Source organism: Lathyrus oleraceus, chromosome 7 (genome assembly GCF_024323335.1).
Source record: "Lathyrus oleraceus cultivar Zhongwan6 chromosome 7, CAAS_Psat_ZW6_1.0, whole genome shotgun sequence".
In the NCBI taxonomy this organism is placed as follows: domain Eukaryota; kingdom Viridiplantae; phylum Streptophyta; class Magnoliopsida; order Fabales; family Fabaceae; genus Lathyrus; species Lathyrus oleraceus.
Window position 1 is genome coordinate 116,626,012 of NC_066585.1, and position 72,089 is coordinate 116,698,100.

Sequence of the window (72,089 nt, forward strand, 5' to 3'; positions counted from 1 at the left end):
CTATCCTGTCTCAGTCAGGAACCAAAGTGAGAAGTCTCTCCCAAGCATGTCTGTAATGCAAGGATCATATGTGCATGATATGCGTATAATGCGGATGCTATTTTATCATGAATGATCCTGAAAAGGATATGCGTATGCGAGTTAACTTTTTTTCATTTTTCATGCATTTTTATTTTTTTGGAAAATAAACATGCTATGATGCAAATGATGTGAACATGACTGGTCAGGCTGTGCGTCTCAAGGCACATGGTCAAAGCTTCGGCTTGAACTCTGATCACAACCATCTGAAACCCAAAGTCAATCTGATCAACTGGCATATGAACCCATGTCTGGAGAACTGAGTCACCATCTGAGTGAGCACCCACAGATTCAGCCCAGGGATCCGAAATAAATGGAACCCGCTGATAAACCACGGACAGAACTCCGGCGTCCCAGAAATAAACGTCCATAAATTTGGCTGAACCAAAGTCACCATCACAGCACCACTGGCAGAAACCGTATCTGTAGAGATCAAACCCTCCCCTCACAGGTAGGTTCTAAGAACAGAAGTTTGTCAGGTTCAGCCCTTCAGTCGAGAATAATACGTTTACCACTGAAGGTTTGGCATTATTTCGGGATAAAAGACCTCCACTGACTCCTCTCAACAGGACATCCTAAAGCAAGTTCCCAGTCTCGGGGTCCTCGGATTGAGCAGCGAGAATGCGCCCACCAGAGCTAACATAATCACGTCTCGGAGGAGAGGCCTCGACTGAGTTCTCGGGAAATGGTCACCAGAGTCGACGATTTCTAAAGGAATATCTGTCATTATGGAACACCCATAGGACAAAATATATCCAACAGAAACCTCGTCTGGAATGTGGGTCTCATGAACGACTTAACGTAGCAACATGCCACGCAAGCCTCATGACTATCCACTCTAACACTTATGTGTATGCTCAAGCCTGGGTAGTGGGCTTATCTCTCATAGAACATCCCCCCTCAACAAACAAACAACCCACGGAACCCACAGATACAACAAACATATGTACATGAATGCAATAAGATAAAGCAGGTAAATACGGAAAATAAATAACTGTACAAAAGAATAAACACCCAACAAACAAGAAACCTACAAAAGCTAGGAGGGACTCGCTTAGGGAAACCATATCCCCAGCAGAGTCGCCAGCTGTCGCAACCCGAAAAATACGGTATGCGAAAAAAACAACCGGCGAGAAAGAAAATGACAGAAGAGTCGCCACCGTGCGTTATTTATCCCAAAGGAGGGAAAGGAAACGCTCGAAGTAAACCTGGAGAAAGGAAAGGAAAAGACAAGGTCTCGCAACCAAATCTTGGGTTCGGGAGTCGATTATGCGAAGGGAAGGTATTAGCACCCTTACGCATCCGTAGTACTCTACGGGATCCACTCTTGTTTGTTTCTTGTCTAAAGGGTGTATGTTCATCTAATGTACTATTTACTAAAAGAGAGGGTCAAAGAAAATGACTCGCACGGATGTCGCATCCACTGCATACGTATCTCATCTGGAATGAGAATCAGAGTCTTCGTAGCTCGGGTACCTATGAGTTAAGGATAAGTGTGCTCGCTAAGACATCGCGTCTTATGCCTACATATCTCATCGGGAATGAGAATCAGAGCATAATGTAGTTCGGCTAACTACGGGAACAAAGGGTCTCGATTGCAACTAGGGCAAGAGAAAGGGAAAGTCTCGATCGCAACGAGGGCGAGAGAAAGGATCGCAACGAGGGCGAAAGAAAACAAGGATTAGTTGTTAGTCGTTAGTCAAACTCGACAAGACATCGCATCTTGTGCCTACGTATCTCATCTGAACATGAGAATCAGAGTTGCCGTAGTTCGGCTACACGCACACAAACAAACACAGGCAAAGGCAAACGTGGAGCCTGACTGCCAATTACTGGACTTACATCAGCATCCGAACCAAAACACACACAAAAGGGCAAACGTGGAGCTCGACTGCCAATCACTGGACTTACATCAGCATCCGAAACAAACACACACAAAGGGGCCAACTGTCGCATCACGCGAAAAACCGGCGGGAAAACAAGAACAACAGAGCCGCCACCGTGCGTTATTTATCCCAAAAGAGGGAAAGGAAACGCTCAGAGTAAACCTGGGAAAAAACATGGTCTCGCGACCAAAGAGAATGGGTTCGGGAGTCGGTTATGCGAAGGGAAGGTATTAGCACCCCTACGCATCCGTAGTACTCTACGGGATCCACGCACAAAAGGAAGGATAAATTGGTTGCTAAACACTGCTCAAATACTCACACACACTGGCTGAAAGAGACAAAAGAAACTGACTGAAACTGACTCGGCAGGATATCGTATCCTGGGCCTACTTAGTCTATCAGGCAATAGACATCAGAGTCGAAGTAGTTCGGACTGGGGAAACGACACATGCTCGCTAGGATATCGCATCCTATGCATACGTATCTTCTCGGACGAGAGAAGAATCAGAGCATTCGTAGCTCGGCTGACACGCACACAAACAAACACAGGCAAAGGCAAACGTGGAGCCCGACTGCCAATCACTGGACTTACATCAGCATCCGAACCAAAACGCACGCACACTGGAACCCAAATGCCACTCGATGGACTTACATCAGCTTCCAAGCACACAACAGCACAACAAGTTAATAGGGAGTCGGGGACTCAGCCTATAACTGTCAAACACACACAAAAAAGAAAAAGGGCGCCCGGAGAGATCAGCTCAATCTCCTGCCTACATACTTCATCTGGTATGAAGATCAGGGCGATGTAGTTCCCCTACAGAGGGATAAAGGACTAGCCTAACCAGATAACAGAGGGAGACACAACTAGGGAGACTACGACTCGAGCCTAGATGTTATCATGCAAATCATCCCTAAGTTAAGGTTTCTAGCTAACTGGCACAGGGAGCCAACCTATCCTAAACATGACTTGCACAGGAAGCAAGCCACACACACACTTAACTTGCCCTGAACACAATCCAAGCATCCCTTTGAACCACTAGAGGCAGCCACAAGCCAGCAGAAACCATGGTGTTCCCATTCTCAAAAACTCATTTCATTCAAAAAGCCACAAAATAGCCAAAACATGATAGCTCTTGTTCTAAGCATTTGTTGATCAAAAGAGCATTGCAAACACATCTCAAATATCATATAGCAAATGTCCAAAGCCTCAAAACCTGCAGAAAACATCAAGAACTCAAAATCACTTTTCAACTTGTCACATTGTGTCAAACTTGCATTTTCAAAGCTACTTTCACTCTCAGGTCATTCCAAGCTTAGCAAATTAGTTTGTCATGGTCCATAGGGTATATTGAAGCTGTCTCAAACCTCCATTGCTCACTGTTTGAAAATCAAAAACATCACCATTCTCAAAAATCAAGCAAAACCAGTTCAGTGGCCATCTTCATTACCAGCTTGATTCAAGTTCAAGTAAGGTGTCAAGCAGCTTGCCTTGGACCCTTTGAAGCTATTTGGATACCTGTCAAGCATTGAAAGCATCTCCAGCATCACATTCAACATTGCCCTGTTCAGTTTGGTAAATTTTCAAGTTCCATTATTCTTGAATCTATTACATGCTTTCAAAAGATCTTTCAATGCTGAGTTTAGTGATGGCTTTAGTTTTAAAATTGGTTGAGTATCTGTGGAGTTATGATGTTTGGAAGTTTGACGATGCTTATCTATTTTGCTCGATTCTTGACTTGTATGGTGTTTTAGTGAAAACCATTGTTGGATTATGTATGGACATTGCTTGCTGATCATGTTGATGTCCTCAATTGAGATTTCTGGGCAAGTTTGTGAAATTCGATTTGGGGAAGATGCTACAGTGAAACCCTAGCTTTCAAAATATTTTCCCAGATTTTTTCTGCCTCATTTGTACGCATGCAGGGCCTTGGTCCATTGACCAATCAAATCATTTCATTTTACTGGCCAAAACGCAGCGCTTAAGTTAGTGGATAGGTTATTTACAAAAATGCCATTCTTGCTTTATTAATTCATTTTATTTCTTCATTTTATTTCACTTTGATATCCAATCTTCCAAAAATCATTGTGCATCCATTTTTAATCCAAAAATCATGGGGTTTTTTGCATCATGATCATCATGACCTCTAGTATTTTATCATTATTTTTCCAGAATTTTTGGATGAGTGATTTTTAAATGGCCTTAGGGTTTGTGACATGTGACCAATTTTTGTACACTTTGCCAAAACATTTGTGAAATGATGAGAATGTATCCACTGGCTCCCAAATTTTTTGTGTTTAAACTAGACACACTCATGGTGATTTTGGTGTAGAGTTTGTGAATTTATCATTTGTGGTTTGTGAGTTATGAATTTTTGAATTAGGGTGTGACAATTTGTGTCACACCATTGATGTCCAACTTCATGATTTTCATTACCATGCTTCTTGACCTCCAATTGATCTGATTTTTGGTATGAACCTACGCTTGTATGTCTAGTTTACATGTGAATTTTCTTGGAATTATTTGTGGCATTTCCTAATTGTTTGAGATTTTCTCCCCTGCCTAGTCAATTGTTGACTTTGTGTGACACATGTTCCCATTTCATTTGTGAAATTCTCATACTTTATTGGATGGACATGAAATTTGATATGTGATAACTAGACATACTCATCTTTTCCATGGTTCTGATCCCATTCATTTATCATATGCCATCTCTGATTTATGAATTTTCTAAGTTGATACATGTTTGGTTGACTTCTTTGAGCATGTTCAAAATTGCTTTGACTTTCTGATTTTCATTGACTGCCTTCCACTTGTCCAAATGAGATGAAATTTGACATGCTTACCATGCTGTGGATTGTGATTGACTATGATTTATTTGGTGATTTTTGGAAATGTTTGAGTTGACTTTTGAGTTAAGTCTTGCTGTTGACTCCTATGAGCTTCTGTTTGCTATACTTTGACCTAAATTGTTCATGAAATGATGATAGTGATTGATATGCATGTGAACCCAATTGTTTGTGTTTCTTGAATGTTTAAACTTGACTTTGATTGGATATCCCTTGCTGTTTTGGCTTTCTCATTCATTTTTGACCCTAGGCTTGCCCTAGTGGTCCTGTTACTCACTTTTGAGCTTGTGTTTTCAGGTTGGCCAACAAATGACCAATGAGACCAATTATTTTTTGTTTGAGCTTGCCTAAATACCATGACTAACTTGTGTGTTTTGTAGGTGGCTTGGCTCACATGCCTTAAGCTTTGTGCCTTGCACATCCATTTGCTCCTGATTAACTGTTGATCTCTGTTTCTTTTGCTTTGTTTTGAAGTTACATACTAACATCTGCTTGACTGTTTCAGGTGCTTTTAGTTGCTTAGTTCCTTGTGAACTTTTTGCTTTGCTTTGCTTGTATAAGCAATTTGCATTGAGGTATGTCTCTTTTTCTTCATGTAGTCTGGAAGACCTGGCCTGTTACTTGGCCAGGCAACTGTCTGAAGTCCTCCTTAAGAGGCAATGTTTGTGGATGTTTAATTTTGTCCTTGCATAGAGTCAAAGTCCTCCTAAGTGAAGAGGCAATTGGTGGAAGGTAGGGATATGCAATCTATCCCCCACTATTCAGTGTGTCATCTGCTTTGCTCACACCACTGTGTTGATGCATTGCGGATACAAACCCAAGATCTTGTACAATTGTACAGTTGAGTCAGTTTTAAATGTGTAGAAGGGTTCCCACTTTCTGAACCCACACATTCTTGTCAAATGCTCTCCCAGGCCAGGGATAGAAGCAATGAGGCACACCCCTCATCTCCTTTCATCTGCTTCACCTTAGCCCCGCAATGGCAAGGTTAAGAGCAACATTCACCCAGTTCCAGAGGTTTGTTTGTTGAGGTTGATATGACCCCTCGATTAAACCTAACCCTTGTTTGAGCCACTTGCTTGTGTATAGTGTGTGCTATCTGTGCTTGTAGGATTGTTTGACTTGCTTCCTGTGCAAGTTAGGATTGTTTGACTTGCTTCCTGTGCAAGTTAGGATTAGTTTAGACTTGCTTCCTGTGTAAGTAGGTTTTGCTTGGCTTGCTTCCTGTGCAAGTTAAGTGTGTGTGTGGCTTGCTTCCTGTGCAAGTCATGTTTAGGATAGGTTGGCTCCCTGTGCCAGTTAGCTAGAAACCTTAACTTAGGGATGATTTGCATGATAACATCTAGGCTCGAGTCGTAGTCTCCCTAGTTGTGTCTCCCTCTGTTATCTGGTTAGGCTAGTCCTTTATCCCTCTGTAGGGGAACTACATCGCCCTGATCTTCATACCAGATGAAGTATGTAGGCAGGAGATTGAGCTGATCTCTCCGGGCGCTCTTTTTCTTTTTTGTGTGTGTTGTCTGACAGTTGCTAGGCTCGAGTGCCTGACTCCTTAGCAATTTGTTGTCTGTGTGTTTGAGTGTGTTTGACAGTTATAGGCTCGAGTCCCCGACTCCCTATTAACTTGTTGTGTTGTTGTGTGCTTGGAAGCTGATGTAAGTCCATCGAGTGGCATTTGGGTTCCAGTGTGCGTGTGTTTGGTTCGGATGCTGATGTAAGTCCAGCAATTGGCATTCAGGCTCCATGTTTGCCTTCTTGTGTGTGTTTCGGTTCGGATGCTGACATAAGTCCAGTGATTGGCAGTCGGGCTCCACGTTTGCCTTTGCCTGTGTTTGTTTGTGCGCGTGTCAGCCGAGCTACGAATGCTCTGATTCTTCTCTCGTCCGAGAAGATACGTATGCATAGGATGCGATATCCTAGCGAGCATGTGTCGTTTCCCCAGTCCGAACTACTTCGACTCTGATGTCTATGCCTGATAGACTAAGTAGGCCCAGGATGCGGTATCCTGCCGAGTCAGTTTCAGTCAGTTTCTTGTGTCTCTTTCAGCCAGTGTGTGTGTGTGTGAGCAGTGTTATAGCAACCATTTTCCTTCCTTTTGTGCGTGGATCCCGTAGAGTACTACGGATGCGTAGGGGTGCTAATACCTTCCCTTCGCATAACCGACTCCCGAACCCATTCTCTTTGGTCGCGAGACCATGTCTTTTCCCAGGTTTACTCTGAGCGTTTCCTTTCCCTCTTTTGGGATAAATAACGCACGGTGGCGGATCTGTTGTTCTTGTTTTTCCCGCCGGTTTTTCGCGTGATGCGACAGCTGGTGACTCTGCTGGGGAACTAGAGAAGTTGACCTGTGCTGGTCCATCTTCCCTGAGCGAGTCTCTCCTAGCGCTCTCTAGGTTAGGGCTTTGGTTGCTTTATGCTGTTTTATTGCATTCTTTGTATATATTTGCATTTACTGTTTGCATTTATTATTTGCATTAATGTTTGCATTCATTCATATTCATCTGTTCATCTGGCTGTGTTTCTCTGTTTGGGGGTGGGAGTTACCTGAGGTAAAAGGCCCAATACCCAGGCTATGAGTGAAATCTAGGAAACCTAGGAATAGAGTGATTCATGGGAAGCGGGTGGTATGGCGCCACTTAGCGGAACATTGATATCACGAGCAGTTCAGACCCTGGTGGGATATTATCGGTGCATACATCGGGTGTGCACAGGATGATATTCTGCGAAAGGTTATTTATGCTGCGTTTCTTTTCGACCTTACCCTGGCCTAGATGACACCCGTGAGTGGGGAGGGAATGATCATTTTGACAGGTACAGTTGGTGGCTCTCGGTACTGACGGTGACTATGAATTGTGGACATTTATTTCTGGGACGCCGGAGTTCTGTCCGTGGTTTATCAGCGGGTTCCGTTTATTTCGGATCCCCGGGTTGAATTTGAGAGTACCTGTTCAGAGGAGCTGGCTGTCATCCGTTCAGTGGATGTTCCTGCGATGATAGTGATGTAATCTCCAGTTTCGTTTATTTCGGAACTCCCCAAGTCGGATTTATGGTGACTTGGTTCCTCAGATTGGTTTCAGATGCCAGTTGATCAGATTGACTTTGGATTTCAGATGTTTGTGATCAGAGTTCAAGCCGAAGCTTTGACCCTGTGCCTTGAGACGCACAGCCTGACTAGTCATGTTGCATCATTTGCATCATAGCATGTTTATTTTCCAAAAAAATAGTAATGCATGAAAAAGAAAAGTTAACTTGCATATGCATATTCTTTATCAGGATCGCTGTAGCACCTCAAATTTGCACCTATCATTGTACATACATTTTCATATTAGGTCATAGCATATCATGGTCCATTGCATAGCATTGCATTGTCCCTTTTGCCTCAAGTGCAAGCCAATCAAGGAATTAGGTCAAACTGATCAGGAGATCAGTCAATCAAGCAAGCAAGGGTGTTTCTCAAAGAGCCAAGGCCCTAGGGTTTGTCCAAAAAGTTCACATGACTTGGAGGTCCATTTGAAGTGTTCATGTCAAGGGTTGAAGGCTCAGAGGTCATCAGTTCATACACAGACAGTCAAAAGTCAAAGAAAGTCAACAGTCAGTCAAAGCAGTGGATGGTGGCCATTCTTGTGGAATTTGGGCACCATGATCAATAATCAAGAGTTCATACAACTCGGGACATCATTTGAAGTCAAGTTCTCAAGGAATTAGGGTTTGGAAGTCATCAGTCAATGCAAAGTCAGACAGAAACCCTAAAAGTCAACTGTTGGTCAACTGTCCATTTAATCAGTGATTTGATGATTGGAATTGGTTTGTGAGAGCTCATTCATGGCCAAATAGTCCTCATATATCATGTCAAACACCATCATGGAAGAATTTGAAGCCAGATCAAAAATTTCCAAAAGTGGAAACTGGACCTGTAACTGAAACCTACCATAAATGGAAAGTCTTGATCTTCAAACTTACATCATGATACAAGCTTCAAATGAATTTTTGCCCAACATGAAAGTTGAAGATCTTGTTCTCCCATTTCCAAAAAGTCCAAGAACTCTCAATTCCCATGTGTGGTTGGCAAGTTATGATCGAATCGATTTCAGAAAATCTTGAACTTCAAAGGGCCATATCTCTCAAACCGTTTGGCCAATTTTGGTGGGGTTTTTTCCTACAAGTCACATTTCATCTCCTCTTTCCAAAAATATAAATTTCATGAACCAAAACCTTGCCAATCAAAATGGCATTTTTGAACCTAGCATATGTGAAATTCAAGTTTGACCAATGGTTGACTTTTTGAATTATGCATTTTTAACACTTGGGGCCAATTGGAACTTGCTTGGAATGTTATTTGCAGCATGTACAAAGTCAAATTCGTGCAAGTACTTGCACCCATCACATAGCCATGCCTAGTTGCTTGAAAATGGGAAGAAAAGTACAATTTGCAACCACCATATCCCACATATCCATGAGCCATGCCTTGTACCACAAAGGCAGCAGAATTGTCCATGATTTTCTGTCATGAGAAGTCAGTAATAGCAGCCCTCACATTGCTGACAGAACGACATTCATTTTCTAAAACATGATCTCACTTGCTTTTTTTCTAAAAAATCTGTAAAACTTGCCTTTGCCAAGAACAACATCCAACAGCAGCCAGTCAAGAGCTTCCAAGGTGAACTGAGCCTGGCATTGTTATTTTACCATCCATTCATCAAAACCAAACTAGTTGCAACCAACAAACCAGCAGAAAAACCTTGTGCTAAAAAACTGCATCTTGGCCATCTTCCAAAGGGCTGTCAAAACTTCAAAGTGACAAATGCATTGCCCTGCCACAAACAACATAAAACAGAACTCTTGAACATTTTCTGTCATGAGGAACCAATGACAGCAACAAAACCAACAGAACTGATTTCTCTCACTCATCCTAAAAAAAAACCTGCATTTGACCTTTGGCTTTGGCATTTTTAGAATTTCCCGTCCAAACTCACAATGAACAAAACCTGAGTCTTGCCTTGTGTTTTCAAACCCTGCTAGCCACCATCCAACTGCAGCAAGGAAGCCATGGCTCACTCATCCTAGACAGAACTGCATTGGCCTAGCTTGAGCATATCCTAACCTCACTTGCTGTCATGAAGTAGCAGCAGCCTCCAACCAACTTCCCATTCTCTCAAACTTCTCACTTTTGGCCATTCCAACTTTCTGTCCAAACTTCCAAAAGAACTTAAGCCTAGCATTTGTTTTTCAACATTCATTCATCCTTTTCTGTCATGAACAAACCCTGCTAGCTGCAAGAGAACCAACATAACTTGACATTCTCTCAAGCTTCACTCTTGGCCATTTTACCAAATCTGTCCAAAACTTCAAAAGACAAAAGCCTTGCCTTGCTTGATAACAATACTTCCTCACCATTTTTTCTGTCACATGAAACAGACACAAGCCACATTGGACAGCAAAAAACCAATAGAACTTCATTGATTGAAAATCACTTTGGCCACTTTTCTAGAGAACCTGTCAAACTCCAAAAAGAAGGCTTGGCCCAATACCATATTCTCCATCATGTTTCTGTGATGAGTAACACATATTGCAGCCAAAAACCAAGAGCTTCATTCATCCATTGATACCTTGCTTTGCATTTTTAACTTTCTGTCCAAAAAACTCACAAAGGAAACCAACCCTGCCTTGCCAACCAACAGCAGCCTCATAACACAGAAAATCATCCATCTGCTAAGAAACTCACTTTGGCACTCTTGCAAAATCTGTCAAACTTCAAAGGAATGAAACCCTGCCTTGCTTAACGCAATATCTCCTCACCATTTTTTCTGTCACTTAGCAGCCATCAAACATAACATAGCAGACCAACCAACTTCATTCACTCTCAAAATCTCACCTTCTTGCATTTTCAAATTTTCTGTCAAAACTCCAAAGTCACCAAGCCTTGCCTTGCCCTGAACACAATCCAAGCATCCCTTTGAACCACTAGAGGCAGCCACAAGCCAGCAGAAACCATGGTGTTCCCATTCTCAAAAACTCATTTCATTCAAAAAGCCACAAAATAGCCAAAACATGATAGCTCTTGTTCTAAGCATTTGTTGATCAAAAGAGCATTGCAAACACATCTCAAATATCATATAGCAAATGTCCAAAGCCTCAAAACCTGCAGAAAACATCAAGAACTCAAAATCACTTTTCAACTTGTCACATTGTGTCAAACTTGCATTTTCAAAGCTACTTTCACTCTCAGGTCATTCCAAGCTTAGCAAATTAGTTTGTCATGGTCCATAGGGTATATTGAAGCTGTCTCAAACCTCCATTGCTCACTGTTTGAAAATCAAAAACATCACCATTCTCAAAAATCAAGCAAAACCAGTTCAGTGGCCATCTTCATTACCAGCTTGATTCAAGTTCAAGTAAGGTGTCAAGCAGCTTGCCTTGGACCCTTTGAAGCTATTTGGATACCTGTCAAGCATTGAAAGCATCTCCAGCATCACATTCAACATTGCCCTGTTCAGTTTGGTAAATTTTCAAGTTCCATTATTCTTGAATCTATTACATGCTTTCAAAAGATCTTTCAATGCTGAGTTTAGTGATGGCTTTAGTTTTAAAATTGGTTGAGTATCTGTGGAGTTATGATGTTTGGAAGTTTGACGATGCTTATCTATTTTGCTTGATTCTTGACTTGTATGGTGTTTTAGTGAAAACCATTGTTGGATTATGTATGGACATTGCTTGCTGATCATGTTGATGTCCTCAATTGAGATTTCTGGGCAAGTTTGTGAAATTCGATTTGGGGAAGATGCTACAGTGAAACCCTAGCTTTCAAAATATTTTCCCAGATTTTTTCTGCCTCATTTGTACGCATGCAGGGCCTTGGTCCATTGACCAATCAAATCATTTCATTTTACTGGCCAAAACGCAGCGCTTAAGTTAGTGGATAGGTTATTTACAAAAATGCCATTCTTGCTTTATTAATTCATTTTATTTCTTCATTTTATTTCACTTTGATATCCAATCTTCCAAAAATCATTGCGCATCCATTTTTAATCCAAAAATCATGGGGTTTTTTGCATCATGATCATCATGACCTCTAGTATTTTATCATTATTTTTCCAGAATTTTTGGATGAGTGATTTTTAAATGGCCTTAGGGTTTGTGACATGTGACCAATTTTTGTACACTTTGCCAAAACATTTGTGAAATGATGAGAATGTATCCAATGGCTCCCAAATTTTTTGTGTTTAAACTAGACACACTCATGGTGATTTTGGTGTAGAGTTTGTGAATTTATCATTTGTGGTTTGTGAGTTATGAATTTTTGAATTAGGGTGTGACAATTTGTGTCACACCATTGATGTCCAACTTCATGATTTTCATTACCATGCTTCTTGACCTCCAATTGATCTGATTTTTGGCATGAACCTACTCTTGTATGTCTAGTTTACATGTGAATTTTCTTGGAATTATTTGTGGCATTTCCTAATTGTTTGAGATTTTATCCCCTGCCTAGTCAATTGTTGACTTTGTGTGACACATGTTCCCATTTCATTTGTGAAATTCTCATACTTTATTGGATGGACATGAAATTTGATATGTGATAACTAGACATACTCATCTTTGCCATGGTTCTGATCCCATTCATTTATCATATGCCATCTCTGATTTATGAATTTTCTAAGTTGATACATGTTTGGTTGACTTCTTTGAGCATGTTCAAAATTGCTTTGACTTTCTGATTTTCATTGACTGCCTTCCACTTGTCCAAATGAGATGAAATTTGACATGCTTACCATGCTGTGGATTGTGATTGACTATGATTTATTTGGTGATTTTTGAAATGTTTGAGTTGACTTTTGAGTTAAGTCTTGCTGTTGACTCCTATGAGCTTCTGTTTGCTATACTTTGACCTAAATTGTTCATGAAATGATGATAGTGATTGATATGCATGTGAACCCAATTGTTTGTGTTTCTTGAATGTTTAAACTTGACTTTGATTGGATATCCCTTGCTGTTTTGGCTTTCTCATTCATTTTTGACCCTAGGCTTGCCCTAGTGGTCCTGTTACTCACTTTTGAGCTTGTGTTTTCAGGTTGGCCAACAAATGACCAATGAGACCAATTCTTTTTTGTTTGAGCTTGCCTAAATACCATGACTAACTTGTGTGTTTTGTAGGTGGCTTGGCTCACATGCCTTAAGCTTTGTGCCTTGCACATCCATTTGCTCCTGATTAACTGTTGATCTCTGTTTCTTTTGCTTTGTTTTGAAGTTACATACTAACATCTGCTTGACTGTTTCAGGTGCTTTTAGTTGCTTAGTTCCTTGTGAACTTTTTGCTTTGCTTTGCTTGTATAAGCAATTTGCATTGAGGTATGTCTCTTTTTCTTCATGTAGTCTGGAAGACCTGGCCTGTTACTTGGCCAGGCAACTGTCTGAAGTCCTCCTTAAGAGGCAATGTTTGTGGATGTTTAATTTTGTCCTTGCATAGAGTCAAAGTCCTCCTAAGTGAAGAGGCAATTGGTGGAAGGTAGGGATATGCAATCTATCCCCCACTATTCAGTGTGTCATCTGCTTTGCTCACACCACTGTGTTGATGCATTGCGGATACAAACCCAAGATCTTGTACAATTGTACAGTTGAGTCAGTTTTAAATGTGTAGAAGGGTTCCCACTTTCTGAACCCACACATTCTTGTCAAATGCTCTCCCAGGCCAGGGATAGAAGCAATGAGGCACACCCCTCATCTCCTTTCATCTGCTTCACCTTAGCCCCGCAATGGCAAGGTTAAGAGCAACATTCACCCAGTTCCAGAGGTTTGTTTGTTGAGGTTGATATGACCCCTCGACTAAAACCTAACCCTGTTTGAGCCACTTGCTTGTGTATAGTGTGTGCTATCTGTGCTTGTAGGATTGTTTGACTTGCTTCCTGTGCAAGTTAGGATTGTTTGACTTGCTTCCTGTGCAAGTTAGGATTAGTTTAGACTTGCTTCCTGTGTAAGTAGGTTTTGCTTGGCTTGCTTCCTGTGCAAGTTAAGTGTGTGTGTGGCTTGCTTCCTGTGCAAGTCATGTTTAGGATAGGTTGGCTCCCTGTGCCAGTTAGCTAGAAACCTTAACTTAGGGATGATTTGCATGATAACATCTAGGCTCGAGTCGTAGTCTCCCTAGTTGTGTCTCCCTCTGTTATCTGGTTAGGCTAGTCCTTTATCCCTCTGTAGGGGAACTACATCGCCCTGATCTTCATACCAGATGAAGTATGTAGGCAGGAGATTGAGCTGATCTCTCCGGGCGCTCTTTTTCTTTTTTGTGTGTGTTGTCTGACAGTTGCTAGGCTCGAGTGCCTGACTCCTTAGCAATTTGTTGTCTGTGTGTTTGAGTGTGTTTGACAGTTATAGGCTCGAGTCCCCGACTCCCTATTAACTTGTTGTGTTGTTGTGTGCTTGGAAGCTGATGTAAGTCCATCGAGTGGCATTTGGGTTCCAGTGTGCGTGTGTTTGGTTCGGATGCTGATGTAAGTCCAGCAATTGGCATTCAGGCTCCATGTTTGCCTTCTTGTGTGTGTTTCGGTTCGGATGCTGACATAAGTCCAGTGATTGGCAGTCGGGCTCCACGTTTGCCTTTGCCTGTGTTTGTTTGTGCGCGTGTCAGCCGAGCTACGAATGCTCTGATTCTTCTCTCGTCCGAGAAGATACGTATGCATAGGATGCGATATCCTAGCGAGCATGTGTCGTTTCCCCAGTCCGAACTACTTCGACTCTGATGTCTATGCCTGATAGACTAAGTAGGCCCAGGATGCGACATCCTGCCGAGTCAGTTTCAGTCAGTTTCTTGTGTCTCTTTCAGCCAGTGTGTGTGAGTATTTGAGCAGTGTTTAGCAACCAATTTATCCTTCCTTTTGTGCGTGGATCCCGTAGAGTACTACGGATGCGTAGGGGTGTTAATACCTTCCCTTCGCATAACCGACTCCCGAACCCATTCTCTTTGGTCGCGAGACCATGTTCTTTCCTAGGTTTACTCTGAGCGTTTCCTTTCCCTCTTTTGGGATAAATAACGCACGGTGGCGGCTCTGTTGTTCTTTCTTTTCCCGCCGGTTTTTCGCGCGATGCGACAGCTGGCGACTCTGCTGGGGAACTAGAGAAGTTGACCTGTGCTGGTCCATCTTCCCTGAGCGAGTCTCTCCTAGCGCTCTCTAGGTTAGGGCTTTGGTTGCTTTATGCTGTTTTATTGCATTCTTTGTATATATTTGCATTTACTGTTTGCGTTTATTATTTGCATTAATGTTTGCATTCATTCATATTCATCTGTTCATCTGGCTGTGTTTCTCTGTTTGGGGGTGGGAGTTACCTGAGGTAAAAGGCCCAATACCCAGGCTATGAGTGAAATCTAGGAAACCTAGGAATAGAGTGATTCATGGGAAGCGGGTGGTATGGCGCCACTTAGCGGAACATTGATATCACGAGCAGTTCAGACCCTGGTGGGATATTATCGGTGCATACATCGGGTGTGCACAGGATGATATTCTGCGAAAGGTTATTTATGCTGCGTTTCTTTTCGACCTTACCCTGGCCTAGATGACACCCGTGAGTGGGGAGGGAATGATCATTTTGACAGGTACAGTTGGTGACTCTCGGTACTGACGGTGACTATGAATTGTGGACATTTATTTCTGGGACGCCGGAGTTCTGTCCGTGGTTTATCAGCGGGTTCCGTTTATTTCGGATCCCCGGGTTGAATTTGAGAGTACCTGTTCAGAGGAGCTGGCTGTCATCCGTTCAGTGGATGTTCCTGCGATGATAGTGATGTAATCTCCAGTTTCGTTTATTTCGGAACTCCCCAAGTCGGATTTATGGTGACTTGGTTCCTCAGATTGGTTTCAGATGCCAGTTGATCAGATTGACTTTGGATTTCAGATGTTTGTGATCAGAGTTCAAGCCGAAGCTTTGACCCTGTGCCTTGAGACGCACAGCCTGACTAGTCATGTTGCATCATTTGCATCATAGCATGTTTATTTTCCAAAAAAATAGTAATGCATGAAAAAGAAAAGTTAACTTGCATATGCATATCCTTTATCAGGATCGTTCATAGTACCCATATCATGCATATCATGCACATAGCATCCTTGCATTACAGACATGTTTGGAGAGACTTCTCACTTCGGTTCTTGACTGAGAGAGGATTGCTGACCGCCGACCGCATCGTTACTCAACCAGATTGAATCATCAGAGGATTATGGACCAAGTTCAGACAGAGTTGGCTGAGATGAGGGCAAACATGGTCCAGTTTATGACAATGATGCAAGGAGCTATTCAGGGGCAAGAGGAGCTGCGTGCCTTAGCCCAGAGACTGGAAGCCGTGATTCCACCAGTCCACCGTGCTCCACCAGTGAATATACCCGCTCATGAGGATGTTGCTGTCACCATTCTCGTCGATGATCATGTCGTGGGTGATGAATTGAGGGGGATCAGAATCAGTGAACAGCCTCTTGCTGCAGAGACTGTTAATGTCAGAGCAACCCGTGCTCCGGTTCGTCATCCTGGCTCTTCAAGTTCTTCCGGTTCTAAAAAGACATACTCTGGGGCACCCAAAAGGGGAGAGATTGAAACAAATGCTGTGCACCGACGGAGGAGTGTGAACAGAGGACAGTATCGTCAGGCTGTTGGTGTGACTATTTCAGCAACTCAACCTCAACAACAGCAGAGAAGGTCAACTCAGCAATATCAGCATCAACAACATCGTCCTCAGCAGCAGGCTTCCCAGCAAGCCAGTACGAGTAATGAGAGGAAGAAGATCATTTTTGATCCAATCCCCATGTCCTACTCTGTTAGAGCGGAACTTGATTACACCCAGAGACCCGCCGCCCATACCCGTCAACCCTCGGTGGTGGTATAGGCCTGAACAGCATTGTGTGTATCACTCGGGTGCTCCTGGTCATGATGTGGACAGTTGCTTCCAGCTGAAGATGAAGGTTCAAGACCTTGTGAGGTCAGGTATTCTGATTTTGGAAGACCTAGGTCCCAATGCTAATCAAGCTTGAAGATAACAAGTCCCGGGCTGGCGCCGACTTTTTCTTCAGAAAAGTTGTTCAGAAAGCAGAAGCTGCTAATGCAAGAAATACTGACCGTTGTCATCCCTGGTGGGATCTATCACAATTGGGTCACTGTGGGCGTTCCTACAATTGTTCATAAGTCTTTGTAATAATCACTTTGTTTAAAAACCCTTCTCCCATGCCAAAAGGAGAAGTGATGGCATTGTTGGCAGCATTTTGTGCAATGATATTTTCATTCAAATAAATTCATGTTAAACATTTGTTTTTCCATTTGTTTTCCCTTTTCGCTTTTTGCATGAAATTGGTGATCACAAAAAACCCTAAAAAACAAGAATAAAAGCAATCTTTTCATCTGCATAACGATTGTCTTGTTTGATTTCCAAAAAGCTTTTATACTCAAAATCTTTATGCAGGTTGTTTCTTAGACCCATTGAACATAGTGATCAGACGTCATCTCCCAATTTTGAATTCCCTGTATTCGAAGCGGAAGAAGATGATGTTGAAAGGAATTCCTGACGAGATTTCCCGACTTCTTGAGCAAGAAAAGAAGATCACTCAGCTGCATCTCGAGAATCGGCAGAACAACCAACTGGGGCATCGAAAAAAGAGAGAAAAAGAAAAAAAAGAAAGAGGAGGGTGCAAAATCAAAAAAGAAATCGAAATCAAAAGAAATCAAAAGAAATCGAAATCAAAAGAAAGAAATCAAAAGAAAACAAAAGAAAAAAAGCACCCTCAAAGTCCCAAGTTGACTGATGCTGAATGGATTCAGAGTCACTACGACCAAGTGAATCCGATCGAAAGGAAGAGATCAACTGCCATGTGTCATGGACAGTCATATCAGCAGAGAGTAAAAAAGCATTCAACAAGAAGGTCAAGCCTTGTGTGTTCCGAGAAGGTGACCTTGTGTTCAAGAAGGTCTCGTCTTTCGCCCCCGATTCCAGGGGCAAGTGAACCCCCAAGCTATGAATGTCCATATGTTGTCAAGAGAGCCTCTTCAGGCAATGTTTCGACACTTACAACAATGGATGGAGAAGTTCACTCGTCCTGTGAATTCCAGATGCAGTCAAGAAATACTTCGCCTAAAACAAAAAATCAAAAGCTCGCTAAGTCGAACACCCCAAAGGGCGACTTAGGCAAAAAAGGAGCGTCTCGGTGGATTGAAAACCCGAAAGGGCGATCCAGGCAAAAGTTAGAGACATTGAAAAAAAGAATTTGCATCCCACTAGATTGAACACCTCACACTGGGGCAATCTAGGCAAAAATTAGGGATTTGGCAAGTAACTGCATCTTGACAAGACTGTGCTCTATATCTGTCATCCGTCAAGGATTCTCGATTCGTCGTCGACTGAAGCTTTGAATACATCGAAAATTCAGAATGGTAGAGGAAAGGTCATTATGTTCAATGTAGCCCTCTCCAATATATATCACCGATTTCAAACTTGTACAGATCCATGGAGTCTCGCCCTTTGCAGACTACCATTCCATCACATCAATTTGAGCTTTTATCCAATTATTTGCATTCTTATTTGTTTCAACTCAACAAACGTTTTGCATGTTTTAATTGATAAAGTATCATTGTTTTCAAAATAAACAAATTTTTCACAAAAAACTGTTCTTAAACAAAGCGAACGTTCACAGTGATGGAAGGATACTTAGGAAACCCACAGTGCTCTCCCAAGGGTGGTATGATTACCAACAGATAAGACAATTGTTCGTATCTCGAGCATGACTGTATCTTTGTCCTGCAGAACCTCGTATGGTCTCTCCTCAGTGAAGTTGCCCGACGCAGTGTTGTTTGAAGATGTTCATCTTCATGTCCCCAGTAGTGCAACATTTCCCCCTCCAAGTCCCTATTAGCTCTATTGTGGGGCATCCCCAGTAGAGTGCTGTTTGAGCCTTATCATGGGGCATACCTGGGGCACGTTTTTTTATCTAACGATCTCTGGTGCAAGTGCAGTTAGACATCTTCATTCACTTACCAGTGGTAATTTGAACCTTTTTGACAAGAGATCCCCTCAGAGTCCAACCAGGGGCAAGGGATAGATGAATCGTGAAAAGACGGTGAAGGATTACGACCACGGTCCTGGAAAATTAATCAAGAAGACTCTTCAAAGTCTGATGATTGGAAAGTTTGTATGAATACCAGGAGTTCGATCCCCGTGGAGTACGGACGAGATTTGGAATACAAGATGATGGAGCAGAAAAGTCCAGAAGAGTCTGAGAGTTCTTAAAAGTGGAAAGTCAACACTATGGGTGGATGATGGATACCAGTGTTCGACGAGTCGACCGACACCCCCGTCAAACAGGCTGTATCTCCCCAGAGGAGTAAGAGTGTGATCTCCCTGGCAGATTCGAGATCGTTGTCTCCTCAACAAGCCTGAAGGTTGTCACGTCCCCAGCCCAAGCCAGTATTGAAGCTATCAGAATTATTTTCCCCTGCAGAGATACCTGTGGACAGTACCTTCTTTCCCCAGCAGATCTAAGGATTGCTTCTCCCCAGCAGGCCTATGCTTGCAGATTTCCCCATTTGAGAATCCCCACTGAGCGACTGGCAGTTATTTTCCCCAACAAATTGGTTTTGTGATGCTATTATCTCCAGTATGGCCGTGAGTGCTTATCCCAAGCAGGTTTGTGGGAATTCATCTCCAGTATGATATGACGTGTTATCATCCTCGACAGAGTTGTTACTCTCGCCACTATGGTTGTTCTCTCCACTAGGATTGTTCTCCTCAGCAGAATGGTGTGGTTTTTCCTCAGCAAGTTCCCCGAGTGGAGCGGGTCTCATGAAATACTTCTCCAGCAGTGATTCTCCTACATATGGATTGGTTGAGTCGTCCCTAATGGAGTAGCATTTATTTCTCCAGCAAAGTTCATCCTACCAGTGGATTGGACGGGTTTCCGTAGTAGACTGATATCGGCATCCCCAGCGGAGTTGTGACTGTTTTCCGAATCTGAAGCTGTCTTCCCAGCAGAGGTTGTGTTGATGGTTTTTCCCCATCAAGGTTTGTCTTTCCCCGGCAGGATGGAAGTTGACATGGTTATAGGATCCCCAGCACAGTTCCTGGAGTTCCCCGGTGTTGTCTCTGGAGGAGGCGTGTGTTTATGTATTCATCATTTAGATAAGCATATCATATCGCATCATTAGTGCATAGCATTTCCATGATCCTGGGGCATTGTGTAATGCAAGAAAAAACTCATGCATCAACATAGCAAGCATATCCATTAGCCCCAGGCCGTGGTGACCAGCCGAGGTTGGGTTGTTGGAAAGAGTTTAGCATCACGCCATTGGATCGGCTTCAGGATTGGGTTCATCAGCATGGTGGAGAGGTTGGTGTTTTCCCAATAAGTGATTCTTCAGTCGAGTGGGTATCCCCAGCAGTGTTACTCCCCAATTGTTAGCGTCTTGCCAGCTTGGGTCTTTTTCCTTAAGCAGATATGGGTGTGTCTGATCTCTCCATGTAGAGTCTACCCCTTAAGCAGAAAGTGTCAATCTTTTCCTGCCATTTCCCCACTGAGACACATCCTCGTGGATGACGGTTGCTTCCGTTCCCTCCCTAACGGGATGGGTTTTCCCTATTGAGTTCTTTCCTCATTAGGATGAGTCTTGATTCAGTCTGCCTTTTTGGATCGACCCTAAACTGGCTTCCTGTTGGCTATCTCCTGTGTTTCCCTGGGGCATAAATGAATAGTCGCTCACTAACTGGCATTCATTCATCTTATCCTCAGCAGATTTTTTTGGCCTCTACCACCAAACCGGTAGTTGTAAGTCCTATATTTGTGGTTTTCTACCCACTAGCTGGTAGTTGTAAAATCCCACTTTCATCCCCTAGCAGAGGTAACCTTTGTGGTTCATTCTGTTTGTTGGCTTCTACCTACAAACCGGTAGCTGTAAGTCCTATCTTTGTGGTTTTCTACCCACTAGCTGGTAGTTGTAAAATCCCACATTCCTCCCCTTGTTGGAGTTAACCCTTTTCGCTCATCCCGATGATGACTGGTTATTTTTCCGTGGCCTCTACCTACAAACCGGTAGCTGTAAGTCCTATCCTTGTGGTTTTCTACCTACTAGCTGGTAGTTGTAAAATCCCACGTTCTCCCCTTGTTGGAATTAACCCCTTGTGCTCATCCCGATGATGACTGGTTACTTTTCCATTGGCCTCTACCTACAACCCGGTAGTTGTAAGTCCTATCCTTGTGGTTTTCTACCTACAAGCTGGTAGTTGTAAAATCCCACGTTCTCCCCTTGATGGAGTTAACCCTTTGTGCTCATCCTATCGATGACTGGTTACTTTTCCGTGGTTTTCTACCTACTAACCGGTAGATGTAATCCCCTCTTTGCAGTTATCAGTATCCGGTTTGTGATATTGATATTCTTTCCCCTCTGGATACTCGCCTTGATCAAGCAGTATTGTCCCCATTGGGTCTTCCCCTTCTTTTTGGATACTTGCTCCGAGTAAGCAGCTTTATCCTCTTTTGATTGGTCATCTTTTGCATACCTAGTCTGGTACCCAGATGCCTTCCTTTTCGGTCGATTATTCATTTAACAACCTACAACCCGGTTATGGATAATCTTCCATGCGAGTGTATTATCTACGTTTTGATGGCTATAGATAATATGTCTTATGTTTTCCCGGTATTCAGACCGAAGGAGTTTCCGACGATCAGGTCGATGTACTCATGGCACAAGGCCAATTTTCCGGTATTCAGACCGAAGGAGTTTCCGACGATCAGGTCGATGTACTCATGGCACAAGGCCAATTTTCCGGTATTCAGACCGAAGGAGTTTCCGACGATCAGGTCGATGTACTCATGGCACAAGGCCAATTTTCCGGTATTCAGACCGAAGGAGTTTCCGACGATCAGGTCGATGTACTCATGGCACAAGGCCAATTTTCCGGTATTCAGACCGAAGAAGTATCCTCCTCTCCGTTGGTGTCGATAAACGTCGAGTTTTTCCCGATCATCCGTTGATGATTTGGTTGTGTCCTCCTTCCCAAGTGAAGTATCCTCCTCTCCGTTGGTGTCGATAAACGTCGAGTTTTTCCCGATCATCCGTTGATGATTTGGTTCTGTCCTCCTTCCCAAGTGAAGTATCCTCCTCTCCGTTGGTGTCGATAAACGTCGAGTTTTTCCCGATCATCCGTTGATGATTTGGTTGTGTCCTCCTTCCCAAGTGAAGTATCCTCCTCTCCGTTGGTGTCGATAAACGTCGAGTTTTTCCTAGTCATCCGATGATGTCTAGTTGTACCTGTCCCCGCGTGGATTTACCTCTCCGTTGGTCTTGGTAAACGTTGAGTTTTTCCCATTTCGTCCGTTGACGTATGGTTGTATCCCTTCCATTCATTCATTAATAGTTGGTTACCTCTCCGTTGGTCTTGGTAAACGTTGAGTTTTTCCCATTTCGTCCGTTGACGTATGGTTGTATCCCTTCCATTCATTCATTAATGTTTGGTTACCTCTCCGTTGGTCTTGGTAAACGTTGAGTTTTTCCCATTTCGTCCGTTGACGTATGGTTGTATCCCTTCCGGTCATTCATTAATGTCTGGTTACCTCTCCGTTGGTCTTGGTAAACGTCGAGTTTTTCCTAGTTGTCCGTTGGCATCTAGTTGTGATTTCTATTCCCATTCGTCATCGTTGTGATGTCTGGATGTGGCCATACCCTTTGAAAACCAAAAAACAAAACAAAATACCCAGTAATAAATATCAAATCCCAGTGGACGTTTCCATTGGTGGATCCCTGTTGTGCAAATTCTACGGTTCTTGGTATTCAATCCCTGTTTACCCTGAAAGTCTGACAGCCGTTGCTCTCATCCATTCGGGTTCCCAGCTGATTGAATAGGGGCAGCTGTAGCACCTCAAATTTGCACCTATCATTGTACATACATTTTCATATTAGGTCATAGCATATCATGGTCAATTGCATAGCATTGCATTGTCCCTTTTGCCTCAAGTGCAAGCCAATCAAGGAATTAGGTCAAACTGATCAGGAGATCAGTCAATCAAGCAAGCAAGGGTGTTTCTCAAAGAGCCAAGGCCCTAGGGTTTGTCCAAAAAGTTCACATGACTTGCAGGTCCATTTGAAGTGTTCATGTCAAGGGTTGAAGGCTCAGAGGTCATCAGTTCATACACAGACAGTCAAAAGTCAAAGAAAGTCAACAGTCAGTCAAAGCAGTGGATGGTGGCCATTCTTGTGGAATTTGGGCACCATGATCAATAATCAAGAGTTCATACAACTCGGGACATCATTTGAAGTCAAGTTCTCAAGGAATTAGGGTTTGGAAGTCATCAGTCAATGCAAAGTCAGACAGAAACCCTAAAAGTCAACTGTTGGTCAACTGTCCATTTAATCAGTGATTTGATGATTGGAATTGGTTTGTGAGAGCTCATTCATGGCCAAATAGTCCTCATATATCATGTCAAACACCATCATGGAAGAATTTGAAGCCAGATCAAAAATTTCCAAAAGTGGAAACTGGACCTGTAACTGAAACCTGCCATAAATGGAAAGTCTTGATCTTCAAACTTACATCATGATACAAGCTTCAAATGAATTTTTGCCCAACATGAAAGTTGAAGATCTTGTTCTCCCATTTCCAAAAAGTCCAAGAACTCTCAATTCCCATGTGTGGTTGGCAAGTTATGATCGAATCGATTTCAGAAAATCTTGAACTTCAAAGGGCCATATCTCTCAAACCGTTTGGCCAATTTTGGTGGGGTTTTTTCCTACAAGTCACATTTCATCTCCTCTTTCCAAAAATATAAATTTCATGAACCAAAACCTTGCCAATCAAAATGGCATTTTTGAACCTAGCATATGTGAAATTAGCAAGTTTGACCAATGGTTGACTTTTTGAATTATGCATTTTTAACACTTGGGGCCAATTGGAACTTGCTTGGAATGTTATTTGCAGCATGTACAAAGTCAAATTCGTGCAAGTACTTGCACCCATCACATAGCCATGCCTAGTTGCTTGAAAATGGGAAGAAAAGTACAATTTGCAACCACCATATCCCACATATCCATGAGCCATGCCTTGTACCACAAAGGCAGCAGAATTGTCCATGATTTTCTGTCATGAGAAGTCAGTAATAGCAGCCCTCACATTGCTGACAGAACGACATTCATTTTCTAAAACATGATCTCACTTGCTTTTTTTCTAAAAAATCTGTAAAACTTGCCTTTGCCAAGAACAACATCCAACAGCAGCCAGTCAAGAGCTTCCAAGGTGAACTGAGCCTGGCATTGTTATTTTACCATCCATTCATCAAAACCAAACTAGTTGCAACCAACAAACCAGCAGAAAAACCTTGTGCTAAAAAACTGCATCTTGGCCATCTTCCAAAGGGCTGTCAAAACTTCAAAGTGACAAATGCATTGCCCTGCCACAAACAACATAAAACAGAACTCTTGAACATTTTCTGTCATGAGGAACCAATGACAGCAACAAAACCAACAGAACTGATTTCTCTCACTCATCCTAAAAAAAAACCTGCATTTGACCTTTGGCTTTGGCATTTTTAGAATTTCCCGTCCAAACTCACAATGAACAAAACCTGAGTCTTGCCTTGTGTTTTCAAACCCTGCTAGCCACCATCCAACTGCAGCAAGGAAGCCATGGCTCACTCATCCTAGACAGAACTGCATTGGCCTAGCTTGAGCATATCCTAACCTCACTTGCTGTCATGAAGTAGCAGCAGCCTCCAACCAACTTCCCATTCTCTCAAACTTCTCACTTTTGGCCATTCCAACTTTCTGTCCAAACTTCCAAAAGAACTTAAGCCTAGCATTTGTTTTTCAACATTCATTCATCCTTTTCTGTCATGAACAAACCCTGCTAGCTGCAAGAGAACCAACATAACTTGACATTCTCTCAAGCTTCACTCTTGGCCATTTTACCAAATCTGTCCAAAACTTCAAAAGACAAAAGCCTTGCCTTGCTTGATAACAATACTTCCTCACCATTTTTTCTGTCACATGAAACAGACACAAGCCACATTGGACAGCAAAAAACCAATAGAACTTCATTGATTGAAAATCACTTTGGCCACTTTTCTAGAGAACCTGTCAAACTCCAAAAAGAAGGCTTGGCCCAATACCATATTCTCCATCATGTTTCTGTGATGAGTAACACATATTGCAGCCAAAAACCAAGAGCTTCATTCATCCATTGATACCTTGCTTTGCATTTTTAACTTTCTGTCCAAAAAACTCACAAAGGAAACCAACCCTGCCTTGCCAACCAACAGCAGCCTCATAACACAGAAAATCATCCATCTGCTAAGAAACTCACTTTGGCACTCTTGCAAAATCTGTCAAACTTCAAAGGAATGAAACCCTGCCTTGCTTAACGCAATATCTCCTCACCATTTTTTCTGTCACTTAGCAGCCATCAAACATAACATAGCAGACCAACCAACTTCATTCACTCTCAAAATCTCACCTTCTTGCATTTTCAAATTTTCTGTCAAAACTCCAAAGTCACCAAGCCTTGCCTTGCCCTGAACACAATCCAAGCATCCCTTTGAACCACTAGAGGCAGCCACAAGCCAGCAGAAACCATGGTGTTCCCATTCTCAAAAACTCATTTCATTCAAAAAGCCACAAAATAGCCAAAACATGATAGCTCTTGTTCTAAGCATTTGTTGATCAAAAGAGCATTGCAAACACATCTCAAATATCATATAGCAAATGTCCAAAGCCTCAAAACCTGCAGAAAACATCAAGAACTCAAAATCACTTTTCAACTTGTCACATTGTGTCAAACTTGCATTTTCAAAGCTACTTTCACTCTCAGGTCATTCCAAGCTTAGCAAATTAGTTTGTCATGGTCCATAGGGTATATTGAAGCTGTCTCAAACCTCCATTGCTCACTGTTTGAAAATCAAAAACATCACCATTCTCAAAAATCAAGCAAAACCAGTTCAGTGGCCATCTTCATTACCAGCTTGATTCAAGTTCAAGTAAGGTGTCAAGCAGCTTGCCTTGGACCCTTTGAAGCTATTTGGATACCTGTCAAGCATTGAAAGCATCTCCAGCATCACATTCAACATTGCCCTGTTCAGTTTGGTAAATTTTCAAGTTCCATTATTCTTGAATCTATTACATGCTTTCAAAAGATCTTTCAATGCTGAGTTTAGTGATGGCTTTAGTTTTAAAATTGGTTGAGTATCTGTGGAGTTATGATGTTTGGAAGTTTGACGATGCTTATCTATTTTGCTCGATTCTTGACTTGTATGGTGTTTTAGTGAAAACCATTGTTGGATTATGTATGGACATTGCTTGCTGATAATGTTGATGTCCTCAATTGAGATTTCTGGGCAAGTTTGTGAAATTCGATTTGGGGAAGATGCTACAGTGAAACCCTAGCTTTCAAAATATTTTCCCAGATTTTTTCTGCCTCATTTGTACGCATGCAGGGCCTTGGTCCATTGACCAATCAAATCATTTCATTTTACTGGCCAAAACGCAGCGCTTAAGTTAGTGGATAGGTTATTTACAAAAATGCCATTCTTGCTTTATTAATTCATTTTATTTCTTCATTTTATTTCACTTTGATATCCAATCTTCCAAAAATCATTGCGCATCCATTTTTAATCCAAAAATCATGGGGTTTTTTGCATCATGATCATCATGACCTCTAGTATTTTATCATTATTTTTCCAGAATTTTTGGATGAGTGATTTTTAAATGGCCTTAGGGTTTGTGACATGTGACCAATTTTTGTACACTTTGCCAAAACATTTGTGAAATGATGAGAATGTATCCAATGGCTCCCAAATTTTTGTGTTTAAACTAGACACACTCATGGTGATTTTGGTGTAGAGTTTGTGAATTTATCATTTGTGGTTTGTGAGTTATGAATTTTTGAATTAGGGTGTGACAATTTGTGTCACACCATTGATGTCCAACTTCATGATTTTCATTACCATGCTTCTTGACCTCCAATTGATCTGATTTTTGGCATGAACCTACTCTTGTATGTATAGTTTACATGTGAATTTTCTTGGAATTATTTGTGGCATTTCCTAATTGTTTGAGATTTTCTCCCCTGCCTAGTCAATTGTTGACTTTGTGTGACACATGTTCCCATTTCATTTGTGAAATTCTCATACTTTATTGGATGGACATGAAATTTGATATGTGATAACTAGACATACTCATCTTTGCCATGGTTCTGATCCCATTCATTTATCATATGCCATCTCTGATTTATGAATTTTCTAAGTTGATACATGTTTGGTTGACTTCTTTGAGCATGTTCAAAATTGCTTTGACTTTCTGATTTTCATTGACTGCCTTCCACTTGTCCAAATGAGATGAAATTTGACATGCTTACCATGCTGTGGATTGTGATTGACTATGATTTATTTGGTGATTTTTGGAAATGTTTGAGTTGACTTTTGAGTTAAGTCTTGCTGTTGACTCCTATGAGCTTCTGTTTGCTATACTTTGACCTAAATTGTTCATGAAATGATGATAGTGATTGATATGCATGTGAACCCAATTGTTTGTGTTTCTTGAATGTTTAAACTTGACTTTGATTGGATATCCCTTGCTGTTTTGGCTTTCTCATTCATTTTTGACCCTAGGCTTGCCCTAGTGGTCCTGTTACTCACTTTTGAGCTTGTGTTTTCAGGTTGGCCAACAAATGACCAATGAGACCAATTCTTTTTTGTTTGAGCTTGCCTAAATACCATGACTAACTTGTGTGTTTTGTAGGTGGCTTGGCTCACATGCCTTAAGCTTTGTGCCTTGCACATCCATTTGCTCCTGATTAACTGTTGATCTCTGTTTCTTTTGCTTTGTTTTGAAGTTACATACTAACATCTGCTTGACTGTTTCAGGTGCTTTTAGTTGCTTAGTTCCTTGTGAACTTTTTGCTTTGCTTTGCTTGTATAAGCAATTTGCATTGAGGTATGTCTCTTTTTCTTCATGTAGTCTGGAAGACCTGGCCTGTTACTTGGCCAGGCAACTGTCTGAAGTCCTCCTTAAGAGGCAATGTTTGTGGATGTTTAATTTTGTCCTTGCAGAGAGTCAAAGTCCTCCTAAGTGAAGAGGCAATTGGTGGAAGGTAGGGATATGCAATCTATCCCCCACTATTCAGTGTGTCATCTGCTTTGCTCACACCACTGTGTTGATGCATTGCGGATACAAACCCAAGATCTTGTACAATTGTACAGTTGAGTCAGTTTTAAATGTGTAGAAGGGTTCCCACTTTCTGAACCCACACATTCTTGTCAAATGCTCTCCCAGGCCAGGGATAGAAGCAATGAGGCACACCCCTCATCTCCTTTCATCTGCTTCACCTTAGCCCCGCAATGGCAAGGTTAAGAGCAACATTCACCCAGTTCCAGAGGTTTGTTTGTTGAGGTTGATATGACCCCTCGACTAAAACCTAACCCTTGTTTGAGCCACTTGCTTGTGTATAGTGTGTGCTATCTGTGCTTGTAGGATTGTTTGACTTGCTTCCTGTGCAAGTTAGGATTGTTTGACTTGCTTCCTGTGCAAGTTAGGATTAGTTTAGACTTGCTTCCTGTGCAAGTAGGTTTTGCTTGGCTTGCTTCCTGTGCAAGTTAAGTGTGTGTGTGGCTTGCTTCCTGTGCAAGTCATGTTTAGGATAGGTTGGCTCCCTGTGCCAGTTAGCTAGAAACCTTAACTTAGGGATGATTTGCATGATAACATCTAGGCTCGAGTCGTAGTCTCCCTAGTTGTGTCTCCCTCTGTTATCTGGTTAGGCTAGTCCTTTATCCCTCTGTAGGGGAACTACATCGCCCTGATCTTCATACCAGATGAAGTATGTAGGCAGGAGATTGAGCTGATCTCTCCGGGCGCTCTTTTTCTTTTTTGTGTGTTGTCTGACAGTTGCTAGGCTCGAGTGCCTGACTCCTTAGCAATTTGTTGTCTGTGTGTTTGAGTGTGTTTGACAGTTATAGGCTCGAGTCCCCGACTCCCTATTAACTTGTTGTGTTGTTGTGTGCTTGGAAGCTGATGTAAGTCCATCGAGTGGCATTTGGGTTCCAGTGTGCGTGTGTTTGGTTCGGATGCTAATGTAAGTCCAGCAATTGGCATTCAGGCTCCATGTTTGCCTTCTTGTGTGTGTTTCGGTTCGGATGCTGACATAAGTCCAGTGATTGGCAGTCGGGCTCCACGTTTGCCTTTGCCTGTGTTTGTTTGTGCGCGTGTCAGCCGAGCTACGAATGCTCTGATTCTTCTCTCGTCCGAGAAGATACGTATGCATAGGATGCGATATCCTAGCGAGCATGTGTCGTTTCCCCAGTCCGAACTACTTCGACTCTGATGTCTATGCCTGATAGACTAAGTAGGCCCAGGATGCGGTATCCTGCCGAGTCAGTTTCAGTCAGTTTCTTGTGTCTCTTTCAGCCAGTGTGTGTGTGTGTGAGCAGTGTTATAGCAACCATTTTCCTTCCTTTTGTGCGTGGATCCCGTAGAGTACTACGGATGCGTAGGGGTGCTAATACCTTCCCTTCGCATAACCGACTCCCGAACCCATTCTCTTTGGTCGCGAGACCATGTCTTTTCCCAGGTTTACTCTGAGCGTTTCCTTTCCCTCTTTTGGGATAAATAACGCACGGTGGCGGCTCTGTTGTTCTTGTTTTCCCGCCGGTTTTTCGCGTGATGCGACACCAACGTGGAGCCCGACTGCCAATCACTGGACTTACATCAGCATCCGAACCCAACAAACACAAAGGGGGCAAACGTGGAGCCCGACTGCCAATCACTGGACTTACATCAGCATCCGAACCCAACAAACACAAAGGGGGCAAACGTGGAGCCCGACTACCAATCACTGGACTTACATCAGCATCCGAACCAAACAAACTCACACTGGAACCCGAATGCCACTCGATGGACTTACATCAGCTTCCGAGCACACAACAACACACAAAAGAAAGAAAAAAGAAAGGTGCCCGGAGTGGTCTCGCACGACCACCTGCCTACATACCTCGTCTGGAACAAGGATCAGGGCGATGTAGTTCCCCTTCATAGGGATTGCCATATGAATATGGACTTACAAAGGAGGACACCAGTTGTGTCAAAGGAGAGTGGGCAATGTGTTCACGTCCTAGCAGTAGGTGTCGCAGCTCGCTGAATCGAGTCTTAGGCAGTTACCTCTTTGCAATAGAACGGACTACATGCCACAAGATCGGAGACGCACGGAAAGGTCTAGAAGTGGGGAAGCTCTGCCCTAGAGTTGTCATGTAATAAGTACCTAAGTGTTAGGATTTACAAATGGGAATATCTACCTAATGTTAGCATGCAAAGGAAATGGGGATTCTAACTATGTTATCATACAAAGGGTTCTACCTAATGGGTGCTACCTAATCGGAACAAGAATCGACGAATGGAGCAAGGAGAAGTGTTAGGGATGAGGGTAGATGGCGATGCATGAAGCAATCGACTTACAAGGTTGATGGCGATGCATGAAGCAATCGACTTACAAGGTTGATGGCGATGCATAAAGCAATCGACTTACAAAAGGGTGGAGGAATACGTGCTGGTTCTGTTAGGTTTTGAAAAATGATTACTCGACGTTGGATCGAGGTTTTGGTCTTGTTTTGAAATGGTTATCGGGTGTTCATTTTATTTCTTGTATTAACAGATGAATAAAGAATGAAAGAATATTATACATTTCATGGGAGAGGGATACATTTGTTATGAATGGGGGTTGACATGGCAATCAAGCAATATAAATATATGCCTCAAACACCATACAAGTAGGCCACAGTTAATCAAACAAGTAAGATATAAACAAGTATATAATCGAATCAAATAATCAAAGAATGAAATAATAAAGCATTAAACAATGTATGAGTGTAAGTGCAAAGGAACCGGCTCATTGTAAGAAAGCCCAAGAGTAAGCTATGTGAGGTCGACGGCGATGCTTAAAAAGCAATCGACTTACGAGGGTGTGAAAAATGGGCTCGATATTAAATCGAGAAAATATGATTTTTTTTAATTTTAAAATGGTTTTAAATGGTTTTTTATCGATGAGATGGCGATGATTTTATCATGATCGAAACATACCCCACACATAAAAATAAATAATTCACATAAATCCCAAAGAAAGAATAATCACCTAAGTTATATTAAGAATAAAAATGAATAAACAAAAGAAACACGTTAGTTAAGTAGTAATTAAATGTGAGAATTAAAGAAAATAGGAGAAAATAAAAAATGCTGAAAAAAACCAACACAACACACCTGGGTATCGAACCCAGGATCAAAGGGACAGTGAGCTAATCTCCCTCTCCACTAGGCCACAAGTTTTCTGTTGCTAGGCTTAGGACCAACAAATACCAAAATGAGGGCGGAAACTAACTAACCGAAAAAAAAAACAATAAAAAGCAAATATGGTCCACTGGATTTTGGCTCTAAGAACAAGCCCATAATACCCTTACACCGCATGGGTTTGGGTCGGTTAGGATCCGCTTCTAGGATGGCCCAAGCACCAAGTCCCTAAAATTTTTTCAAAAAAAAGACAACCCTAGCCGCATGGCTGTGGGGTTAGAATCAGGAGAGTTGCTGGCATTTATGGCTCATTACTAGTTGTTAATGAGAAACGGCTGGAATGAAAGGTCAACACCTTGGTTAAAACAAAGTGATTCCACGGTAGAAAACAAAACAACAATAATCATAAAACTTGAAAGCAAGAGCAAAATCAATAAAACCCAACAAAACTCATCTTCCTCCCTCACGAGAGACCTAACTTCACGAAGGGGAAAGTCATTCATTAACTAGCGGTAAGCAACTCAAAGCCGTCGCGAAGATGGACAACAAACCAAACATAACAGTAAGCAATCAACATGAAACCCTACTCCATGGCCAAGAAAAAAAACAATCCGGTCGAGATCAAAGAGAAAATGAAAGCAATGATTCGAGGAGGTGACTTACCTGTCACAAACGGATCCAAACTGAGGTTGAGAAAGTAACGCGGTCGGTTCGCGCTCCCCCTTCACCTCCAATGCAAGCTTCGTCCGACGGCAGTAAAAGGTATAGAGTTCTTCAGACTTTTTCTCCTTCGCCTTCGTTGATTAGGGTTTTTCTTTTTCTCGCCGCTATCTCCTCTTTCTCCCCAAAATTCTAGGGTTTCATGAATAGTAACCCCTTTTTATACCGGACCTCTCTACTGTGTTTGTTTTTCAGAGTAGTGGAGGCTTCGTACGGAGGATGCTGGGAGCCTCTCTTCTTTTTTTTGTCCTTATTCAAGCTCGGTGGTCCCTCCCTCAATCCTTTCCACCTCCAAACTTCACCGTTGGTAACAAGTGATTTTTTTTTGTCTGTAGTCATTGAAACATTGTTTTTTTTTTTTGAACTTGCCAATAAGTTTGTTACCGCTGTAAATGCTCACATGTTGTGATGGGAAGTTCGTTTTTACCTTTAGGCAAAACTCACTTTTACTGATGTATTGGCAAATGCTCAATTTAAACATTTTTGACTCCGTGTTTTCAAAGACTTGAGTTGAGCTTCTATTTTGATTTTTTTGTTTTGGGTACTGACTTTTGTGACATTTGCTATTGCTTTCACCAAACAAATTGCATCAAGACTACTGGAATGGGAGCAACAACAATCACAGTTCAAATCTCAGTAATTCAACAAGTCCCACATGGAAGACCTCCGCCTTGATTTCGTCGACAGCAATCGTGCATTATTGATTTCAATTTCAACGAAAAGAGGTAAACAGCAGAGCCAGCTTTTGATTCCTGTTGTTGGTGCCATGTTCAACTGGCAATTGCATTGCGAATTGGTAGGTTTGGCAACGGGATGCCGCAGGCTTGGTTTCTTGGTGTGCCAGCTAGTGAATAGACCATTTCACAAAGTTAGCATGGTTTTCTCATGTGACGTTGCAGGATCATGTGAGGAGACCTTTATTGATGAAGTTTCTGATAAATATCACTCTATTTGTTTTAGAAATCTCAATATCTTATCATTTAAACTTGTATTTTCTTCATTTATGCAGGATAGCTTTGGCTTCGAACTCCTACGCTTAACGTCGGTCTCATCGTGCGCCAGGTTTGGGGTCTGTTCTGGTGCACCTTTGCTCACTCTATGTATTTTAACCTCTTGATCAGTATAACTCATTGATGTCCATTTATTGATAGAATTTAATGGAAGGAAATGCACTTCTCATACACCAGCACGTGCCTCCCTTGGATTAGCTAGCGTCACAACTATGGCGGTGTCTATTGCATCTTGATTTTCTAGTCTTGAAGCTCGAGCCATCATCAAAACAACGGTTTCAGTATCCACTCCTTTTGCAAAAAACCTCAACAAGATTTTTGTCGCAGTTAGAGGTCCAGTTCTATTACTGCAAAGACATCCATGTCTGCCGTCCCTTCCATGGCTGTCATCCTCATATTCTGCCGAATTGGCATTGTCATAACATTCAAATGCGGGCTGGTCCAGGACTCCCAAGGCAGCACGTTGTAAGATTTTGAACCTTGTTCATGCTTTTCATGTACATCGTAAATTTGGTGAATTTACGCAGAACTTATTGTGTTTGATGCTGTGCAGGATTTTGGGTCATGGTGCCGTTTGTTGAGCTACCATTAGTGTGACGGTTCGCATCATCACATAAACACGACAACGCATTACTGCAATATTACCCTTTTTGCTTATATCAAGTTCTGTTGGTCGGAATTTTGACTTGCTTTGATGGATTGATACGGCGTGAAGTATCCCGCAAATGCTTGAAAAGCAGAAATTATCCTTGACAATGCGTTCATTTCAAACAGACTCAGACTTTCACCAGTGGCCTTTGCGCCATTTCCTATCATGATGACAGAAGTGAGATCCCTATCAGTTGAGCTAACAGCAACTATAAGCATCCACGGAGCAAGATTAGTAGCAGAACTCAGAATTCCTTCGTTTCCCGCAGGCGAAACAACAAGCACTCCGCGGTTAGTAGCCGCTGCTCCTCAAAACAGGAGCATTGTACTTTATTAAGGTAAGCTCCAGCCTGAGTTTCTAGAAGAAAGCAGGTTTTAGATTTTTTTCAGTTTTGAATTTTTAAGCTTTCAATGAAAGAACTAGTTTTCTACTCAACAAATATATCTGCGTATTAGAGTACAATTTCCTTTGAAACTTGTAAATCTTGAGACCGTGATGCCCTACGGAAATCACACAACCTTTTGCTCCAGAAGCATAGCCTTCAGTTCAATATTTCCTTGTCAAAAGTTTCAGCTTTAACTCCCTTTTAATACTGTATATGAAACTGGGGCTGTATTGCTTTTATTCTCAGTTTTATTTGAACTTTTGATGCAGAAACGTCCGACAATGCTTGCTGTAGCAAGAGAACTTCCCAGGGGCCAAAATGCTTGACAAGGATGAACCCTTGTAGAACAAAGAACTCAGCGACCTTGTTGTGGAATTTACTGCTGTTTTTTTGAAACAGGGAGTAATGTCGACTGTGCGTCGGTGTTTGAGCGGGTCTCATCTTTTGGTTATTCTTTTGTAAAATGGTCAATAGTATATGGAACTCTCTTGATGATATGCTCTACTATAGACCTTGCAGTAGTTTTCACTTTAAATTCATTATGTATTTGTCTAAGAATAACATGCTCCAAAGTAGACATTGAAGGTGTTTTCGAAACATTTTTTTTTATGAACTTGATTAAACAACCAAGATAACGAATACCCAATCAATACTCCCACAACTCCAATACTTGATGAGACAAGTAGTGCTTTGCTTGTTGTTCCTTTACGTATCTGTTGTTGACACGGTGAAATATTCCTCACGAGAACTTCACTGCTGTAGAAATTGTAACCATGTTAATCTTAAAGTGAAGAAGCCAAGCACAAGTGGATAAGCCAAAGATAACAGGGACATGGATAATGGAATGAGAGTTATGGCCAGCCATTTAGTGATTAGGGATGACCAATGGCATAGGGTTGACTTTGGTCAAAGTTGACCAAAAAGTCAACTGTTGACCAAAGTCAACAATTGGTCAAAATTCAAATTTATTTGCATTTTTTCTTGTAAATGGGCGAATGATTGATGATTGTGGCAAAAATTTAGAGTTTTTGGATTTTGGGTGACTTTGGTCAATGTTGACCAAAAAGTCAACTGTTGGTCAAAGTGTCAATTTTTGTGTATTTTTGTATGGAATCAAATGTAATGGTTGAAACAACGACATGAAATAAATTGAAATGGATTAACAAATGGTGGAGATTGTTTTCACAATTGGCTTGAATGTTTGACTCTTGAGAAGAAAATAACTTGACTGATAATGTGTATGAACAAAACCATGAAATAAGACCATAAGGTTATAGTATCCATGAACCAATAACGTGACTGGCAAGTGGTTAGAAACACAAGAAAACTTGGTTGTTCAGATGACCCAGACCATAGATGTATCCACAATCACAACACCATGACTTTGAATCAAGACCAATCCTCATATAAAAACAAAGCAAAGTTAGGTCAAGCATGCCAAACGAACATAAAAATTCAGGATCAAAATCGGGGTATGACACCTATTTTTAGTATTGTTAACTATTTTGGGCTTTTATAGTTTTGAGCTTTGATTTGGGAGTAAGCTAACCTAAATATATAAATAGAGGGAGTAACCCATATTCTTGATAGAACTCATAACATTGCATTCACATAATTTTGCAGTTGTAAAGTGAATAAATAAGTTTTCCACAGGCTGTGGACTAAGAGAAAACTTTGTAGAAAATATTCTTCTTCTTCTCCAACGTTCTTTCCTTTCTTTATGAATGATTCTTTTCTTTTCATTATCATTGCGTGGTTGATAATAATCTTGTTTATCAAGATTGATAGAAATTCTCCATAGGTTGTGGTGGATTTCCAACATCTGGTATCTAGAGCTCTAGTTTGAACGATTCATGAGAAGAAAATGACGATGACAATGAATCATCCAAACGAGCATTTTCTTCCCACGAATCGCTCAAACCGGAGCTCTAGATACCAAATATTGAAAATCCACCACAACCTATGGAGAATTTCTATCAATCTCAAGCATTTATAAGTGGTGTGGATAATAGCCTCACATTGCTTGGAAATATGGAGACTTGAGCATTTATAAGTGAGAGAACTCACCCATCTATTACCTTAAGGTTTTGGGTGAATATGTGGTGTGTCTCTTACAAAGGTCTTGCTCTAAAAGAAGAAGTTCCGCAATGTTTAATGCTCCATAGTATAAACCCCCCAACAAATGGTATAATGAATCTTTGGTTCGAGAAATGCATCGGCTTACTTGTATCGAAAGTCAACGGTGTCGTAAGGGAAGAGTGTCAACGGTACTAGGGTGGTGAATAAGAAACCTAAGATTTTAGATGAATATGTGGCGTGTCTCTCAAATAAATGTTTCTCTAAAAGAATAAATTCCACAATATTCGATACTCCGTACTAAAAATCTCCCCCAACAAAATCAAACCAAAGAAGAAGAAGAATAAAAATACTAAAATTAATGTTTCTCTAAAAGAATAAATTCCACAATATTCGATACTCCGTACTAAATAAATGTTTCTCTAAAAGAATAAATTCCACAATAATCCACGTAACAAAAACACAAATTACAAGTTATCATAACCAAAGAAGAAGAAGAATAAAAATACTAAAAGAACCTCAAATGAAAACAGAATCACTCGCACAAAACAGAAGAAAACAAAAACTTCAAAAAAATTTACAACAAAATCAATAATTCAACATCCATCTTAAAGAACAACTCCACCAACCAAAGCCATTCCAAAAACAACAAGATTCACCCACATAACTACAACATATGCATTAGAAGCTTCTGCCGGCAAAACCTTCCCATCACCATCATCGCTACCAGCACTGCTACCATCATCTACCGCAGAAGAATTAGTTTTTCCAGCCTTAGGCAAACCCTTACCAGGCGCAGGGGCTAACGCCGGAGCCTTAGCCGGAAGAACAAGATCAAGAGGAAGAAGAACCTTATCTACCTGATAAATAGCAAGTTTGCTATCAGTATAAACAGTACCAGTAACGGAAGCATTAACGGCTCCAGTAGCCATGCTAACTTGGTTTCCACCGTAAGTAGTAACATTAAGTTGAAGCCTAGCATCATCACCGGCTTGTGTTTGAACAGGGTTGGTTAAGGTATCAAAGTTTGTGATTGAAATGAATGAAGCAAGAGTATGAAACTGTAAGAGTTCAACTTTTTGTCTATCAGATAGAGAGTTTAAGAATCCTGCTTTGAGTTTGGAGAAATCACTGTCTTCTGGTGCAAAAATTGTTAAACCACCTGAGCCTGATGATGATACTAGCTGTGAGTTGAGCTGGTTGATTAATTGTGTTGTTTTGAGAAGACGGATTAGGACGGAAAATCTCTTTGCTTTTTGGAGGATGTTGATTATGTCAATGGTGGGTCCTTTTGGGATGAGGGGTGATGGTGCACCAGTTGGTGTTGTTGGTACAAGTGGAACTGTGTTTAGTCCTGGTGATGGTGATGCTGCTGTTGTTGCTGGTAACGGCGGTGATGCGGAGGTTGATGGTAAGGGTGGTGATGATGTTATTGTTGGAGGTTGAATTGGGGAGAGTTGGGCTAAAGATGTGGTGGTGTAGAAAGTAATTGCAAGGAGAAGGAATGGGGTGGAAATTAGAGATTGTTGCATGATGTTTTTCATTTTTTGGGATTTTTAGAAGTGTTGTTTGGAAACTGTGAGAATATGTACAAGACTATAGTGCATATATTGTTGCTTGGTGGTGGTGTGAAGAAAGAGGGAGAAAGGGTTTCTTTTTATAGTTTAGGGGGATGAAAATTAATGATTGGTTAATTAGGTGCAATGTTTTGTCGAGAAAGGTGTATCTTTTGCATGTCATGAAGGTGGTGCGTCATGATAGTGTGTGATAAGTGGTGAGGGAGGTGGGATTTGTGAATGATATTAGGAAGAGTTGGAAATCAAGGTGTAGTATAAAATGTACTGTATGCATGCAATGATGCAACTTTGGTGGTGTAGTATTTGATATCACATCATTATTACAACTTACAATCAGTTAGATGCACTTTTATTTAAAGAATGGTTGGAAAGGGGGCCGTGTTTGGATTAAGTTAGTTTGATGACGTGAGTTTCAATTCTCAAACTTGTATTAAGTTTACAAACAAAAAAATGTACATATATTTATGGTTAGAATTTTAAATTCTATATTACGTCCTAAGCTAATATTCAACTATGTTGATGGAGTTAGTGGAAACGTAGGAGTCATTTGTATTTAATTGCGTTTAATATTACATATAGTTGTTATGCCAAAATATAATTTATAATCTTGTACATTGTATTGTGTATGTTTTGGGTTTGGATAAATTTATATAGTTTTGAGCCTAAGTTTAGTTGTCTATATGAAAGCATGAGAATTTCTTAATGTACTCCATATATTACTTATACATCATATAAAAATATTAAAATGCCTTTCAATTTTTAGAGATGTATCTCTGGACACACCCAATACACACCAAACATAGGCCATTATGAGTGACCCCCTATAAGTTGGATTTTTTTAAATACCGGAGATGCATCTCTGGTAGATATTCGTAGATGCATTTTTGGAGCGTTTACACACCAGTAGCAGAAGCAGACACCAAAAACATGTAATTTGACAAAATAAAATTAACATTCATAAAATAAAATAAGTATTACATAGATGATTTTAACACAAAATGCAACATTACACTTCAACATTTAGCCGGACGCTTAAAATCTTCGCTTCCAACTCGAGCGAAACTTTTGTTTCAAAACGGAAAAATGTATTCGACATAACTCTTACATCTGCATCGGTCTTGAGCTCACAATTGTTGAAATCAAACTTCCCTCTGTTGTCAATCGACGGTGAACGATACTCGAGCTTCACAATTCTTCGATTGTCTTTGTAAGATAGGAGAGTATGGATTTCGTATTTAATATCTGCAAGAGATGTGTACTCATTGAGTTTAAACTTTCAACATGGTGTCGCGTTGGAGAATGATACATTTGCGACATACTAGTTGATGTTTATTTTTTACATTTGAGACATTTTTAGCTTGTGTGAAATAAAAAATAAGAGCACCTTAATTTATAGAAGTTGTAGAAAAATGTGGACCATTCAAAATCTATCATACTGATTCTAGAGACATATCTTCGGTTCCGCACCTATTATCTTGTTCCGAAGATGCATCGGTGAAACCTCTCTTGAACATGTTGAAAACAGAACCTTTAAAAACGTAACTTAATTGAAGATATTTATTGACAAATGAATAAATTTTATGGAAAAGATAAAAAATGTATTAAAATATTAAGAAATTGAATATATTACATTTCATTAATATTAAGACACAATTCCAAACACTTTTTTGTCTGGCTAAACAGGATATTAAAACGAATCGAAACATTTGTCGCCGACTAAATCTATGGGTGATACCCCCCCCCCCCCCTTAATTTTTTTGCATTTGATTCTCTTTCAACGTTTCTCAATTTATCGAATTCTTGCATCCTTTCTATAAAATGGTTTGGCCAAGTCTCGACTTTTATTGTTGAATGAGTCATCCACTCCGGTGATGTAAGTGGTATATGGCATCCTGATTTCAAATAAACTTGAACAAAATGTTGTGATTTTGAAAACCATCCAATACACATAATACGATCATTTGGATTTTGAGGTGGGCGGTACGCAATGGGAAAAAAGTTTTCGAAAAATCGTACCATGTCAGATCAACACACACTTTATCATACACACATGCTATGAGGTGATCCATTTAATGGAAGTGCGCCCATTTTTCTCTGGTTCCGATCCACTAAGGCAAGAAGCAAGAGACTCATAAACTTCATCGAAGTTTTCTTTCTTCCCGTATAGTCGTGTGTATCATTCTTTATGAGTCCTCAAATCTCTGATAAGTTGATGAAAGACAAGTGTATGATTATTTTCTCCTCTATCGAGTAAAGTCGAAACAGCTCGATAATCGCAATTATCGTCCCCTCAACATTGACGACACGCTCGATGTATTTGTGCATAAAAACTAGCATCTCGTCAATGAATAAAATCTTTGGTAGAGGCAACGTAGGAGGTGGTTTGCTAATGCGAACTCCTTTGAAAACACTTTTTTTTTTATATTTTGAAGTTGGTGAGTCCAGAAAAACTTTGTCAACATGTTCAAAATACGAAGAACACCGCAACATTGAATTGTCCTTGATGTAGGCTTGAGCCTCTTCAGAGCACCTTTTGTTTTTACCGGTTAAGAGGTTGGTTTCAAGTCGGTGGTTTTTCGGATAAGAAATCTTCCTCAATTGTTCCTTGATGTAGAGTTTCATGTTGTCATCGTCTTTCAAAAATATTTCTAGTATCAATTCTCATTTGGTCAAAATAGAGACATTCAGTTTATTGTCTTTCATGACACCATCATCAAACCTTACTATTTCCAACCAATTCTTCAATGTAGCATGGGCAAAATCAACTCGGTTAGTTGTTGTATTTTCAAGGTATCTAACCTTATCAGCCCAAGCACAAATAATTTTCTCCTTCACTTGGTCAAGAATTGTGCTTTCAAAATATTTCAAAAAATCAGGATACTTTTTGCACACTTTCTTGAAATGCATAACGAAATCGACATATAATTATTTTGTGGAAGAATTTACTATACAATCCCATGCATCCATTAGTTTTTCAACAACCACACCCTCCTTCACCATGTTTCCATCTTCGAACTCTATTTGTTTCGTCCCTACTGCGGGTTTAACCTGACTTCTCACATTCTTTGTTATGTGATACCTACAAAGTAATCCATAAGAAGTAGGAAATACCTTTGCAACCGAATTCATCAAGGAGGTATCACACTCGGCAAAAAATAACTTTAGGCATCTCATCTTGGTCCTTCAACATTCCCAACACACCTCTAAGGCCCAAATAACATTCTCCTCTTTTTCGCTCTCTAGAAATGTAAACCTGAAAGAATAGGTATTCTCATTGGAGGTAACACCAACCATCTCCAATAATGAAAGTTTATACTTGTTGATCTTGTACGTTTAATCAAGTATGAGCATAGTAGGAAACATGTTGAACAACTTTATGGAATCAGGATGAGTTTGAAATATACCTCTAACGGTAACTCCATCCTCGCACGTTCGATACCTAGACATATAAATAGTATCATCCAACAATTTCAAGAGTTGTTGCATTTCAGTTATATCCCCCCTGAGTTCCTTGTAAGTTTGGTGCCGAATATTGTACACTTGCTTGATATTTGAGATATTTTCGGGTCTTTTACGTTTCAAAGTTGCAAGTATATTTTTCGGTTGGACCAAATTCAAAGTCGTGTCAGTAACACAATCCTTCTCTTCCGACATGAGGCGACACACAATTAGATAGCCGACTAACTTTTCACACAAATCATGATTATGCAAACCACATATCACATTAAACCTCCAGTTATTGTTTGCCAACATATAACAATGCACCTTAAAGGGACACTCACATTTTCTTGAACTGGTGTCGTCTTGTTTAAAATTCCAAAAAGGAGTTATATATTTCCCACTTCTTTCGCACCTAATTGTCACAAAAGCATATATTATATCCCAGCTTGAAGGCCTCCGTAAAAATTCATTAAAGCATATGTTGTACAAATCCATTGAAGCATGTGATCACAAGATTTCAAACGTCCATACTTGTTCCGGAGATACATTTCCGAAAAAATGCTAGTTTTTTCAGACAAAAACAAGATTAATGTGAGATATGAGGCTTGAAATAAATGAACTTTATCTAGAATTCCAACTTCTTTTGCTCCCTTTTGTGATGAACCACGAGATTGAAGATTTGGAGTGAAAATGTGGATTGAGAATGGAAGGGGTTTTTGTGAGGTTTTGTAATGGAAAACAAGTATGGATGTGTGATCGTGCAACTCTATTTTTTATCAAATTATACTGAAGATGCATCTCTGGAAATATCTGACATGCAAAGGTGATAGAAAATTTCAAAATCCCACCCCGAAGTTTCGAAGATGCATCTCCGGAGCTGATGAATTATGAAAATATTTATTGAAAATTACGGAGATGTATCTCTGGTATTAAATAAACCCAACTTATAAGGCATTACCCATAATGACCGACTTGAATATGTATTGAGTGCGCCCGAAGAGGTATCTCTAGAATTGGGGGATATTTTAGTATTTTTGGTGTGTAAGTAAGATATAGGGTGAACTAAGAAATTCTATAAAGGAATTGTATGATGTAAATCAATAACAACTTCACTCAATAATAGTTCTATTTTACAATTCAATTTCTATATTTTTTCTCTCTTCTTCTTCTCTCATCTTTCTTGAAAACCTTTTTGTTCCAACAAATTGGTATCAAGGAGTTTGGGTTGTGATTCAGAGAGAATCTGTAATCGTAAGCAATAACACAACATTAATGCAATTTCCAGCGAATCTACCAATTTTAAAGGGGGAGAAATACAAACTATATGTTGCGCAAATGAAGATCGTCTTCAGATTTCAAGATGTGGCTGAAATCGTGAACGATGGAGTGCCTGTATTAGAAGAGAATGTGAACGATGTTCAACAAGATAGGCACAAGGAAGGAAGAAAGAAAGATGGAAAATGAATGTTCTTGATTCACCAATGTGTGGATCCTAATGTGTTCGAAAAGATAATTGAAGAAGAAACGACCAAAGGAGTGTGGGACAAGCTAAAGATATTGTACAGCGGAGATAAAAATATGAAAAGCGTGAAGTTGTAGATGTTGGGAAAGTAATTCAAGATGACTCGGGTGAAGGAATAGGAATCAGTATCGAAATACCTTTCACATGTGGTGTTGTTAACAAACCAGATGAAGGCGTGTGTTGAATCAATCAACAATTTATAGAAGATTGAGAAAATGTTAAGATCTCTGACTGTGAATTTTTATTACATTGTAGTGTCAATTGAAGAGTCCAAGAACCTAGATGAGATGAAGTTGGAAGAACTCCAACCTTCATTAGAGGCCTATGAGATGAGTCTGAAATAGAGGAACTCAGAAAGGGAGAAAGTAATTGAACATGCACTACAAGCAAGATTCATCAAGAAATCTGGGAAAGAGAAGGCGAAGCAGGGAAAGAATATTTCTAATGATGAGAAGTCAAGCAAGAATTCAAAGAATCACTCTGATTCTACTAAGGAAATAATGGGAACAAGTATTCTGGGAAGAAAGTATACATGAATGAGGTGCAGTGTTACAACTGTAAAGGATTGGCCACTATGCTCGAGACTGTCGAAGAAAGAAAGAAAGAAGCAAGAGAAAAAGATAGTGATAAAGTGCAGTATGAACATGCTGAAGATAGTAATTCTGATGATGTGCTACTCATGGCCAACACGCATTCGAACATTGAGCAAACCCACATTTGGTACCTGGATTCAGGATGCAGTAACCACATGATTGGTAAAATGGTTCACCAAGCTAGATTAATCAGTTGGGAAATTTATAAAGTTTATAGAGGGAAGAGACATCACATCAGGTGGAATAAGAGATATCTTTGTTTTCAAGAATTATGGTTGAAAAGCCAGCTAACTGATGTTTTGAATGTACCTTTGATGATAAGTAACTTGATAAGCATAGGTAAATTACTCGTAAAAGGGTACAACATGAAGCTAGAAAAGAATCAGATGAAGGTGTATCATGGTGCTGAAAGGTTGATTCTGAAGGCACCATTGGAAAACAACAGGACTTTCAAAGTAGAGATTAACACAGTTGATCACAAGTGTCTTGCTTCGACTGGAGAAGAAGACAAGAACTGGATATGGCATCACATGTATGGACATCTAAACTTTCAGAAGTTTAGGTATGCTTAACTAGAAGAAGATGGTGTATGGCCTACCTCAGGGGAAGGAACCAAGTCATATATGTGAGGAATGTTGCAAAGAAAAGCAGTTTAAGAGAGCATTCAAGCATGACTTACTAATGAGGTCGAAATAAAAGCTTGAGCTCATTCATTCTTATGTGTGTGGACCATTTGAAGAAAGGTCAAATGGATGTAACTTCTATTTCCTAACTTTCATAGATGAACTCACCAGATATATGTGGATTTACCTTATTGAAAGGAAGAGTGGGGTATTCAAAAAGTTCATATTGCATGTTGAGAAGCAAAGTGGATGCAAGTTGAAGAAACTGAGAACTGATGGTGGTGATGAATACACTTCTCGAGAATTTGCTAGATTTTGAAATGAGGATGGTATAAAGCATGAGGTAATTGGACCTTATACACCTCATAATAATGGCATAGCTAAGAGGAATAATCTAAGTATATTGAACATGACTAGAAGCATGTTGGAAGCTAAAGATATTCCAAAAATGATTTAGGGTGAAATGACTTCGACAACAGTATACATGCTAAACACATGTTCAACCAAGAAGATAGTCGAGAAGACTCCTTATGAGGCTTGGACAGGTGTGAAGTCGAATGTTAATCATCTTAGAGTATTTGGAGGAATGTGCTTTAGGCATGTAACTGAATAATTGAGAAAGAAACTAGATGATCAAAGTCAGGTTATGGTGCTCATAGGTTATCATTTGACTGGTGCATACAAGTTGTATTCACCACATGATTATAAACTAGTAATCAGTCGAGACATTCTAGTGGATGAAAGAAAAAGGTGGGAATGGAGTAAAGGGTCAGTTCCACAGGAGTCAGATACAATTACAATTGTATTTGAAGAAGACCAACAAAGTGAAGTCCCAACCAATTGAAACGAAGAACCACCCGAGAAGAAAGTTAGAAGATCAACTAGAGAAAGAACTGAGTCGACAAGGCTAGTTGGAAGTGAGATATTTCCAGATTAAGTAGTCGATGCATATGGTGAATTAATAGAATAAGCAATGATGATGGATGAAGCAAAACCAATCAATTTGGATCAACCCATGAATGGTTCAAATTAGTTAGCAACCATGAAAGAAGAATTCATGACAATCGAGAAGAATAAGACTTGGGAGCTTGTTGAAGAATCAATCAAGAAGCCAATTAATGTGAAGTGGGTTTAAAAGCTAAAGTGAAGTTAAAATGGTGAAAGTTCCAAGAATAAGGAAAGACTAGTGCAGATAGGTTTTCTACAAAAACCTGGTATTGATTTTGACAAAATGTATCCACCTGTGGCGAGGCTCGAAACCATCATAATTTTTGTTTCGTTAGCAACATACAAAGGGTGGAAGATACATCAGTTGGATGTAAAATCGACATTTCTGAATGGACCTCTGGAAGAAGAAGTCCATGTCAGTCAACCACTAGGGTTCAAAATTAAAGGGGATGAGTCTAAGGTGTACATATAGAGGAAGGCTCTCTATCGTTTGAAGCAAGTCCCAAGAGCTTGGAAGAAGAGAACAAACAACTTCTTGATCGAATTAGGTTTCACAAAGTGTGTCTCTGAATATGGAGTGTATGTCAATGATGCAAACATGGTAAGTTGAATCATCTTATGCATATATGTAGATGACTTATTGATTAGGTGCAGATGAAGCAGAGATGAGAAGAGTTAATTCAAAGTTGATGCAAGAGTTTGAAATGTTTGACCTAGGGAACTTGTCATATTTCTTAGGGAAGGAGTTCAAAGACATGGGTGAAGGAGCATTCTTGAACCAAAAGAAGTATACCCAAGATATCTTGAAGAGGTTTAAGATGAGAAATTGCAATGCACCTTCTACGCCATTAGAAATTGGAGCAAAGTTAAGGAAGGAGACAAATGATGCATTTGTGAGTGCAACACTGTATAAAAAAAATCATTGGATCCTTGAGGTATCTTTGTAATACCAGACAAAATATTGTCGGACTATTGAGTAGATTCATGGAGAAACCCAAAAAATGTCATCTCATTGCAGTTAAAAGGGTGTTGAGATACATAAAGGGTACTATTAATCCTGGTGTGTTGATGTCAAGGCAGAAGAAAACCTGCCCAGATGCAGAGGTGTATGGCTACACTGATTCAGATTTCAATGGAGATCAAGACGAGAAGAACATATTGTAGGCTACATATTCATGACTGAAGGCGCTCCAATCTCATGGAGCTCAAGGAAGCAAAACATTGTGTATTCTTCATCGTGTGAAGTCGAATACGTGGCTGCATTATATGCAGCATGTTAAGCAACATAGATAAAGATGTTGTTCAAAGAGATCAAGATAATGAAACCTAATAAAATAAAGTTGTTTGTCGACAACAAGTCAGTAATCGACCTGACAAATCATCTGGTATGTCATGGTCGAAGTAAACACATAGAAAAGAGGTATCATTTTCTTAAGGATCAAGTTACCAAAGGAAAGCTTGAACTTGAACATTGCAAGATAGAATGACAATTAGCTGATATACTTACTGAACTCCTGAAGAAAGTTAGATTCGACGAGTTGGAGAGAAGCATCGTGATGAGAAGTCTCGAGAATATGAATTAGGGTGTGTGTTAGATATTATAATTAAATGTTTTGTCGAATACTAGCATCCGGCTATGTTGAAGTAGCTAGCTGAGGTTTAGGAGTTAGATGTATTCGATTGCGTTGAATATAACATATAGTTATTAGGTCAAAATGTAACTTATAATTTTGTACTTTGAGTTGTGTATGTTTTGGATTTGGGTCAATTTATATAGTTTTGGACATGAGTTTTAGTTGCCTATATAAAATCATTATAATGTAAATTAATAACAACTTCACTCAATAATAATTGTCTTTTACAATTCAATTTCTATCTCTTTTTTCTCTTCTTCTCTCATTTTTTTACAAAGCCTTTTGTTCTAACATTTATAATATATAGACTTCATATAACTCTGTAAATTAACAAACTATTTTCTTCTTTGCTATAATTAACGTGATCTTGAACAATCCCACGTATGATATAACTAATGAAGAGTTCTTTCTCAGAAGTGTATGGTGATGAAGATTTTGATCAAAATGTTAAATGATGCACTTGTTCATTTTCCTTAACAAAACTTGTTAAGTTTGTCAAACAAGAATGATCCTTAGGATGTCTTTTGTTTCTAATCATGTTTTATATTGAAATGTATTGTGAAACCTGTAACTTCATATTTGCAAGTCTTTTATGGTGTTTTACGTTAACCTTTTTATTCTATGTAATTCTCCATTAACATCTACTACAATTTCTCTTTTAATAGAGTTTTATATATTTCAATCATATGATGATCAATTTTTTTTTCATATATATATATATATATATATATATATATATATATATATATATATATATATATATATATATATATATATATATATATTCTGCAATGTAAGTGAGATTTGATTTGCACTACTGTAAAAGAATTTTTTTTATTCCTCTTTATGATTTGAAGATTCTCTCTCTATTGACCCTATCCAGATTCCATATTTAATCCATTGTGGCATGTCAACTGTAACTGACGTGGATATTTTGTCCCCATTTAAGCCAACATGACCCTTTGTGTCCTATTACCCTAATTCCATCTTTTTCATTGTTACCACTTTACTGAATATTCATCTTCTTCTTTAAACCTAATTCCCTTTCGAACATTTATCAATACCAGTTGAGCTTAGCATATTCCGTTCCCAGTTTTATTGACATTCATCCTCTTCGTGTAAGAAAACATGGGTGGAAGCAAAAATTCATCAATTGGCAACTCAAGTGGACCGAGTTTGCCCAGATGTGGATGTAATGACCAATGAAGATGTGGGTATCAAACAATATTGATAACCCTAATAGAAAATTCTTGAAATGTCCCTATTCAGGAGTAAGTTTATGTTCATGTTCATCTTCGTTTTTCGCTTAACATTTTCTCTTACAATTGTTCTGAACCTAATTGCATAGTGGGGTAAGCTGTGAATTTTTCATGTGGGACGATGAAGTTGGTCAGGTTCAAACAACTTAAAAGATTCTCATAATTTACTGCAACTGTGAAATGACAATCGCTGAATTTGGCAAGTAGATTGGTGCATAATTGAGTTCAAAGAAGCTTAAAAAACCAAGAAAAAGCTTGAAATGGAGAAGAACAAAAGCTATTGGTTGATGATTTCACTTGTGTTGTCTTGGATTTTATTCTCTATTGTTGTTAAGTTAATGTAATTTCTTGTGTATAAGCAATATCACTGTGATGTATCAGGGTATCAATTGGTATTATATATAATGGAAAAGTTGGTTTATTGTGTATCAGCAATTGTGATTTGTTTTAAGTGTATCGACAAAGTTGTTTTATTGTGTATCAACAAAGTTATATATAATTGGTTTTCTATATAATGGAAAATGAATAATTGAGTAATACTTATGGAAGATAGAGTGTATAAGTCAAAATAAATAGGCACTTAAAGTGCATCAGATAGTAAGTAGCACTTAAAGTGTATAAGTCATTACAAAGTGGCACTTAAAGTGCATCAGTTTTGAGATAGCCACAAAATGGCACTTAAAGTGCATCATAACATACATAACTATTATCTGTCATTACAGACACACAAAAATGGCACATAAATTAAAGTGCATCAATACAAACATAATTTAAACATTAACTCTAAAGTACATAATACAGATTTCAAGGTTTCATCTATCATTTCTTTTTCTTCCAAGATTTCAAGGACCTGATACACACCCCTAGTTTTGAATCAGGTCCATAAGCACTTTTTCCATGTGTACTTGTTCCTTCATCATATTCAGTCAAAGTGATTGGTTGGTCAAAAGTTGAACTCTGTCCTGTAACTGGTTTTTGAAAGCATTTCAACTTCAATCTTTCACTCGCATTTGTTCTCATCTTCATAACAAGTTTTGTTTTCTTATTTTGTCTACCTTTAGTTTAACTTGCCTCAATCATACTTGTGTCAACCACACACGATTCAACTTGACTTGCATCAATATGGACTACATTGTTCTCAGATACATCATTGTTCACAGTTTGACTTGCATCAACATGGTCTTGCACATCATCATTTGTCTGCACACTTGACTGCACATCAACATTTGTTTGCACATTAGCATTCTTCTGTTTTTACTCAACTCCATCTTGGGATGCCTTTGGTTTCCTCTAATCCATAAAATCATCAAAATTTGGTTACAGTCGAATCAACTCAATGCAGAAATTCGATTGCAATCAAATCAACTCAATGTCAGTGTGGCAAAAATGCTGGCATGGATGTTATGTTGAATTTTGTCACTATTTTATATTATTTATATTAATTAAGTTTATAGCGACATATATTTCGTCACTAAATTTGTGCTAACATGAACATCATAAAAAAACCCAAAAACCACAACTAATTTCTAACTAATCCCTTACTAATTCAAAGTCATCACTCTTATGTCCTATACTTTATATTTTTTCATGATTTTTTTCAAGAACATTTATCACATTATAATGATCTCTATCATAAAAAATTAATTTTTTTTACTTGATATGATTTAAATATAAATTTTTTAAATGTTGATTTTCTATGAATCAGAAACAAGAGAAAAATTAACATATCATTGAATTTTGAGCTATTATTTTACAAGGACTTATCTCATAGTATATAAAGTATATGCAAAGTTTCATTACATTCCGAATAAGTCTCAATTAATTTTAATTTTTTCGATCGAAACACATATATGTGTTTAAATCGAAAAATCAAAATAAATTGAGACTTATTTGAGATTCCATGAAACTTTGCAGATAATTTTAAAGTTTTATTATGTAGTTCCTCGCAAACAATTAGCTCAAAATTCATTCTTATGTCAAATGAAAATCGACGCTTAAATTTTTTTTTATTTAATTCATCTCATGCCAAAAATGAATCTACTTTTATGAGGGAGATACTTATAATTTGATACACTAACATGAAAAAAATTAAAATATGTCAGGCTTTTTACAAGTAATAGGATTAAATTTCTCATTTTGTCTCTTGAAAAAAATAGATTTATATGTGTGAAAGGTCCAGTCATAGTCCCGAACATTAAGCCCAAGTTGTAATAGTTTGTAAGCTTAAGTGTTTGTCTTTCATTCAAAAGACTTGTAAATATCCAAACCTTTTCGCAAAAAATTGAAAGAAAAAGACTATCTGGATGAAATGTCCACTCATAGTCCCGAGTAATAGGCCCAAGTGGTAATATCTTGTAAGTCATGAATACTCGTCTTTCAAGTCTAAAACATACTCAAACAAATCAAACCTATTTTCTCGCCCCGTGTGATAAAAAAATTCTTTTCATAAATGAGTTTGCTTTATCCATTTCGACGTGAAATAAACAAAGACTTCAGTCTCCAAGAGTGAGCAACAAGTAAAGGTTTAACCACTCAAAATGTCTAAAGCGTCACTCCTTAAAAGCAACCAACAAATAGTACTTTGCTACAAATAACTACGTAGCCTTGAGTTCTCTATCGCACTTGAAGATACGTAGGAGCAGAATTTTGAAATCTTGTCAGACACATTAATAAAAAACAATTATAAAAAACCCTAAAAATATTCTCTTTCTTTTTCTCGCTCAATAAGTAGAAGATCGTAAACTAATATCACGCTAACATTCAATCGCAAGTTTAACTAAAAGGTTTCCATTAAGTGCAACGAATGTGAGGAGTGATAATACCTTCCCCTTAAGTAATCGACTCTAGAACCCAAATTTGATTCCGACGACCATCTTCTTTATATTTTAAGGGTTTTATCAATATTTTCTCTTTCCTTCTTTGGAATAAATAAAGTTTGGTGGCAAATCTATTTGAATCAATTTTTCCCCGAGTGAGCGAACTTCTCGCAAAGGTTCATATTTTTCGAGATGCGACAAGTAGTTTTCTCTTGAGTAAATCGTTCTTCCTTAAGAAGTAATTATTTTGGTGTAGATTTAAACCATTGTTAAAAGCTCTTTGTTTCATTTTGGACATCTGTATAAGTCTCTGTTTGGTTCGTGAGCTCCACCACTGAAGAAAATCTATCCTTTCTGACTCATAAAGAATAACCATAGAAAAATCTTCACAATAGTTCTTGAGACCAACTCGATTAAAAGCTCTATCATTTAAAAATTAGTTTGGTATAAAATCTCACTCAGTTTCTAAGTTCAACCTCTATGAAAGTTTAGTAGGTTCGAGATCATCCTAGTAAAAATCTCGGGCCGATTCGTGGTTAGTCTTAGTAAAACCTCGATTTATTTTGGAGGATAGCCAATTTACAACTCCATCTTAGTTCAAGATCATCTTGTACAAAACCTCTGTTTGGCGAGAAGGCTCGCTGTTTCAAGCTTGGTTGTTGATTTTTCATATGGACAATGGGGTTTGGTATTCCAACATGTGATTCATCCTTCTACCTTATTGATTTTTCAGATGCTTATTGGGAAAGATGTATAGAGATAAGAAGATCAATCTCAAACCAATGCTTTTTATAGGTAAATCATTGATATCATGGAACATGAATAAACAATTAACCATCTTTAGATCATCATCATAAGTTGAGTATTGTGTTCTTGGCTACAACAACATGTGAGCTATAATGGTATATGTATCTCTTCAAAGACATTAAGATTCCATCAGCATAACTATTTGTTCTCTATTGTAATGACTTCATTGTCATCCATATTGCAGTCAATATCGTGTTTCATGAATGTACCATGCATCTAGAAATTGATTACCATCTTGTTCGAGAGAACCTTCAAGTTGGTTTACTCATATTGATGTATGTATCTTCCAGAGACCAACTTGATAATTTCTTCACTAAATTGTTTTTTCCTCAACCATTCACCTTCTTTTATCCAAGTTAGGGATGATCAACATCTATCCTCTAACTTGGGGGGAGGGGGTAACACACAATGAGGTAGTTCAAAGTTAGTTATTTAAGTAATTCACTTGTTATGCAAGCTTTCCATATACAAAATAGTTAGTTAGACAAGCTTTTCATTTACATACAATTAGTTAACTATTCGTTAGAAGTTAATTGGAGGCTTTAACCCTATGTTAACTTTAGGTTGTAGTGTATGGAGTATGAACCCTCCTTCGTCTATAAGTATTAATTGTAACTCATCTTTTACATTTAATGAATTTGAGATGCTTTTATTTATATTACTAAGTGTGAGATTAAAGACATCCCAAATTACCTACAAAGTTGGACCTTTGTACATAATGGTACTTTCCTTTTAATCAACCATTGATTATTCATCATGACTATACCACATTACATGGGCTAATAGGCGTATGCTTTAAGGAAGGTTTCTCTTGATCTCGTGAATTAGATATTAATTTGATTTCATCATTAGTATAAAACAAACCTTACTACTATGTGACTCGGGACAAGGAAATCAACAAAGAAAATTGTGTTTTTCAACAGTATAATAGTATAATAGTATTGTTAGAACTTGGAACCACAAGATTGGTGAATAATGGAGAAAATTAGAGTGTGGCGGGGGAGAGAGGAATTGAGAGAGAGAGATGATTGAGGGTGAGAAAGTATTTTATATTCTCATTGATGAGGATGCCTCAAAGGCATATATACAAAATATTACAAGATAATTGGGATACAGATTTCACAATTAAATAGCTGAAAAAACAGAATTCCCGGGCATGTAATCGGTTACACTAAACCTATAACCGGTTACAGTTGCTACAAAAGAAATCCTTTCAATGGTAATTGGTTACGTAATTGATTATGTCCACGATGCAACTTCAGTTTCTTCAGCTTATAAGTGATTTTTGCCCTACTGTAACCGGTACACCCCCATGTTAATCGGTTACAACATTTGAATTATCAAATTTCATTTAACATATCACCTTAATTCAAGTGCTTAGAGTCTTCCATACTCATGTTGATCTTCAACCTCTTGAACACATCATTTGTGACTCCCTTAGTCAACATATCAGACACTTGGACTTCACTTCTAGAATATCCCAATCTTAACCTTCATTCACTAACAAGTTCCCTAAAGTAGTGAAATCTCATCTCAATGTGATTGGTCCTCCCATGTGCAATTGGGTTCTTAGCAGGATTAATCGTGGAAACATTATCAACCAGGAGTGTAAAAACCTCACCCTCATTGCTGCCAATCTCCTTAATTAGATTCATTAGCCACCCGACTTGGCACATATATAACGAAACAACAATCTACTCGGCCTCATAAGATGAGAGTGTAACTTTTGGTTCCTTATTCGAACACCATGAGATTGGTGTTCCTCCGAACATAAAGATATACTCAGTTGTAGACTTTTGATCATCTTTATCTCCATACCAATTGGAATTGGTAAAATCGAGAAAATTGCATTTTTGCCTGTATCTGCTACAGGAAAGAGAATTCCACAACCAATCAATCATTTGGCGTATCTTAGGATCCTCTTGACTGCTGCCAAGTGAGACACCTTTGGTATCTCCATCAATCTACTCATAATGATGACACTAAATGCCAAGCTCGGTCACGTATTGCACAAATAATGCAAGTATATAATCAACCTCATATACTAAGTTGGATCAACATCTTGATCATCCTCACTCTTCGACAATTGTAGCCTCAGTTGGAGTAATGGCAACACTCCAAATTCGATTAAATTGTTTAATTGAATTATTTCGATTTATTTTATTTAATTATTTGATGTTTGTGTGATTTAAAATAAATTATTTGAATATGTGTCGTTGAGGTGTGGTAGAAATAGTAGGGTGTGGTCAGAAGGTAGATTAAATTAGAAAATATTTATACTAATTGGAATTTTATTTATTATTATTTATAAAATAAGAAATTGGAAAAAAAAGGAGTCTGGGTCAATTGTGGGATTTGAGTAGAGTTTGTGATAAGAGGAGAGAAACTAGAGTTAAATTGGGGAAAAAATAATAATTAAGAAAAAGTAAGGAGGTTACTATATATTTTAAAGTTGGGAGAGAAGCTAAATTTTGGGGAGAATTTGCAATTACGTGAATATTGAGAAAAAAAGGCAAAGAGGGAAAGCAAGAGCTTGAGGTTGAGGAAAAACTCTGAGGATCAAGAGTGTCTTGGCTGGAAATCAGGTAAGGGGAGAATGAGGTACCAATTAGGTGTATTGCATGATGGGATAGTGATGAGGAGTCCTTAACCTCATTAGGGTTCTTAGATTTTTCTTCTTATGAATGGTTTATGATGAATTTATGAAAATTGTTGATTGATCTTGTATGTATATGTGTTTTTATATTTGAATATATGTTTGAAATATCATGAACATGGATGTATAAAATTCTGACATTGATGAACATTTGAATGCTTGAGTGTGTTCATGATTAATGATGAAATTATTTATGGATAACCATTAATCATGATGAAAATAAGTGTTGTAATATTTTATGGTTGTGATAACATGATTTTAGTGTTTAATTCATGTTGGAGTTGATTAATTTTTGGGTAAAATTGGTTGAGTTCATGTATGGTGATTTAGGGAGGAAGAAGAAGATGAACATGTGTTAAAACTGGATTTTGAGAAACTAATATAGTGACAATCGATTATCACAGCATTACAATCGATTTTCATGCCTAGAAAAGTGATTTTTTTGAAGTTAGTAGCAAAATCCTTTTGGAAACAATCGATTGTTACAACATTACAATCCATTGTCATAGGCCAATTTTATGAAAAATTATGTTTTACCTTTTGATCTGTAGGTCCAAATGATGCGCCATTTCAAGAGGTAGAAAGTTAATGCATAAAGCTATCTCATGGTAATACTTAGTGAAGTGTTTGAGATGTAGTCAATTACATACTGTAGATATTTTTATGATGACTTGTATGATTGGTTAGTGAATCATTATGTTTATACGATAATGTGTTGTTGTTTTGGAAAAGTAACATGAATGAATGCCTATGAAGTCATGTTTGATGAGTTGATGATGTTTATTATGGTTTATTAATTTTGTAACATGAATTGGTTTATGCGTGTGATGAATGATGTGATGCATAAATGGTGAGATGTGTATAGGGATCCTTTTGGTGAACCTTATGGTGATAATGCATGTTGTTAAGAGTCATGCATCATGGTGTATAGGCTTCGGTCTAGTTTTAGTGTGCTCTAGTCCATTGGTATGGATCGGGAGTGAGTAACTAGTTCTAGTGTGGAATTAGTGAATCGTTACCTATGGTGATGGTGACGAACTTTGGTGTGCTATGGTCCTATGGTGGGGATCGGGAGCGAGTATCTAGTTTTAGGTGGGAATCGGTGAAGCATTTACCTGTGAGGATGGTAACAATTAGCGTGCTCTGGTCCTATGGTGGGGATCGGGAGCAAGATGAACCTGAGTGTTCATGAATGGTACCGCATGGATAATGAGTCAGTTTTGGAGTACATTTACATATAAAATTGCATATGCTGTTGATTTTTCATGATGATTTTGAATGGATGTGATTATGTGAATGTTGTCATGAATTATGTGTGAGAATATGTTGTTGATAGTTATGTAATAAATGTGTACGTGATATGTATTCTCTACCTTAACATTTTTTACACTGTTTATATTAGTTTGTTGTTTCTCACTCCTTATATTTAAATGTTTCTTTTATAGGGGCATAAGTGGAAGGTATCCTTTGGAGTGGCTTCCAATAGTTTGTTATTTTCTTTAGCAGGGTCTTTCTCTGATCATGTAACATCGGGACGGGAACATTTTATTTCACTTCTTTTGTTTGGTTGAAGTTACTATTTATGTTTTGATGAGATTTCAAAGTTGTGGTGAGTTGAATAATACAAATTTTTTTGTTGTGTTATGAAAGTTGAAGTTTATGAGACTAAACATCACAAGTTGCAACTATTGTGTTTTATTGATTTAATAATGATTCCGATGCGAAGATACCCTAAGTGAAGGTGAGCATGCGATGACAAGTTTTATGTGACATTTTATAACCTGCGTTATGGAGCAGGATATGTTTGATGTGAGTGTCACCCTATGTGGTTGTAATTTTTATAAATTTATGTGTAATATTGTATGCGGGGCTTAGGGTGTTACATAGTGGTATCAGACCAGGTCAGTTCGTCCGGCCAGGTTGTTTAATTATGTTTGTTCCCTAGTATGTTACATGTGTGTGAAAACACTATCTATGCTTGTTTTGTTTTCCATTTGCAGGTTGGGAATGAAACAAGTGGAGGAGAAGAGTCTTCTTCTCTTGGATGTTCCAACTGTAGAGAGCTTGGAAATCATGTTGGTGCATACGAGAGTGCAGTGATGGCTAGTTCAACTATTTTGAGAAGGTTATTCTTTTCTTGAAACCGAAGAGAGGTCGGGTTCGAGGATGGTATCGGTTAGTAAAATGATGTGATCCTTGAGGGAAGACAGTCAGGTGTTCTCGTTGTTCGCTTCCTTGAGAGGGGGAAGGCAATGCTTTGGCTAGAGATGAGCCAGTGGTGTGTTAAGTATCTCAGCATGTTTCTTAAGGATGTGTACAGTTTGTCTTTTGTTGGAACAAGTTGATGTTATTCTTGGAATGAATTGGTTGGAGTTAAACCAAGTGTTAACCAATTATTTTGATAAGTCGGTGCAGTTTCTTGAATCCAAAGAGGGTGTGAATTTGAGATTCTTGTTTGCTGGTCCAATTGGGATGTCTTTGAGAGAGAACGATCAGGTATTGCTGAGATTTTCTTCTCGAAAAGTGAGGAGAAATGTGATGGCTAGTGATATGCAAGTGGTGTGTGATTCCCGAGGTTTTCCTGAAGATATTTGTCATTTGCCTCCTGAGCGTGACATGAGTTTGATGGAGGTGAATATTTGATGTTTGTATCTGCTAAGCAGGTGAGAGATTTCGTGAAGGATGAGGCACAAGTGTTTGTGATGTTAGCTTCGTTGGAATCCAAAGGCAAAAGAGTAGTTCATTATCTTCATGCAGTGTGTGAGTTTCTGGAAGTGTTTCCAGAGGATATTAGTTATTTGCTGCCAGAGCGTGAGGTGGAGTTTTCTATAGACTTAGTACCTAGTACTAGTCCAGTGCCGATGGCTCCTTATAGGATGTCTGCTTCAGAGATGAGTGAATTGAAGAAGCAACTGGAATATCTGCTTGAGAAAAAGTTTGTTTGTTCAAGTGTTTCTCCGTGGAGTGCACCAATATTATTAGTGAAGAAGAAGGATGGTAGTATGAGGCTATGTGTTGACTACCGACATCTGAATAAGGTGAATATCAAGAAAAAGTATCCACTTCCAAGGATTGATGATTTTATGGATCAGTTGGTAGGTGCTTATGTGTTTAGCAAGATAGATTTGCGTTCGGGTTATCATCAGAATCGTGTGAAGCCGGAAGATATTTCGAAGACTGCTTTTAGAATGAGGTATGGTCACTACAAGTATTTGGTATTGTCGTTTGGTGTGTCTAATGCGCCTGAAGTGTCATGGTACACATGAATATAATCTTCCATCCATATTTAGACCAGTTTTGTGGATATGTTTATAGATGACATCCTCATATATTTGAAGTGTGATGAAGAGCACGTGGAACATCTGAGAATTGTATTATAAACATTGAAAGAGAACCATTTGTACGCAAAGTTGTCCAAGTGTGAGTTCTGGTTAAGAGAAGTGAGTTTCCTTGGTCATGTGATTTCTAATGGTGGTATAGTTGTGAATCCATCGAAGATAGATGGTGTGTTACAATGGGAGACTCCGAAGTCTATCATTGAGATTAGAAATTTTCTTAGATTGGCTGGTTACTACGGGAAGTTCATTAAATGTTTTTTGAAGTTAGCATTGTCATTGACTCAATTGACTCGAAAGGTTCAAGCTTATGTTTGGGATGTGCATTGTAAAGACAATTTCTAAGAACTCAAGAAGAAGTTGACGTCTGCTCCAGTTTTGATTTTACCGAATCCAAGTTAGTCATTTATTGTATATTATGATGCTTCGAAGATGGGTCTAGGAGGCGTGTTGATGCATAGTGGTCAGGTTGTGGCTTATGCTTCGAGGCAGTTAAGAGTTCATGAAGTAAATTATCCTACGCATGATCTTTAGTTGGCAGTAGTGGTATTATGTTGATTATTTGGAGGCACTACTTGTTTGGCTCCAAATTTGAAGTGTTCGGTGATCACAAGAGTTTGAAATATTTATTTGATCAGAAGGAATTGAATATGAGGCAGAAGAGGTGGCTCGAGTTTTAGAAAGATTGTGATTTTGATTTAAGTTACCATCTGGGTAAGGCTAACATTGTCGATGATGCATTGAGCCAAAAATATTTGCATATGTCGATGTTGATAGTTCTTGAGTTAGAGTTGATCGAGAAATTCAAAGACATGAGTTTAGTATGTGAAGTGACCCCTAATAGTGTGAAGTTGGGTATGTTGAAGCTGAAGAGTGGAATTCTTAAAGAGATCAGAAAGGGTAAGAAGACCGATGTGGGATTGGTTGACCGACTTGTGTTAATCAATCATAATAAGGGTGACGACTTAAGAATTGATGAGAATGGCGTGATGAGGTTCAGAGACAGGGTTTATGTACCAGATGTAGCCGAGCTTAAGAAGAATATTCTTGAAGAGGGTCATATAAGTGGGTTGAGTATCATCCCAGTGCCACTAAAATGTATCAGGACTTAAAGGAATTATTTTGGCGGCCATGAATGAAAAAGGAAGTAGTTTAGTTTGTTTATGCTTGTTTGACTTGTCAGAAGTAGAAGATTTAACATTAGAACCCATTAGGTATGATGTAACCTTTAGGTATTCCAGAGTGGAAATGGGATAGCATTTCCGTGGATTCCGTAACAAGTTTACCGAAGATGGTGAAATGATGTGATTCTATTTGGGTGATTGTTGATAGGATGACTAAATCAGCTCATTTCATACCGATCAGGATCAATTATACCTTGCAGAAGTTAGCTGAGTTATATATTAAGAAGATTGTTAGTTTGCATGGTATTCCATCGAGCATTGTATCTGTAGCGGTAAATTCATGATCATCCAGCTATGGATAAGCAAGACATCAAATAACAAGAGTCGCCACCGCGCTTTTATTGTTTCCAAGGGAAATGGGAAAAGTACGAACAAAACCCATAAAATAAGAAGTTTACAAATCAAAACTAATAAAATGCCAGAGATTACAGGTAAGGGGGTTGGTTACACAGAGGGAAGGTGTTAGCACCCAAAGTGTCCTAGGTACTCCTAGGGAGCCCTTTCTTGTGTGCATATGTATTTTGTACAAATGATGTTAGCAAGAAAATATAGTGGGGGATGAGAAAAGAATTCATTAATTATATTTTTGTGTTTGACAAGACCTTCAGACTTGTGCCTACGTACCAACATAAAAATGAGGGATCAAAACCTCGTAGTTCGTGATATAAATTTCAAAGTGGATGTTTTGCTTTTAACAAAGATTAGGTTTGAAAGGTACAAAGGCCTAGAAAATGGTTTGAATAAGTTAGTTCTTTTTTGCTTTTGAAAATTTTAAGTCAAGTATAGTTAAGTTCATTTACATGTTTATTTAAGAAAATAAGTTTGAAAATGCAATGGCTTAAGGCCAAAGTTTCTAGTTTGCAAAAGTGGTCAAAGTTTGAAAATCTACAAACACAAGCAAATAATATTTTTTGAAAGGAGGGAGAGATTTTGAAATTAAAGAAATGGGGAGGATATGGAGAGACTAATCCTATGCCTAAATTTAAAAGTTAAGAGTTGAAAAGATCTGACCAATGGGCTGCAATCCAATAGACAAGAATGTCATGTAGAAACCCAAATTCCCTTGGACATTGGAATCAAGAAACAAATAATGCACACAATATTATCTTGAATAGCAAGGCATCAAATAAAGATAACCACATCCAAGATTAACAACTCCATGATCTTATTAAAATTTGCCCATGTAGTAGATGAATTCCACAATGTCATAAGTCACAGATTCAAAATAACAACTTCACAATGATCATGTTGTAAATGAACTCAAATGAATCTTCAATGATGTATCAGATGAAGTTTCAAATTGTAAGCACTTGGTTACATGAAAGTTGGCATTGGCCAAGTCCTTTGCATAAGGAGTGTTGCCTAAATTCTAAGTCCAATTGTCTCAGATTAAACCAATAGTCCACACAAGATGTTTTTTTAAGGTTTTTGTTCTTATTATGCACATTAATGGCCAAAGACCACATAAACAAACACAATATACGAAAGCAAAATATATCACAAAATATGGTCCAAATGGACAAAGTGAAAATGACATTAACATAAACAATTAGAATGATATGAATAATGGCAAATGAATAAGGCTTAAAAATAAAGTGCATTAAAGTAAATGGCTTGAAATTAAATGTTAGTTGTTAATGAGTTAGAAGTTAGTATTGCTTTTGCTTTTTTATTTTAAGTCATTCTTTGGAAAACACTCAACCCACTTATCACAAGCATGGATCCTTGAACCAAGACATCTTCCAAAGGAAGGAAAAAATGCCAACTTTCCATATAATACCATGAAAGAGGGGAGACTTACAATCTCACTAACTAAAATACTATGCCTTTTGTGTCAAAAATTTAGCGTTATGTTAAGCAATCGTAATTGAACTTATGTAGAAGTCACAACTATTTGAGGCCGGGCAATAGAATTTTAGTGTTAATGTATGTTAGAGACATAGTATAATGGACTATGCTCATGAAACATACCACACACAAAAAGAATATGCAAAAGTGGTGGCCTAATCACATCCATACTTATGTTGATTTTGCAATCAACTAGCCTTAGGATGTAAAGATATCATATGACCATGACATGAATGCATAAAGAAAGGGAATGAGATGAATAGGCAAGGAAATGGATCAAAACTCAAATTGGACAAATGAGGACTTTTACCAAGTTAAGATCATCCATTCATTTTGGGAGATGGAATGTACATTCCATCAATCCCCTAAATCCAATGATCTTAACCTAACAAAGTCAAATCAACCTTGATCAAGGCTCAACAACACAAGTCAAACTTAAACAAACAATCAAAATGGCTCAACACAATTATTTGGCATTTATTCAATTTAAAAATACTAAAAATAATGCATTAAATAAAATGTGGTTTTTCAAATTCCTAAAATCTCATCAAAACACCAAAGAAATGGCCATGAGATTTATCATAGGTCAAACAAGGTCAAAGGACCTTGGAGAAAAAATTTCAGAATTTTTAGAGACTTAAAAGTATTTTTAAACAATTAAAAAAATCACAAAATCAATTAAATCATGAAAAATATTAATAATGATCCAAAAAATAATTTTAATTCAAAATATGAAAGAGGATTTTATTTAAATTTTTTTGGTGAAACTCTCCTATTTTTTGGATCAATATTAAAATTAATATAAATTAATGAAAATCAAAGGAATAAAATGAAAATAAGAAAATACAAAAAAAACGTGGACCACTTGATCTCCCTCATTTATTGAGGTGGCGGATCAAGTGGCCACAAGCGCGCTTTCCACCGTGGACTTAAGTCAATGCGCTGCAGGGATGGTAATCAAAACTAATGCGTGAGATTAAAACATTTTGAATTGATCATGTGGCTCAGAACCTGTCCAACACATCACCGACGCTAAAGCTCCGGTCACCTTCTCAAGCAAACCTCGTCGGACTGGTTCAGTCATCACCATCAGATAAATGAAAAAGGAGGACATGATCTGAAAGAAAAAATGGCGTATAGCACGAATCTGACCTCAATTTCAACTAACTCCAAATATATAGAAAGATATGAGGAGTTGAATTTTGAGGTGTGTCAACTGAGTTTCTTCGATTTGATCTTAAAGCAACTCAATCTTCTTGACTATATTGGTAGGACTTCAGACAACCAAAGATCCAAGAGAATTGATGAGAATTGAGTGAGAATCGAAGAGAAGATTTTTTTTGGAAAATACCTTCAATGCTGTGCAAAACTTGCTCTTGCTTGCTTCAATTCTTGTTTGATCTTGCTCCAATGACTTACAGAAGTGGATTAGGAATGGAAAGAAGCTTTGGATCCTAGAGTTTTTGAATCTCCAAACAGTAAGATTCAAACTCAATTTCAAGTGTAAATTATCAGGTTTTCCTTTGAATTGTGAGGGTTTGAAGAAAGGGGGCAAAGCTGGCGCGCAAGGATCCTTTCAAATGAGCTCAGAGGGCTTGTATTTATAGCATTTGGAAGTGTTAATTGCACACTTCAAGTTTCTTCCAAATTTGGCAATGTCGTGCATAGGCTTGCATGGGCGTGTACAGTCCCATGAAGCAATCCAGTTAGGTCCAAATGCATCTGAAATGAGATTGAAATGAAGCTTGAATGGCAAGGCAATTTGAAATGGTCATTTGCACTTTTGATTTTCCCACTTGATGCAGGCCTGTTAAAACCATGCGCAACCCTAGCAAACCTTTTCCAAAATGAATGAAATATGACTCTTATGTTGAACACTTTTCCATTTGGAACTTTTATCATGGTGAATCTTGAGGTGGGAGTTTGGAGATTTCAACATGTTGAAATTTTTTCTAAGTGTCAAGCCATATACCTCAACTTTCCACCTTACTAAAATTTTTATGTGAGCTTCAAATGAGAAAAGTGTCTTCAAAAAAGTTGTATATATTTTTAAGACCTTAAAAATGGTCACTAATTTGAAATAATTTTGATTTAGAATGAGAGAGTCACGCAGTTTTGAAGTTGAGGAAAATCACTTATTCAATGGTATTGGTCCAAAATGACCTATAATGTATCCTCATATCACATGCTCATAAAAGTTGATTTAGCTTTCACTCAAAACATTAATGTTTAAGTATAGATCTTGAATTTGATTGTGAAACTTGTAAATCTTTCATCTCATAAAAATTGAGCAAGTTATGGTCTTGGGAAGTTGACTTTCAAATTAGGGTTTAGACAAAATGACTTATAATGTTTCAACATAGAAAGTGACTTTCCAAGCAAAATTAGCTCTAGATCTCAACATGAAAGTTGTTTGTAATGTCACTTAGAGTAACTTTTATCTTCGAATAATTTTCATATGGTGAAAATTGTAGGAAATAGGGTCTAGGGAGACCAAGTTTTGATCAGATGAGTTCATCTGGCCAATCACCATCAACCAACTTGATAACTTGCAATTCTCTTGACTTTTTAGGCTCATGGTAGATCATATATGCATAAGATGATGGATTTTGAAGTTTCCCTTGAGAATTTTGATCAATTGGTGAGGAAGCTTGTTGAAGAAGTTACTCAAGACACCCAGACAAACTAGGGTTTCCAAGGCAAACCAACTCCAAACTCTTGAAGAATGCTTGATCAAAATAACATGTAGAGTTCATTGGGACTCATATATGATGCTTAGAGACATTGTGGATCAATACTTGGTTGTGCTATTAAACATGAGGGTCTTAAACCATAAATGTGAACTTGATAGATCAATGAGGATCATGCCCTACTTACAAAAGAGTTAGGCAAATGCAAAGACATTTTTTGGTATTTTGGTTAGTAAAATGATAAATATAAAAGTATGACACAATCACATAGTGCTTGGTGATCTCTCCCAAAATAAACCCAATGAAAGAGGGGTAAGGAGGATGCCAAGGTATGATCCCAATGCTAGTGCATATGATGAGATTGCATGAGGGATCTTAGGGTCAAAATTGGGGTCTTACAGTATCAAATAAAGATTTGAGGTTCAGGTGAAGGTTTTGGCAGAGTTTGCGAGAAGCCTTGGGTACAAAGATGAAGTTGAGTTTCGCTTATCACCTGCAGACTGATGGGAAAATGAAGAGAACTATCCAATCCTTGAAGGATCTGTTGAGGGCTTGTGTGCTAGAACAAGGAAGTGCTTGGAATTGCTACTTGTCGTTGATTGAGTTAACTTACAATAACAATTTCCACTCGAGTATTGGGATGGCCCCCATTTGAGGAGTTGTTTGGTAGGAGGTGTAGGACACCTCTGTGTTGGTACGAATCTAATGAGAGTGTAGTAATTGGACATGAGATTATGCAAAAGACTTCTGAGAAGATCAAGATGATTCGAGAGAAGATGAAAGCTTCGCAGATTCGCTAAAAGAGTTATCATGATAAACGGAGAAAGGAATTTGAGTTCCAAGAGGATGACCATGTGTTTTTAAGGGTTACCCCAGTCACCGGTGTTGGTCAAGCCTTGAAGTCTCGAAAGCTTACGCCATACTTTGTTGGTCCATACCAGATCTTGCAGAAGATATGAGAGATGGCCTATCAGATTTCCTTACCACCGCCACTTGCTAATCTTCATAATGTGTTTCATGTGTCTTAGTTAAGGAGATACATTCCAGATTCGTCTCATGTGATCCAAGTGGACAATATATAGGTGAGAAAGAACCTGATTGTTGACGCATCGCCCATGCAGATAGAGGATCAAGAAGTGAAGCAATTGTGTGGTAAAGAGATTTCCTTAGCGAATGTAGTGCAGGGAGGACCAGCTGGCGGAAGCATAATTTGGGAGCCGGAGAGTCAGATGAGAGAGTCGTATCCGACTTTGTTTCCTTTAGGTAGTTTTCGAGGGCGGAAATTCTTCTAAGCGATGGAGAGTTGTAACACCCCAAAATTGATTAAATTATTTAATTGAACTATGTGGATTTTTTATTTAATTATTGGATGTTAGTGTAATTTAAAATAAATTATTTGAATATGTGTTGTTGGAGTGTATAACACCCTAAGCCCCACACATAATTTATCGCGTAAATTAAATATAAAATAAAACCACGTAGGGTGTCACACATTCATAACACACATGACCTGCTCCGTAACATGTGTTTCAACAATAAATTTCAATACACACATTTGTAATAAGGATGTTTACACGACATCTAACTTATCTGAATCATACCTGGGATGTTTACACAACATCCATCTCATCTGATCGGTATTATATATTCACATGATAAGACATTTATAACTTGTCACTGCATGCTCACTTCCATGTTAAAGTATTATCGCATCAAAATTATCATCACAATTATGGAAGATAAAGCAAGTAATAACATTTAGTCTTAACTTCAATTGTAATAACAAAATAAGAGAGTTGTAATCAATCAACTCAATATCTTAAGAATTCTCAACAACAAAATTAGTCTTATGACTTCAACATAATCAGACATGAGGAATAAAATAAGCGTTTAACCCAACCCGATGTTACATGATTAGAGCAAGGTACCACTAGTAAAAGCAACAAAGTAAAGAATTAATCCAAGATATACCTTCCACTTGCTTCAACAATACTACTCTCTGCATGATGCCCATGTAAAGGCAACATTCAAATAAAAGGGATGAGAATTCATTCAATAATAACGATATAGAATGAAGAATAGAGTACAACATCAATCATGCACAATAATATATCATATTCTTACATCCAAATCATAACCAACATCATACACGATAACATCTCAATTATCATCAACATCATACAAAACCACATCTTAATTATCAATAACATCATATGCAACAACATCTCATCCAACAACACATCAACAACAACTAATACAAATGCAACACTTATGCAATGTACTCAACACCGACTTGACTCACATGTGGTACCAAATATGAACACTCAGGTTCATCTCACTCCATGATTCCCACCACAGGATCGATTTCCTCTTGAAACCAAAGCACACCAAAATCGCTACCATCACCATAGGTAGCGCTTCACTAATCCCCCATAATAGGAATTAACTACTTGCACCCAATCCATCACAATGGAATCGAGGCTCACAAAAACTCGTTACCATCAATATAGGTAACGCTTCATTAATCCCCCATAATAGGAATTAGCTAATCGCATCCGATCCATCAACATAGAATCGAGACTCACCAAAATTGGACTGAAGCTCGTACACCAAGATGCATGACTCTCAAGTAACATGCATTAACACAACAAGGTTCACCAAAGGATCCCCACACACATCTCATTATTTATGCATCACATGATTCATCGTGTAACAACCAATTCATGTTACGACGTGAATAATATCAAAAAACATAAGTAACTCGTCAACATCTTAATATCATCGACATAACAACATAATTATCACACCACAATATTACAACAACACAACGATTCATCAACCAAACGTATAAACCCATACATTTATTAACATAGTATATATATGAATATTATTAAAACATCTCAATAAACACTACCATGTTATAGCTCTGAGCGTTAGCTTTCTAACACTTCAAACGGCATCAAAACCGGACTTACGGAATAAAAATTATGACGAAAATCGTCGGGATATGTCAACAATTCATTAATCGAACGTATGAACAAAAACTTCACCAACACAGTAGATATAGCAATAATACTCAAATAATTCACTTATGAAAATCATGTTATATCTCTGAGAGTCAGTTTTCTAATGCTTCAAACTCCAACCCGAAATGACTCACGAGTTGAAAGTTATGATCAAAACCGTGCATGAAGACGTTATTAAAAAGTTGTTGTTTTTCTAAAATTTCCAACACAATTTTCATCTTCTTCAACCCCAAAAAAGTCCATGAAATAATCACCAAAACTATTTTATCCTAGAAACAAAGTTATAGCCCTCTATTTCAGATATTCAGCACTTCAAACGGAACTCGATTTGGACTTAAGTATCAAAAGTTATGGGCAAAATGATTTTGACCAAAAAACACGAACAGAAGCTCCTGCGCTGAGTGCGGTCGTGACGGACAGAATGCAAAATTTTCTGCGTTTTTCATTGTTGGAGACCTTCTGGGCCTTCGATTTTGATTTCGTAAAAAACCAAACACTCAGAAAATTACAACCCATGCAACACTCTAATTATCTTAAGTTAATTTACAGTTTTAACACAATTAAATAATCTAATCACAGTTTTAAGATTATGCCTAAAACATTCAAAATTACAACAATGGTGGATATATGTCCAATAATCAAAATAGAAAAAAGACACGCATATAAGGCATATGAAATTCATCATATAATCATCATATAACAACCATCGTAGGATCCCAATTCAAAATTATAAATAAAAACACCCAACTCTAAGGAGGTTAAGGGTTCCTCCATTCTACCCTTCTACCATACCCTTTACTATTGAAACGAGTTCTCACCCTTACCTGAATTCCTTACAAAATTTCTGAATTGAAACCTTCATTCTCTTTTCTTAATCACCCTGCCTCTTGCCTCTTTGCTCCTTTTTCTTCAATGTCACGTACTGTGTAAATCTCTAAACCCGGGTTACTTTTAACTTTTTATTTTTAGGGTAAACTTTTCCAAATCACCAACTTGGTCTAAACTTAATTATCTCATATTCCTTCCTCCCACTAACTTTCTAAATTTCTCATATTTTCCCCAATTATTCTATCTTCACTCATTAATATGATAAAAATAAATAAAATATTATTTTTAATTATCAAAAATATTATAAATTATTCTACTTACTTCTATCATCTCTCTATATCCCTAACTCAAGGATACATACCCCGCTAACACACAATCATACAATAAATCATCAAAATTCATAATTCAAACAATTAAAATATAATAAAATATCTAATAAAAAACGGGGTGTTATAGGGTGTGGTAGAAATAATAGGGTGTGGTGAGAAGGTAGAGTAAATAAGAAAATAATTATAATAATTGGAATTTTATTTATTATTATCGATAAAATAAGAAATTGGAGAAAATATGAGTCTGGGTCAATTGTGGGATTTGAGGAGAGTTTGTGGTAAGAGAAGAGAAGCTAGAGTTAAATTGGGAAAAAATAATAATTAAGCAAAAGTAAGGAGGCTACTATATATTTTAAAAGTTTGGAGAAAAGCTAGATTTTTGGGAGAATTTTCCAGCACGTGAAATTTGATAAAAGAGGCAAAGAGGGAAAGAAAGGGGTTGAGTTTGAGGAAGAAATCTAAGGATCAAGAGTGATTTTGCTAGAAACCTGGTAAGGGGGAGAATGGGCTACCAATTACGTGTATTGTATGATGGGTCAGTGATGAGGAGTCCTTAACCTCATTAGGGTTCTTAGGTTTTTCTTCTTATGAATGGTCTATGATGAATTTATGAAAATTGTTGATTGATCTTGTGCATATATGTGTTTCTATGGCTGAATCTATGTTTGAGATATCATGAACATGCATGTATAAAATTTTGTCGTTGATGAATGTTTGAATACTTGAGTGGGTTCATGATTGATGATGAAATTGTTGTTGGAATTATTGATGGATAACTATGAATCATGATAAAAATAAGTGTTGTAATATGTGATGGTTGTGATGAAATTATTTTTGTGTTTAATCTGTGTTGGAGTGGATTAATTTTTGGGTAAAATTGTTAGGGAGGAAGAAGAAGATGAACGTGTCTAAAAACTGGATTTCTTAGAACTAATATAGTGACAATCGATTGTCACAACATTGCAATTGATTTTTATGCCTAGAAAAGTGATTTTTTTAAAGTTAATAGAGAAATCCTCTTGGAAACAATCGATTGTCATAGGCCAATTTTGTGAAAAATTATGTTTTACCTTTGTTGTGTTGTCCGACGATTTTGGACGTATCCTTTTATCCATAGGCCCAAATGAAGCATCATTTCAAGCGTTAGAAAGCTAACACATAGATATATCTCACGATATTACTTGGTGAAATGTTTGAGTTGTAGTCAATTATCTACTGTAAAGATTTTTTTGATGACTTGTATGATTGGTTAGCGAATCGTTATGTTTATACGATGATGTGTTGTTGTTTTGGAAAAGTAACATGGATGAATGCCTATGAAGTCATGTTTGATGAGTTACTGTAGTTTATTGTGGTTTATTAATGTTGTAACATGAAATGGTTGATGTGTATGATGAATGATGTGATACATACATGGTGAGATCTGTATGAGAATCCTTTTGGTGAACCTTGTGGTGATAATGCATGTTATTGAGAGTCATGCATCATGGTGTACAGGCTTCGGTCTAGTTTTCATATGCTCTGATCTGGTGGTATGGGTTGGGAGCGAGTAACTACTTTAAGTGTGGAATTAGTGAGATGTTACCTATGGTGATGGTGAGGAACTTTGGTGTGCTATAGTCTTATGGTGGGGATCAAAAGCGAGTAGCCGATTTCAGGTGGGAATCAGTGAAACGTTTACCTATGGGGATGGTAACGATTGGTGCGCTCTGGTCCTATGGTGGGGATCAGGAGCGAGATGAATCTGAGTGTTCATGAATTGTACCACATGCATAATGAGTTAGTTTTGGAGTACATTTTCATATATGATTGCATATGTTGTTGATTTTTTATGATGTTTATGATTGGATGTGATTATGTGAATGTTGTCATGAATTGGGTGTGAGAATATGTTATTGACAGTTGTGTAATTAATGTGTACGTGATGTGTATTCTCTACCTTAGCATTCTTTAAATTGTTTATGTTGGTTTATTATTTCTCATCCCTTCTGTTTGAATGTTGCCTTTACATGGGCATCATGCAGATACTCAGGAGTAGCATTGCCTTTACATGGGCATCAAGCGCATAGCTTTGGTGCATGAGCAATCCCCTTTTGGACTTGTGGAACTCAATGACAAGGAATACGTCATGAGGCCAAGGTCGGTCATCTCAAATTCTTTCATAAGTTCACTCATGGACTTAGAAATTCACTTTCCATTGCTTCCTATTATCAACAAGTTGTCTACATATAGAGAAAGGATAATCACTCATTCAATTCTATATGTCTTCACATACACGCCATGCTCAGATACACATTTCTTAAAGCTAACCTCATTTAGGAAACCATCTATCCTTTTGTTCCAAGCTCTTGGAGCTTGCTTCAAATCGTACAACGCTTTCTTCAACTTGTAAAACTTTAGCTTTTGGTTTCTCACAACAAAAAACCAGGGGTTGTTCTACATACACCTCTTCTTCAAGCGGTTCATTCAAACACGCAGATTTGACGTCCATTTAATAGATGGTACAATTGTTGTTATTCGCAATACCACCAACTAGCCTAATGGTTTCAATCCTAGCAACCAGTGTGAATACCTCTTCAAAGTATACACATTCTCTTTGCAATAAATTGAGTCTTATGCTTATTTCCCCCTTTCGATATGCCTTCACTTTGAACACCCATCTCACACCAATTGGCTTCTACTTGTCTGGTAGATAAACCAACTCCTAAGTATTATTCTTATCAATATACTCGAGCTCCTCCTTCATAGCACAAATCCATTTTGGATCACTTAAAGTATCTTTTATTTTAACATGTTCGAATTTGGCCATTAGTGCAAAATGGACGAGATCACAATCATCATTGACTTCGTTGTCTCGGAACAACTCATATTCTTGGAGTCTTTTAGGCAAGCCTCTTTGCCTTATTGATATTCTCAATTCATCTTCAATTCGGGCTTCGGTAACGGGCGTTTATGCACTTCCTAATTCTGCAGAATCTTAATTTTCAAAGTTGTAACTGATCACAACTTTTACGTAACCAGTTATAGAGCTGCTGCAGTTGCTTTATCTCATCGAAAATGGCATCACGACTGATCACAACCCTCATGTTTGCTACATGAAACAACTTGTGACCACCATTGGAGTGATACCCTACAAGTATCATCATTTATCCCTTATCATCTAACTTCTTTCTAAGCTTCCCCAGAACATGTCGATATGCTTCGGAACCAAAAAATCTTAAATGGTTTAGATTATGAACATGTCTGTTGTACCCCAAAATTTTCCCTCCCTTTTTATCCACATCTCCATCTAACCATGTGACTAAGGTTTCATTTGCATGCATTAATAACTCATGCATATACACTATTCATTAACATGGATTCCAAGTGTTTGGCTTGCAGGGCTTTGGTTGGTTCGCACGATGACTGGAAATATTTCGTTTGGACTTGCCCCGAGGCACCGAGGCCTCCAAAATTCTCATCTCAGGTGATCTCATTGTCTCGCACTCAGCATCTGATACTTGGTCCATCGATTTTGTCTCGTTTGCTGCTAGAGTCTTTTGGTCATAATCCAAGTCCTTGGTCTCATAACTTCCATCCACTTTCATTCATTCACTTGATCATTGTCATGCCACTATTACTTGGTCTATAGGGTCACGTTCCCCGCTTCCATGAGTCGGTTATAGATCTTGAGTTTGGGTTCATGGTCGTGTTCATGTATTGAGTCAAGTCATTTTCATTCAATTGGTCAATTTCATTCATTTTTATCCCTAAAATATTTATTACATACATAAATGGATGCAAAAAAGGTATTGCATTGGAAAAAACTCATTCTTGGAGGTTTTTAGCCCTGTGAGTCGACTCATGACTCGGTGCAAAACCCCCGGGTCCGAACAGGTCGACCCATCGGTCGACCCAATTCTGGGAAACTTGAGTGAGTCAACTCACTCACTCCTTGCGTCGACTCATGCTCCTTCTTTCTTTGTACCATGTTCCCTCATGTCGGAACGGGTTGATCCACCGGTCGACTCAATTCTAGGAATTCCTGATTGAGTCGACTCACCTATCCCTTCCGTCGATGCATTTCCAATTTTCCTTTCAATCATTTCGTCACGGGTCTGATCAGGTCGACTCAACCCTGGGAAAATTTCTGTTTGAGTCGACTCATTCCCTGTTTGAGTCGAATAATAGCTTATTTTGCAGGATTTTTGCACTATTAATGTGAGAGGGGAATTTTTGGGTTGAAGTATGATCCTTCATCTATGAAGTTAGCTATGGCTTGCAATCCAAGGCAATTAGACACCTGCATGAACATCGACAGAACCGTGATCGACGACACTTCAATGTTTGGCACTTCATCAAGCTTCAACCAACCACATTGTGAACACATCAAACCTACAGAAAAACAAGTACAGTAAAATTCACAAACACTTCAACTTTCACAATCATAACCAAAGGCAAAATCACATAACACAACACAACCACTGTTAACCTACAGTTACAAGTCATCATAATTATATCTTGTGCCTTAGCCAACATCAAAGCTAATCTCTTTCAAACTGTCACCTACAATAACCAGTAACAAACAATCACTTGAACACATTTCCACTAAAATAATCAATTAACTAACTTCCAACTCAATGAGTTAACTACCTAAACTCACTGAGTTCATTCCAACTAACTCCAAACCTAACTTAACTAACTCCAAGCCTAACTCCAAGCCTCCTTAATCCCAAGCCCAACCTCTATAAATTCTCATCTTCATCATCATTCAAGGGTAGTTACACTCTTTGCAATCATCATCTTCAACTATCTGCAACTTCTAAACCCTCTCCCTCTCACACTCAAATCTCAAATTTCCCAAAACTCCATTGAAGTTTCACATTGAAGCTTTAAGAAGAGTGAGCTTAACCTTATCACCACAGTGTTTTTGAAAAGGAAGATTCAGAAAGCAAGCAAGTCAGATGAAGACAAAGGCAATACTTCACCTTCTTGTACAAGTGATTTTCCGTCATCATCTTCTCCGATCAACACTCGCCGGAGCAATTCTCAACTTCAGAGGTAGCTCCTTTTTTCAT

The 72,089-nt window shown here is 38.5% G+C and overlaps 2 protein-coding genes and 1 long non-coding RNA gene across 5 annotated transcripts; 2 read left to right on the top strand and 1 right to left on the bottom strand.

Annotated features, from left to right (window-relative positions):
* Window positions 1-4,166: 4,166 nt before the first annotated feature.
* Window positions 4,167-35,453, top strand: LOC127106707 (uncharacterized). 3 transcript variants are annotated; one of them, XR_007795464.1, is made up of 7 exons: window positions 4,167-5,389; window positions 32,391-32,521; window positions 32,597-32,701; window positions 32,806-32,865; window positions 32,948-33,271; window positions 33,360-33,792; window positions 34,110-35,453. It is a non-coding gene; the product is annotated as an uncharacterized LOC127106707 (long non-coding RNA). The 3 variants fall into 3 exon arrangements; XR_007795463.1 differs by lacking the exon at window positions 4,167-5,389 and adding an exon at window positions 12,649-13,157; XR_007795462.1 differs by lacking the exon at window positions 4,167-5,389 and adding an exon at window positions 26,646-27,740.
* Window positions 35,454-36,326: 873 nt separating this feature from the next.
* Window positions 36,327-37,536, bottom strand: LOC127104907 (fasciclin-like arabinogalactan protein 11). The gene has a single exon (XM_051042047.1). It carries the CDS (start codon window positions 37,458-37,460, stop codon window positions 36,525-36,527), a length of 936 nt encoding a protein of 311 aa, XP_050898004.1. The 5' UTR covers window positions 37,461-37,536; the 3' UTR covers window positions 36,327-36,524.
* Window positions 37,537-42,988: 5,452 nt separating this feature from the next.
* Window positions 42,989-43,991, top strand: LOC127102333 (uncharacterized). The gene is made up of 2 exons (XM_051039711.1): window positions 42,989-43,611; window positions 43,844-43,991. The coding sequence occupies exons 1-2, from the start codon at window positions 42,989-42,991 to the stop codon at window positions 43,989-43,991; spliced, it is 771 nt and encodes a 256-aa protein (XP_050895668.1).
* The last annotated feature ends 28,098 nt before the right edge of the window (window positions 43,992-72,089 follow it).

Coding starts and splice junctions, on each gene's coding strand:
- LOC127104907 (XM_051042047.1), bottom strand. CDS start 37,460: ATGAAAAACATCATGCAACAATCTCTAATTTCCACCCCATTCCTTCTC.
- LOC127102333 (XM_051039711.1), top strand. CDS start 42,989: ATGAATGAGGTGCAGTGTTACAACTGTAAAGGATTGGCCACTATGCTC. Junction 43,612..43,843: donor CTAAACTTTCAGAAGTTTAG/GTATGCTTAACT, acceptor TGAACTCACCAG/ATATATGTGGATTTACCTTA.